We start from the raw sequence: 60,948 nt of genomic DNA on the forward strand, positions 1-60,948 counted from the left end.
GTTAAAACGTTTTCTGTCTTCAGACATGTTTTTCTGTCTTCGGACGTGTGTTATGTCTTCGGACGTGTTTTTTCTGTCTTCGAACCAGTCTTCGGACGTGTTAGCATGTCGGAACCTAGCCTTGGCCGGGCGAAAGTTACTATACAGTTAGAGCTCTAATTTGTCTGCCAGTGTACTGGCATGAGAGGTAACAGATAGGTTACCGGCTTATGAGTACCCATATTTTTTGGATATTGGGTAGTAAGTGGTTGCCCAATGTCTGGCGGCGTACTACATGAGGGGTAACAGATGAGTACCAGTGCTCATGAGTACACGTATTATAAATGTATTTGGGTAAACAGAGGGGTTGCCCGATTTCTCATGAGCACGCATATTTTCAGATATTATTGGACAACCAGATGGGCCGTCCAATTACTCATGAATACATTTATAATTAAATATTTTCAATATTTTCTTCTGTGTTTATATGCGAGTTATATTATTGATTTGCTCATACGAGCTGCAAAGCTTACCGGGTTTGTGTTTACAATCCCGGTGCATCTATTCGATGGTGTAGGGGATAGTTCTACAGGTGTGGATTAGCAGAATTAGAGGGTTTTCGCTGAAGATTGTTGAAGATTTATTTATGCTGTTTGTGGTGAGGATTGAGTGAATTTTACATTTCTATTGGTTGTGTATTATTCGAGTTGACTGAGTCATGATGTGGACTCAGTTTCGATACACTGTTATGATAAGATGATTTCAATATATTTGAGATTGTTTTTGAGTTTTCATGATTTCGAATTCGAATTTTTATCATTCGAAATTTAGGATCGTGACATGATGTTTGAGGTAATATTTTGGCAAAGGTTTGGCTCTTGAATGCAAAAGAGAAGTCATTTTATTTAAGAGGTGGAGCCATGTATATATAGAGCAAAGAGGGATGCACGGTTTGGTTTTCTCTTTGATGTTGCCTCTTCCTTCCTATTATAATGTCATGCTTTATTCCATTTAATCATGCTATGCTTTATTCTCTTAATGATCATCTTCTATTTAATTGTTGCATGACTTGGCTCCATCTTCTTTTCGCATGGCTCATCCTCCATGTTCTCCTTAATTCTCTCCATTTTGGGCACTCTCATCCTCCATGCTTTAATCATTTAATTCATGTCATGCTTTATTCCCTTAATAATCATCTTCTATTTCATTGTTGCATGACTTGGCTCCATTTTTGTTTATTATCTCTTCTATTAATTGTTGCATGACTTGGCACCATCTTCTTTTCTCACGGCTCATCCTCCATATTCTCCTTAATGATCTCTTAAATCCAATTAGAACAAGTAAATTACTAGAATAGGAAAGTTACGGAATAATAATTTCAGTTCAAGTAGGACTTTTCCAAATGGTACGTTTTCTAGTCTAACAAGGATTCCTAGTGCAAGAAGGATTCTCAAAATATCGCCAATGCGACCAAAACGTAGAAAGATGAAAACTCATAATCCAACTAGGTTTCCTAGTCCTACAAGGATTCATACTCAAACTAGGACTCTAGACCAATCTGCGTTTTTAACTCATGTAAGCACAAAAATACATCCAATACCGCCCAAGAGTCTTACTACGACTCAATGACTTAATACTACAATAATAAGTGCTCCTATCAGTTCAGCCAATGGCATAAATTATGTTTATCAGTTTTTCCACCATATTCCTACTAGGATAAATTGCCAGTGACACTAAGTTTAATTCACTACAAAAAGGGCTTCGACCATTTGATGAAGTAACGATCTCATTATCTCAATAAAATATCTTGGACAAGTTGAGTGCAACTAAAATGGACATGGCTCGATTCTGCCTATCAAACAATAATCGGCACTTATTTTTTAACAAAAGAAAAAAAAAACTAAATAATATGATATGAATAATCCAAAATAAAACAAATAAATGTTCAACACCATTTGGTTTAGTGGCACAAGTTTCTCATCGTAAGTGAGAGGTCGTGAATCAGAATTCACAATTGACTCGTTGTAGCACATTAGTTGTTGTATTTGATTAAAAAAATATGAAATAATAGGCACTTATTTTACCGACTCTATTCCGCGGTCAATGTCTTTCATCAAATCTCATTTTGTGGCTTCCTTTGGTGGGTGGCTCTCTTGGCCTTCGTCCTCAAACGATTAGCTTTTGTTATCTGTCAGTCGTAGAAGACTCATGGCGGCACAGAAAAGGCAGCTCTGGTCGAGAACTATGTGTCATGTGATATATTGAATGAAACGAATCTATTTGGTGATACACCAATACAATCAAGACCATCAAGCAAAAGAGTGACTTGTCATTGTAAAGTTAATTTACCTACAAATAATAAGATAATATGTGTAGTAGCTGTAACGCTTATTCAACATAATAAGTTGTTGAAACTAAATAACATCAATCACTTTTTGAAAAAATAAATGAGATATATTCTTAATATCATAAAACGACAAAATCATAAACAGCTCGGAGGAGCAATGTTCGTATCAGACCTCATCATTTAACCTGCGGAGGCCCGCAAGCCCGATGAGATTTTATCCGGCCCGGCCCGCGAGAAAGCCCGCCAAAGTCGGACCTCGTCTGATCGTCGAAATTTCCGGTAAACCAAAAACAATACTAATATGCTCTAAGGGAGGACTCATTGCCAAGATGCAAACGCAAAAGACCGTTGCATATCTAAAATCACCTAATTTTTTTCACCAATCGTGCGTGGTCGCACTAAGGAAATCTATTTGGTGAAGCCCCGGTCAATGAGGGTTTTAATATGTCAAAACGCTTATTTTTTAGTTAACTGTAGGTACGGACGGTCAAACCATGTCCAAAACAAATGAAAATTTTACAAGTTTCCTAAATATATATACCGATCACATCTGCTGGTGTCGATCGACCATATTTAGAACTGGAGTTGTCGATTGCTGAAGTGTTTACTAATGTATCATAACCTTTATATTAGGTTTATAATAAAACTATTGCATTATGCAGCGATTATATGAAGGAAAATTCTCGGGATCAATCGACATCATCCGATGTGATCGGTATATATTTAATGATCCTATAAAAAATTCATCCAATTCGGACCTCGTTTGGCCGTCGGAATTTTCGGTAAATCAAAAATACCACTAATATGCCCTAAGAGAAGACCCACTACCAAGATGCGAACACCGAAAGCCGTTTGCATATATGAAATCACCCAATTTTATTTCACTTATCGTGCGCGGTCACAACAAGGAAACCCATTTGGTAAAGCCCCGGTCAATAGGGGTTTTAATATGTCAAAACGCATCTTTTTTAGTTGACCGTAAGTACGGACGGTCAAACCATGTCCAAAGCGGATGAAATTCTTACGGGTTCTCTAAATATATATACCGATCACATCTGCTGGTGTCGATCGACCATATTTCAAACTGGAGTTGTCGATCGCCGAAGTGTCTACTAATGTATCATAACGTTTATATTAAGTTTATAATAAAACTATCGCATTATGAATCGATTATATGCATGAAACTTGTCGGGATCAATCGACACCATCCGATGTGATCGGTATATATATTTAGTGATCCTATAAAAATTTCATCTAATTCAGACCTCGTTTGACTGTCGGAATTTCCGGTAAACCAAAATCACCACTAATATATCCTAAGGGATGACCCATTACCAAGATGTGAATGCCGAAAGCCGTTTACATATTTAAAATCACCTAATTTTTGTCACCAATCGTGCGCGGTCGCAACGAGGAAACTCATTTAGTAAAGCCCCGATTAATAAGGTTTTATTATGTCAAATGCATATTTTTTAGTTAACCGTAGGTACGGACGGTAAAACTAAGTTTAAAACAGACGAATGTTTTACATGGTCCCTAAATATATATATCGATCTCATCTATTGGTGTCCATCGACAATATTTTGAAACTAGAATTTGATTGTGACTTTTTTTAGAATGTTTTCTAATAATGTTTTCATTGTTCCATATTCTTAAATAAAAGTGTTACTTTTTTTTTCTAATACAAGACCGCAAGGCCTGGTCCACAAGAACCCCAATGCCTAATTTAGGTAGGTGGGCTTGGATCCTTATATTTGTGAAATTTCCCGGCTCGACCCGTCACTTATTTAAAATTTACTAAGACCAGACCCGTGCCGGACCGGGCCGAATCCGCCCCGTTGACCAGCCCTAGTTAATTAACTCGGAAACCACATGTTATTTTGTTTTTGTTTTGAGAAATACAGAAACCATATATAAATTAGTTATTTGGGCATCAAACTCGACAAAGTCCCACTTACAAAGATGTGATATGCCACTAGGTATGCATCGTAGAAGTTAGAAGCGGGAATCCAAGATTAAAAAATAATAAAATGGAGATTAAAAAAACGAAAAATTAGTGAAGAAAAACCCAAATATCAACACAAACAGACAATAATAACGGGGTGTACTCCCTTGACCGTTTATGCACTGTAACTCCACCACGTTCCATTTCTCCAACGCACGTTTTACTGGTTCATCAAATACTCACCCCCACACGTGCGTGCGTGACACTCACACGCTTCCGGAGCTCGACCCGAACCAACTCTATATATACTCCCTCCTAAACACTCGCTCCTCCATTCACAGTTTCAAACTCAAAAACGACACACCGCATCTCAAAGGCCCCTTATTTCTCCGATCCCCTAAACCCCCCAACCTCCGACTCCTATCGCCGGACGGCGGCGGCGCTGCAGCCATCCCAAAGCATTTATCCGATGGAGCAGCAGCAGAAGGGCGGCAGGCCGGTGGATGGGGCGGTGAAAATGAAAGTCAAGATGGTGGAGAATCACCACCATCGAAACGACGCCGTTAAAGCCTCGGACGCTCTGCCGCTCCCTCTCTACCTCACCAACGCCGTGTTCTTCACTCTCTTCTTCTCCGTCGTCTACTTCTTGCTCACTCGCTGGCGCGAGAAGATCCGCACCTCCACACCTCTCCACATGGTCAATCTCTCCGAGATTGTCGCCATTCTCGCCTTTGTCGCCTCCTTCATTTACCTCTTGGGCTTTTTCGGCATCGATTTCGTCCAGTCGTTGATTCTCCGGCCCAGTCACGACGTCTGGGCCGGCGAGGATGACGAGGAGGAGATTATTCTCAAGGAGGATGCTCGTAAAGTGCCCTGCGGCCAGGCCCTTGATTGCTCATCACTTCCGAAACTCGCGCCGGTTGCGCCGCTGAAACCGGCGCTTAAGGTTGCACAGAAGGTGTTTGATAAAGAGGTGGTGAAGGAGACCACACCAACGACCGCCGAAGACGAGGAGGTCATCAATGCTGTGGTGGCTGGAACCATTCCCTCCTACTCACTCGAGGCCAAGCTGGGAGATTGCACGAGGGCGGCTTCGATTAGGCGTGAGGCTTTGCAGAGAGTTACGGGCAAGTCTCTTGAGGGTTTGCCCTTGGAGGGATTCGATTACGAGTCGATTTTGGGCCAATGCTGTGAGATGCCAGTTGGGTATATCACCATTCCTGTTGGGATTGCTGGGCCTATTATGCTTGATGGGAGAGAGTTTTCTGTTCCCATGGCTACAACTGAAGGTTGCTTGGTGGCGAGTACCAACCGCGGGTGCAAAGCTATCAACCTGTCTGGTGGAGCTACCAGTGTGCTTTTGAAAGATGGAATGACCAGGGCACCTGTTGTGAGGTTCAACTCGGCTAAGAGAGCTGCTGAGTTGAAGTTCTTCATGGAAGACCCTGAGAATGCCGACACCATAGCCACGCTTTTCAACAAATCAAGCCGATTTGGTAGGCTTCAATCAGTTCAGTGTGCTGTTGCGGGGAAGAACCTGTACATGAGGTTCTGCTGCAGCACTGGTGATGCTATGGGGATGAACATGGTGTCTAAAGGTGTTCAAAACGTTCTCGATTTCCTCCAGGAGGACTTCCCTGACATGGATGTCATTGGCATTTCTGGTAACTACTGCTCGGACAAGAAGCCTGCTGCTGTCAACTGGATCGAAGGCCGTGGCAAGTCAGTGGTCTGTGAGGCTGTGATCAAGGGAGGCATAGTGACAAAGGTGTTGAAAACCAATGTGCCAGCCTTGGTGGAGCTCAACATGCTCAAGAACCTTACAGGTTCTGCTATTGCTGGGGCTCTTGGTGGTTTCAATGCGCATGCAAGTAACATTGTTTCAGCTGTCTATCTTGCCACTGGTCAAGACCCTGCTCAGAACATTGAGAGTTCTCACTGTATCACCATGATGGAAGCCATCAATGATGGCAAGGATCTTCACGTCTCTGTCACCATGCCTTCTATCGAGGTTGGTACCGTAGGAGGAGGAACCCAACTTGCATCCCAGTCAGCCTGTTTAAACTTGCTTGGAGTGAAGGGTGCTAACAGAGAGGCCCCAGGAGCAAACGCAAGGCAATTGGCTAGTGTTGTGGCTGCTTCAGTTCTCGCCGGAGAGCTTTCTCTCATGTCTGCTATCGCCGCTGGTCAGCTTGTTAACAGCCACATGAAGTACAACAGATCCAGCAAAGATGTCTCAGCACTAGTTTCTGCCTAAGAGCTACAAGAATTCCAAGTGCCTATCAAGGTTCAAAAGCCTCCAGACTTGATGGTTCAACAAAATAATGTTATATAAATGATCTGTCAATTTGGCATGGAGAGCTTGGAAAGGATAAATAATGAACAGACAATACATAGCAGGGCTAGTGAAGAAAGATTGTACTATTTGTTGTTTCTTTGTTTAACTCCTTCCCTTTATTTATTTTGATGTCGTGTAAGAGACTTTGTTGAAAAATTGTGTAAAATGGTGGTGATGAATCGATGATGATGAAAAGGTTTAGTTCCACTTTTACTGCATCTGTGCTACATATGGTCTCCAGTGCTTCAATCTTAACCTTTTTCTGCTCATAATTAAACCTAACATCTACGTTTGGGATTCCGTTGCCGAGTGCCCCTTATATTATTCATCAGAATCTGTTGATGTTAGTTTTCTCCCATTTGTGAATTGAAAGTTCTTGTGATGCTTGCAGGTAATAATTGTGTGGGGAAGCAGTTTTTGCTGTTTGCAGTGAATCTTACTGAACTCAGCTCATCAAAGTATGTCCTTTCTTTCTTTGCAGTTTTTTTCTAACTTCGTTGTTGTCTCTACACTCGATCTGTTTCTGTCTTCATTGCTATTTTCACGTGCATGCATGTTTGTGAAAATATGAAGCTTCAAGCTTTCTTTTAGCTGGTTTTTCCTTTTAAATATGGATATGATGCTACATGAATTATACTCATCAGTCTTATTTTGTACCAGATGACTATTTTAATTTTCTAGTTGGTGTAAGTGGATCCCACTTTTATTTGTAAATGATACACAATCTGGACCACTTTTGTTGGTATCCCTGATTATGCATTTTATTTTAAATAAACGTGATTATGCTTTCCGGTTGACAACGATGTATTCTGGTTTTGTCTGTTTTTCTGGCTAAACACATTGTATGCATCTTGGTAAATATTTGGTTCATGAGATATCAGATCAGACATGCAGAGAGCTTGTGAACTTTTTTTTTTTTGGTATTTTATTTTGTATGTATAGTTCTTGGAAGTAGAGATTATGCAGAATATCATCTTGTCTTTTGTTATAGACTATACAAAATAAATAGAGAACTTCATGGATCCAAATGATACATAGGTGATCGATAGTTCGAGATTTGCCATGCTCACATGTTAACCAACATCATCTTTGAGTATCTGAGAAGACAGGATCTTGAATATTTTGGTTTCTGTGGTTGAGGCATAGAGCTTTCTGCAATATTATATTCGAGCTGCTTTACAATTTCAAATTACCTGGATCCAGATCATCGTTAATATATAGTTTGCTTTTATTACTTTTTAGAGGTGTGTTCACATATAATTTTTCAGAAACCAAGTCCAACTAGAATGAGTCTGTTCAATGCTATAGATATTCATAAGGTTCATTGTGGTGTATTTTAAAGAGATTTGGTATGCAGCTCTTGCGTTTAGGATTAGCACTAAGAACAAATCGCAGGATTCTATGCGACTATTATGGGTGGATTGGACTGGTTCAACAATAGGAACAGCTTGCACATACTAATGATATAGTTCCCCCTACTAAATCAGGAGTCAGGAACTAACACCTAATTAGCCAAACCATTGGCCTTATCAGTATGGAGCACACGAATTAATGATTCAAGGTGGAATATGGACTATCACATGATCTTATTATTAAGTCTTTCTGTTCTTTCTCAGCAGAGGAAATAAAAAGCTGTTCTTGTTTTCTCGTATGTGTCAGTTTCATAATAACTCAAGTATTTAGGATTCAATAATGATCTCACATGGTACCAAACCTTTAGTTGCCCATCTATAAAACCTGTATTTATTTCTCTTAGATATATGTCATTTTCAGTTTCTGAACCATTTTTTTTTGACGCAATTTCAGTTTCTGAACTGCTAGTATGTACATTCAGTGATTATGTCACATAATATTTACATTTTTAGTTATCGAAGGCCAGTTGGCCGAACACAAAACCTTTATAACTCAGATATATATCATTTTTCAGTTTGTTAACTGCTAAAACGTTATATCTCATAGTTACAAAGCTCTAGTTACAGTAGGCCGAACATGGCAGTAAAACCTATTATTCTTCATTCTACACTTGGGAATCTGCAAGGTTGTGTCTCTTTACATGCAGGATGATTCTGTAATCTAAGAATACATTGATAGTGTACATTATTGGCTTTGGTATTGGCTTGGTTTATTCGTCTAACAGCTTTCGTGTTTTGAAGTTTGAGTGACAAATCTAAACAGTGCTTTACGCAGGCGAGTCATAAGAATTGTATAATGGTGTATAAACTTCTTGTTCAGGACTTGGGAAATGTCAGTTGTGGCTGGCTGCTCTACTGCAGGCGAGCAAAGTTGACTTGATCAATTCATCAAACTAGGTGTGCTAGCTTTCTTTTGGTTTACACCATTTTGGACTTAATATCTTTCTATTCTTTTGGCCATGGGTGGCAACCACCATTGAAGCATTGACTACCACCATAGTGTTTGTTCCACATATAAATGATTATATGTTGCATTTTCTTGTTAATTTACGTGCTTTTGATGTTACTTCCCTCTACTAGGGACAACCAATAAGTCTTAAATTGCAGTCTGAACATTGAGTTCTATATGTTATTCTGCTGCAGGTTGAGTGCTTAAAAGTCTATACAAGTCTGCTTATGGTGGTAGGTGAGAGTGGAAAGTTCAGCACTTCGTATCTTTCTTAACATATGAAATTACGACTGATGCGAAATTATGCAGTCCTTCTCATAGTCGCACTCAATTACATGATCAGTTTAACATGTCAATTACATGATATTGTGAGAATGATGGGTGTATGAGCCCCTTAATTATTAGTTGTATTTGGATGGATTTGTCAGCTAATGTATTTGCTTGGAAGCAGTTTGCTTGGATGGCAAGGAGCCACACTGGAAACCTCCTATGAAAGTTTAATTCAAACATCGATAAGAATTTCCTATAAGCGAGTTCTCTGTGTACGATATCCCCTACGATGTGTTGCATTGAAACTCCTACATAATTTCTTGCTAACTTGCCCAAATTGGTAACGTTTACAACGTTTGAAATGTAATTGGCAGGCTGAATAAAAATCTTATACGTTTATTTGTGTGAAGAATATTATGCGGTAGCTTATTTATGCTACAGATTTATTCTGCAGAAAAATTCACAAGGAAAAAAGAGTTTTTATATTTCAATTCACTTCATTATCAGATGACGAAATTAATCATCGTGATTTTATGTAGGTGTGCCAACAATTTTTCTGAGTTTTCTTTCTTTCTTTCTTTTTATGGAATAAAACTTCATTAATAAACGTAGCTTGCTTACAATGAGAACGGATTAATGGCAAATCTCAATCTCCTATGTCATCTCAATTAAAATTCTCCAGGCAAATCTCAATCGCAATGAGTCTTAAATTAGAAATTACTTCGTGTTGCACATAGAATGGTGCGGTTTGGATGCATCAGCTATAATTATGGTGATTATCAATATCACCTAAACTTAAGACTATACTTTTGTTGCTGGGGTGGTCATATCATGTGTTCATTTTTGAGGCCACATATTTTGCTTCTAAAACTCGTCTACGGAACAACATCATTAGTTTGTTTGATCCTTGACTATTATATTAAAGCATGAACTTATGTGCAACGCGCTTAGTAAAGTATTTTGGTGATATATATATATATATAGTCTCTATCTAGAGTGAAGCTTCACTATGAAATTTCAGAGTGAAGTTCCAATTTTAGCACACTTTTCGGTCAATTTTTTTCAACATAAGCGATTCAATATTTAGGTATGTTATTCAAGATCATTTCTACAAAATTTCATCCAATTTGATAATGATTTGAGCTTTCAAAATTGAGATTTACACGAACGGTTCACGTTGAACAGTTTTAATTCATCCATTGATTTAATCTAATTTCAATACCTTAACGATGTCCAAATTAGATGAAATTTTATAGAGATGATCTTGAATAGCATACCTAAATATTAAATCACTTATGCTGAAAAAATTTGACCGAAAAGTGTGCTAAAATTGGAACTTCACTCTGGATAGGGACTGTATATATATATATATACAGTCTTCGTCTTCGATATCGCCTCCTTCACTGTTTGCTAATAAATTGGCAGCTTGCTGAGAGAGATTGACAACCTGTTGGATTAGCTTATCATCCATTTCTTGTAATTCTTCTGCAGTGGTAGTGGCAGATTTAACTGACTTTGCTTTCTGACTGGAAGATGATTGAGCCGGTTGGGCTTTGATTGAAGAAGACTGGGCTTGAATTGATTTTCTTTGAGCAATTTGGGCTTGGATTGGAGATGCCGTGAAGGGCTGGTGGACCAAAGTTGCTTTTGTGGAAGAAGACTGGATAACAACTGGAGATTGTGTAATGACTAGTGTTTGTGGTATGACTGAAAATTCTCTGGTAAATTGTTCTATGACTTTTTCTATTTTGAATTTGTCCCACCATTTGACTAAGAAAATTCGAGAGACGACATTTATGTCGTGTAATTCATAATGCCATTTCATGATCCAAGAGATTTTATATTTCGACATGAATAATAGTGTAGGTTTTGAAGTTCTGGGGGAAGGAGATCACATAAAGCTCCATGGTACTCCCACCATTCACCAAACCACAGGGGAAATTGGCGTTTGAAATTCTTATCAAAATTAAGGAACCATGAATGATTGAAATCCTCCGTTTGAAAGAGGAAGATCTTATACCATGCATCAATATACTCATGGTAAGTGCATGCAAATGATCGGTGAAGAGTGTAGGGAGTTTCTTCCCACTAAGATAAAGAGATGATTTGTTTAATGTAAAGGGAATGGTACAATGTTTTATTTGGGTCATTGGGATCTTTGATTGAGTTAATGGAGACCGACTGGGTTTTATATAAAATATCCCTATAAAATGATAAGGACTTATTAGAAGGATAATGGCAATTTGGGCCAAAAAATGTTGTTTTTTACTATGACAAATGATGTTTTGTAACAAACTTTACTCTGGCAAATATGTGCTCTAGGGATTTCATATTTGATATTCATTTTTGAACCATTTGCTAAACTGAGAGATTCCTTAGATTTTTCAAAATATTTTGAAGGTATTAAACCTTCTTGGATATAGTTGAGGTCGGCTCCAGAATCTATAAGGGCTATTGTCGTGAGTTCAAAATCTTTGATCCTGAGTTGGATAGTGGTATACCATTTTTTGAGTTGAATATGATTAATAATACTAAGAATATTTTGTTCAGATACTTCTTCATCATTTGGTATTTTATTTTCTTCATCTAATATTTCATTAACTGGAGGATTTTCTAAGTTAGAAAATGCATCATTTATTTTAATAATATTTAATTCTTGTTTGATATTTATATTATCGTCTATAAGCTTAGAATGAGATTGTTGTAAAGCATGAATTTCTATTTTAATGTTCTTAATTTCTTGTTGTAAATCTTGGATGGTAATTTCTTTTTTACTTTTGTTAAATCTATCAAATGTTGAGCTAAGGCTGACTTTTGGCGGGGGAGTTTTACTAACATCTTCTTGAGTAATTAATTTTTTTAATTTTTTGAGGTACTAAGTTTTTAAGTCAGGATTATCAATTCTAGCAATTAAATCAATTAATAATTCTTGTTGTTCTTCTTGTTTAGAGAGAACATTAATTGTTTTGCAACAAGCATCGTTGCAGCCAAAAGTGATTTTTTAGGAGGGGGAAGATCCTTCTTCTGATTCGGAAAAAGAGGATCATAATAAGGATCTAATATCTTCACTTGTGTCATTTTCTGAATCTGTATTTCTTAATTCTAATACTTTGATTAGATTCTCTTTTTCAACTGGTGTAAGTGTTAATTGATTTATTGTAGTTTTAACTTGACATTCATTTGCAAAGTGACCGGTTTTATGACATTTAAAACATTTCGTTTTACTTTTATCAAAAGATCGTTTCTTTGAGTAAGATTTCCGGATTTTGTTCCAATTTTTCTTTGGCTTATTTTTTGAATAAAATTTGTTTGGTTCAAAATTTTCTCTTTTTTGAAAATAAGGTTTATGACGATTAGATCTTGAATGATGAATAAATTTATTGGATGACTTTCTTCGTCTGGAGGGAGGTAATGATGGCAAACCATATTGTTCACAAAAATTTCCTAACTCATACTTGGCTATGTTCTTTTCTGATTTTAGTTGAGAATTTAGTTTCATGTCAATACACATTTTCATGTCTTCTTTCTGTATAACTGTAATTATATTTCCATAGCTTAAAGAGTCATAATTAATAAATCTTGTTTCATTACTGAGGACTTGTCTAATTTTATGTGCAAAAAGTTTGGGAAGACCATTTATGAATATTTCTTTCCTAAATAGTTGGTTACTATCATCTCGAAGCATTACTCTAGATATGAAAACATCTTTGTACCATTTAAAATCACTTAAGGTTGGACATTTTAAGTTACTGAGTTGATCATAAATTCGAGAAGTGATATGACTCGGAGTACCTATAAAATGTTGAATGATTGTATAGAATAAGTTATTTATTGCATCTGAAATACCCATATTACAACGTTCATCAAAGATTGGGATTCCATCCGGTTCACATTGTATTGTATGTTTAATATCAGACCTTGCATCAGGAGTGAGATGTTTTTCCCACCAAGAATGCAGCATTCCAGTGAATCCAGAAGATAGAATATCAATAATTTCGGGTTGTGTGAAGTTGTGATTTGTGATGTAACTATTTGCTGCCATGGACATGTGATGTAGTTTATTTAATATTTCTTGTTCTGATAAATTATCAATGTTCCATTCATATGTTTTGTCAGAAGAAACTGCAAATTGTATATTGGAATGAGTGCTTGGTTGAATATCTATTGGAAGTGGCATTTCAGTCTAAATTCTGGAATGTTGTTTCTTTGGCCACATTATTTGATCAATATTCAAAGTTTGGAATGTCTTGTCTAATTGGGAAATTATGGTTGAATCGCTATCAGAAGTAGAATCAAGAGTTTGTTTTGTATTGATTACAGAGATTGTATTAGATGATCTTGGTTCATTTTTTAGATTTTTTAACAATTTTTTTATTTTTTGAATTGAATTTGTAAGCGTGACAGTCGGTTTACTGTTAAAGTGAATTATAGGAGATTATGCTTTATGGTTAGGTAGAATGTGAACTTTAGATGTAACATGATTAAGTGTTGTTTCTATTTTGTCTAATTGTTCTCCAATGGTAACCAAGTAATTATTTGTGAAATTATTTTGTTCAATGATTTTCTTAGCATCTGGGTAAAATTCTTTAACTTTTGGATCTTCAGAAAGATTTTTAAAAGGCGATGCTAAGACTGGGCTTGATTTGAGGTTAAAAACTATTGTTTCTGAAGGAGGATGACTAGAAGAAATAATGTTAGTTTGAGTTGAATTAGGAATGACAGTTTGCCATTTTGTTTTTGTTAAAGTTTGAATGTTTTTATGTTCATTTAATTGGTCTAGGAAATCAAGAAAGAATATTTCAGTTTTTATTTTTTGCATTAATTTTGCCAATCTTTAAATAATTGTTTTCTTTGATTTTCAAAAGGAAATTTCATCCTAAAGAGATTTCTTCTAAGGATGTTTTCTCTAGCATCCAAATGAGTATCTAATTTAGAATAATCGGTTTTGAATGGTTGACTAAGCATATTTATATGAGGATTTTCTGGAGGAGTTACAATAAAATCTGAAGCTGTTGGAGATGTTGGAGAGTTTGGTCTGTCTTCTACAGTTGTATTATTATGATTTTCAGTCTAAGTATAATTTGGGTAGCTGAATTGTTCATTTGTTCTTATACTGTTAATTCTCAAATTCTGAACTTGTTCTTCTAATTGTTTTATTCGAATTTCTCTGATGACATTATCGAGTTCTATGTCACGATCACGGCGAGACATTGAATCTGCAGTGGTTGAGCCAACAAATGATTGCATGGCAGTTAAATTAATTTCTTCTTTGAGAAAACTAATTTGTCTAGTTTTTGTTTGAATACGATTGATAGTTTTTGTAACTAAATTTTCTTGTAATGCTTTTAGAGTATGAATTTCAGGTTTTGAAAGAAAATTAAATTTTGACTGGTTCGTCAAAAGGGTAAGTAATGATTCCATCATAATTAACAAGGAAATGATAAATTAAGATAATAAATGGTAGACCTAAGATGAGCCTATCAGTTAGGTTTTGGCGGCACATGACTAATGAGATTTACTAGGTTGAATTATTCTTTTTCTGAGTAATTCATTAATTTCATTTTTGCAAAATTCCATGATTTCATGATTCATCTGTATTGGTCGAGCTTTAGTAGGGATATTACTTTCGTTGAATTCTTTTATATATGGTAATGAAACGATATGTTTTTTTCTATGCCAAAAAGCTGTAGGAAGATCAGAACATAATTCTTTAATTATTTGTTTTTCAAAACTTAAACATCTTCACCAATTCTTTTCCATTATAAAGAACAACGGTTTAGTGGTATCTGCTTCGAAAATAAAACTATTTCAGTCAAACATCTGCTATATAATTTAATGATCAAAGTAATATCCCTACCAAAGCTCGACCAATACAAATGAATATATATATATATATATATCAGTCTCTATCCAGAGTGAAGCTTAACTCTGAAATTACAGAGTGAAGTTTCAATTTTAGAACACTTTTCGGTCAAATTTTTTCGCCATAAGCGATTCAATATTTAGGTATGCTATTCAAAATCATCTCTACAAAATTTCATCTAATTCGGATATCGTTAAGGTATTGAAATTAGATTAAATCAATGAATGAATTAAAATTGTTCAACGTGAAAATAAATCTCAATTTTAAAAGCTCAAACCATTGTCAAATTTGATGAAACTTTGTAGAGATGATCTTGAATATATTGAATCACTTTATGGTGAAAAAATTTGACCGAAAAGTGTGCCAAAATTAGAACTTTACTATGTAATTTTAGAGTGAAACTTCACTCTGAATGTAAACTATATATATATATATATATATATATATGGAAGTAAATTTTTCGCCACCTGATTTGCCCACTATACTATCTTGTTGTCACGTGTCATTTTCTCCATGATGTTTAATCATGGTTAACCATTTTATTTTCACTTTTATTTTAACAAATTTGTTCTATTTCTTCTTGCTCCACCCGGCAAGTTAAAAATATGCAAACCTAGCTGAAATCACAATCTTCATAATCAAACCCATATCTTTCCATTACCCAGGTAAAGACAGCTCCCTCTTCGTCTCCTTCATCATTCATCTCATATAAGGCTTTTTTTTTTTTTTGCTTTCAAATCTTCTCTATACAACCATCAATTATGAGTTCACATCTGTGCGTCTATGCCCTTCTTGGGTTCTAAATTCTACCAATTCATTTCATGACCGATTTTCTGTTGAATAATATTTCATGACCAAATTAAAAATCCTTAAGATTCTTAGATAAACTAGATATTTTACAGAAAAGTGGAACAAAATAATTAATTTTCTTCAAGATACTCAGGAGACTAGGATATGAAATGCTTATAAAAAAATTCAGATTGAAGCTGATGCGATGACCAACTAATGAAATACATTAAGTCTTTAATCTTCAGAATAATCAAACCAAACCCCTTCTGCCCTTTAGCCTTATTAATTAACATGCTATATATGTTATTCATGTAGTAGGGCATAGGTGCTTTGGATTGAAGTCTGATCGAAGCAACTCTCCATGAGATTTTTTCTGCGTTTGTTTCGGCGGTGAAAGGAATGAAGGAGTGTGAGAACAAATTTTATATTATTCTAAAATATTATTTCATTCACATACTATATAATTATTTTTATATCCAACTATGGCATAAGATAGGCAAATCAGGGGTGGATAACAAATTTATATATATATACTCTTGAAAAAAACGTGTTTAATAAAGTATTATCATTGACATAGATCAAATGCCCCCCCCCCCCCCCCAAATGACAATACCGAGTTAACTTTTATTGTTCGTGCTCAATGATATTTTCGTTTGTCTTAAATACCCAAATACTAAATCGCCTTCGTGCTTTTACAGAGAGTGAAATACTCATAAAAAGTGCATATATTTAATTAGTGGGTTCTCCAGTAATACAGAATACAGAAATTACGTATTTTTCAGAATATATGTATATAGTTACATCTTTGTATCATTCGGATATGGAAGGATTTATACATGCAAATCTCTTTATCTCTACCGGTGATGGTGTCAATATTTGTCTGAAATACCAGTGGGTCTAGAACTACAAGCCCAAACAAAGATTTGAGGGAGCATCACTAGCCCAAAGCATAACATTAGTATTGGATTAGAGGATCTGTTCATTCAAAACTAGGTGGGAGGTGCTTACTTCCCAGCATGCAAGAAGAGCTAGATGATAATTAATTATCCTCTTGATTGTTGCTGAGAGGAGTAAAACAATAATGTGTCATGGACTGATAGGGTATTTGCCGGCTCCGCCAAATATGTTTTTCGGTGATCAAGCTAATCATCACGTAAACATCGTTGCAGGTTTAATACTGGCATCAGTGGCATGGCTACATCAGCTGACTTTGATATAAAGAGATTAGTGACCGGGTTGTAGAATTTGACAATTTGTAACCATATTCCAGGCGAAAATAGATAATATATAAGATGGTGGAGGAGATACAATATTGATTAGACTGAGGTGATCAATTCATTATATAGAATAGTTTGATACGTACATGTAAATGTATATACCAACGCTTCATGCAAGTAACTTTATTAAAACAAAACTATACAATGTAGTTCTAAACACAAAATGTAAGTTGACGTACGTACGTCCGTAGTGGTTATTTTAAATTATGTACTGTAAATCTCACTACGAACTTCATGTACGTATTTCTTCAATTTTTACTCGACATTTTCTTTAATTTACTCCGATTTCTTACACATGCAACACTAGTAAAGCGAATACAATAAGTTGAAAATAAATGTCAATTTCGATTATACAACTAGTTCACTTTACTGCTGCCGCAATACTTCTCTGAAATGGGCATTATATCAAAAGCCTACATACAATATATGCGAGAAGAGTCATATAATTTGTTGCTCACATTAACATGATTCATATGTGAGTACGTATAATCACAACCATATCAAAATCACAAAATGTTTCAAATCATCATATACAAGCTTTATATATAACATATCTAAACAAATAACTAAAATGAATGAGTGCTGAATCCATGCATGCATAAGTTTAAACATGCTGTTCTTCGTTCCAACCACAAACAGAAACCTTAAATCTCGTACACTAAAAACAGCAAACCAGCAAGGACTTGGTCTCTCCACATAAATTCTACCTCTTGGTTTTTCAGCTTCCCAAATCTCTCCTTACACTGTTTCTGTCTCTCTCTTCTACGTGCCCTTTCTTCCAATGTCTCCTCCCATTTCCTCTTCTGCTTGTCCAGGCTTAAACGAATTCATAGGATACATTAGTTTTTCATCCCAAACCTATATGGGTTTTCTCCCATTTTTGATCGATATGTATACATAATTACATCGTAGAAACATGAATTGAAGTATAGATTGATTAATTTTAAGGAATTAGCTAAATAGATTAGATAGGGGTACGTGAGAAATGGCGTCCTTGAACAACCAGCCATCTAAGAAGGCAATACGCAGCCCTGGTGGCTCAGCTGGTGGCTCTCAAGGTAAGGCTAATTCGAGTGGCCAAACTGTGAAATTCGCTAGACGAACTTCAAGTGGAAGATATGTCAGTCTCTCAAGAGAAGACCTTGACATGTCAGGGGAATTGTCAGGGGACTACATGAACTACACAGTTCATATTCCTCCCACCCCAGATAACCAACCCATGGACACTTCTGTGGCTGTCAAGGCGGAGGAGCAATATGTTTCTAACTCACTCTTCACCGGAGGATTCAACAGCGTCACGCGTGCACATTTGATGGACAAGGTAATTGACTCGGAGGTGTCACATCCACAGATGGCCGGAGCCAAAGGTTCGGCGTGCATGATGCCTGCATGTGATGGTAATGTGATGAAGGACGAGAGGGGAGTCGATATAACTCCTTGTGAATGCAGGTATGAAGAAGAATCTAGACATGCAATTATGTGCTCAGAACATAACCTAAATGTGCTGTGTTTGTATATATGTAGGTTTAAAATATGCAGAGACTGCTATATGGATGCACAGAAGGATACAAATCTTTGTCCTGGTTGCAAGGAGCCATACAGATCGGACGATTTTGATGATGAGTATGAGCGTGGAGGAGCACTGCAATTGCCTGGACCTGGTGGAAATAGCGATAACATGTCAGTGATGAAGAGGAACCAAACAGGTGAATTTGATCACAATAGGTGGTTGTTTGAGACCAAGGGTACCTATGGTGTTGGCAATGCATTTAATCCCCCACCGGACAGTGGTTATGATAATGAAGGGTTCGCACCGGGATCAATGGATGCTACAGAAAAAGCCTTTAAGCCGCTAAGTAGGAAAATACCAATCGCAGCAGCTATTATAAGTCCTTACAGGTAAGCAAGTGTTATGAATATTTTACCAGGCTTTTTGTATGCTTGCATATTCATATATCACCCAGCAATACTAAGAACAAGAGACATTTTATTTTGGAAATATTTGCAGGTTATTGATCTTTATTAGATTGTTTGTGCTTGGTTTCTTCTTGCATTGGAGAATAGTGAATCCAAATAATGACGCAAGATGGTTGTGGATGATGTCAATTGTTTGTGAGCTTTGGTTTGCCTTCTCTTGGATTTTGGATCAAATTCCAAAATTCTTTCCTATTAATAGATCTACAGACCTAGAAGTGCTCTATGAAAAGTTTGATATGCCATCTCCTTCCAATCCCACTGGTCGTTCTGACCTCCCTGGCATTGACATGTTTGTGTCTACTGCTGATCCTGACAAGGAGCCACCTCTTACCACTGCCAACACCATTCTTTCAATCTTGGCAGTTGATTACCCGGTGGAGAAGGTTGCATGCTACATCTCAGACGATGGAGGTGCTCTTCTTACTTTTGAGGCAATGGCGGAGGCTGCTAGTTTTGCAGATTTGTGGGTGCCATTTTGCAGAAAACACAATATTGAACCAAGAAATCCTGATAGTTACTTCGCCTTAAAGGTTGATCCTACAAAGAATAAGAGCAGGACTGACTTTGTTAAGGACAGGAGGAAGATCAAAAGGGAGTATGATGAGTTTAAGGTAAGAATAAACGGGCTTCCCGACTCTATTAGGAGAAGATCTGATGCTTTCCATGCCAGGGAGGAAATGAAGATGTTAAAGCACATGAGGGAAACCGGTGGCGACCCATTGGAGCAAGTTAAGGTCCCAAAGGCCACATGGATGGCTGATGGCACACATTGGCCGGGTACTTGGTCCGTTTCTTCTAGTGACCATGGCAAAGGTGACCATTCAGGAATTCTACAGGTAAGAACCAATGTTTGCATTTCTTTCATTAGTGTGCTTAAAGAAAATAACAGTAGATTATTTACTCTTTGAGTATGATGTACAGGTGATGCTGAAGCCTCCTAGCCCTGATCCACTAATGGGAGGGCCAGATGACAAGCTCTTAGATTTCACAGATGTTGATATACGACTCCCAATGTTTGTTTACATGTCGAGAGAGAAGCGACGAGGCTATGATCACAACAAGAAAGCTGGTGCCATGAATGCTTTGGTACGAACTTCAGCTATCTTGTCCAATGGCCCATTCATTCTTAACCTCGACTGTGACCACTACATCTACAACTGCAAAGCCATCCGAGAAGGAATGTGCTTCATGATGGACAGAGGTGGAGAAGACATCTGCTACATTCAGTTCCCTCAGAGATTCGAAGGCATTGATCCCTCGGATCGTTATGCAAATCATAACACTGTGTTTTTCGATGGCAATATGCGTGCTCTCGATGGTCTTCAAGGTCCTATGTACGTAGGAACTGGTACAATGTTTAGGAGGTTTGCCCTCTATGGTTTTGACCCTCCAAATCCTGACAAGGTCGCCGCACAGAAGGCGGCTGCAGCAGCCACCAGTGACCCAGCAGAGACACAAGCGCCATTGACGGCACCACCAGCACAGACCCTACAGCCCATGACAGCTAATGAACTCGACCCTGAACTTGATACCAATCTTCTGCCTAAGCGTTTTGGAAATTCTACCATGCTAGCTGAATCCATACCTATTGCTGAGTATCAAGGACGCCCCCTCGCTGATCACCCTGCAATCAAATTTGGACGCCCTCCTGGCATTCTTAGGGTACCTCGTGATCCACTTGATGCTACAACTGTTGCTGAAGCTGTCTCCGCCATTTCTTGCTGGTCAATTAACAACCTAGCCATCTTCATAGTGAAGAATTATTACAAACGAATGTACTAATTGGTTGCATGCATTTGCTTGTGTGTAGGTACGAGGACAAGACTGAATGGGGAGACAGAGTAGGTTGGATTTACGGATCAGTCACAGAAGATGTTGTGACAGGCTACCGTATGCACAACCGTGGGTGGCATTCAGTTTATTGCATCACAAAGCGTGATGCATTCCGGGGTTCAGCTCCGATTAATCTTACCGATAGACTCCACCAAGTGCTCCGGTGGGCAACTGGCTCTGTCGAAATCTTTTTCTCCAGGAACAATGCCTTGCTTGGTTCAATGCGCCTGAAAGTACTGCAGCGTCTTTCTTACATTAATGTTGGCGTCTACCCTTTCACCTCTATCTTTCTCATTGTCTACTGCTTCCTCCCTGCACTCTCACTCTTCTCCGGACAGTTTATCGTGGCTACTCTTTCCGTCATGTTCTTAACCTACTTGCTGACCATTACAATATGCCTCATAGGGCTGGCAGTGCTAGAGGTAAAGTGGTCTGGAATAGGATTAGAAGAGTGGTGGAGAAATGAACAGTTCTGGCTCATATCTGGAACCAGCGCTCACTTAGCTGCTGTGGTTCAAGGGATTCTCAAAGTTATTGCAGGAATTGAAATCTCTTTCACACTCACTTCCAAGTCTGCAGGAGATGACAATGATGACATCTTTGCAGACTTGTACCTTGTTAAGTGGACTTCACTGATGATTCCCCCGATTGTTATCGCCCTTGTCAACATAATCGCCATTGCTGTTGCATTTTCAAGAGAGCTTTATTCTGTAAATCCTCAGTGGGCTAAGCTTGTTGGTGGAACTTTCTTCAGTTTCTGGGTGTTGGCACATTTGTATCCTTTTGCAAAGGGTTTGATGGGAAGGAGAGGGAAGACGCCTACCATTGTGTTTGTCTGGGCAGGTCTCATTGCAATTACACTTTCCTTGCTCTGGATTGCCATTGCACCGCCAGGCGGACAAGCGGCCGGACAAGGATTCACGTTCCCGTAAGCCATGAGCGACAATCTGTCAGCATACTACACAGAATTCCTTCCTTTTATTGTTGATCAGTATGTATTCAAATCTTTTGTCTTTACAAAACACCACTTCAACCATACATAGCTGATACCGAATTCGGATCAATCATAAAGTTTGGGGTCAAGATGAAACTGCAAAGGATTGTAATCGATAGAGTTAAATGCACATCTTTATTGAACGAGCAAAGAGTGATGCTGAAGAACATATTGTAAACTGAACAAATTCATTCGTTTTGTAAACTTAAGTTATACGTTTTTTCTCTGACTATCAGTCTGCTAATTCTTCCTAAACTTTATCCATGCATGACAAGTTCAGACTTCAGATCATACCTCTGATGTCTCATATCAACTCTTCGAATTCCAGTATATCCACATTTATGTGCAAGGACAGAACGAGATTACATGACACACAAGTACATCTTTGGTTCACTATTGAAATCTGAAGGAGAATAAGTAGAATCTGGACACTAAGAAATGCACTTCCAAGAAGAGGTATAAAATATCAAAGCCACAAATTCTGCCAATAATTTATAAGAGCATGATTTGCCTGAAATCCATCTCGTCTACAATCAAGACTACTTTGCATTAAAAAAACTAGTCATAAGCCTATAACTGCTTCCAAAGATAGAAAGGTGAACAGGCACCAAACTATATAGGATTCAGCTCCAAGTGTGCACCAACTAAATTATCATCCATCATCTAAGTAACTTAGGCTTTCTATACATGCCAGACAGACGGATAGACCCCTACATTTTAAAAGTCCGACTGTTCAAATGGAACCCGCACAAACAACTGGCCATTCAAGGTCACCACGGCAGATGTCTGATGTGGATCAATTCTTGAAGGTAAGCTGACAACCTAGAAAGAAAATCATTGTTGTTATGCTTAAATTATAGTTTGATAGCCACACTGCATGAGAAAGCACACATCATAGCATGTGTGAATATAACTACTGAAAGTCCAGGCTGATAAAATCTTAGGCTTAGGTCTGGGGCTATAAGAAAGGACTAGGGCACAATCAAAGAAAACAACCCCCTTTCTATGGATGCTTTTTCCCCCATAATTAGTGGTCGGTCAATACCAAGAATGCACCATTATAATCTAAGCAGAATAAAACTCGCTAAGCTATATTAGTATAAGTTATGCAGACCTTCTTAAAGGGTGCGACACCCCAAGGATTGTCCAGTTGCATAGGTTGACCAGAAATAATCAAGCGTCCGACTGGATCAGATTGAACATGCACCTGCATTACCAAAGATCACTGTTACCAACAAAGACAGATACGAACTGATGCAGGTTCATAGAGACAACAGAACCAGACAATCAGTGTTATGTAACAACAGATGAACATACATCAGCCATTGATGCACTTTAAGGGGTTCATAAACACTCATTTTACAAAATCATCTGTTAGGAGGCTATCAAATCTCTTTGTATAAGACTGGAGCAAGAATCCAGCGTATGATATTCATATAAGACTATTAGAGAGACATTCACAATCTATCTTCTATTTTGTCGAGGTTCAAGGTCCTTACAGAGAGGTCTCTCTACGAACCTTGGATTTACCAGGTACCGGTTCTAACTTGCAACCACTAAATTAGGAATATAACTAGCCAGAGTAGAACACATGTTTGGCAAAGAAGTATTCATCGTTGACCAATTACATTCCTAATGTCAATTGTTGTTTTAGACATTCTTGGTCATGAAGTAGTAAAATGATCAAATGCCTATTTTGATTAAGGGAAAAAGATACCAACTTTAGCAATAAAAACAAGAATAACAATTGAAAAAACAAATAGATACTGTCAACAAACTAGTTCAGTGGCTGACCTCCTCACGCAGAAGTCCAGGAATCAAAGCATATACCTCGAAGCAGTCGTTCTGTAGTCAAATTTAAATTATAATAAGAAATAATCAAGCCAATATCATCAGTTCCCAACGAATAGATGATAGAAACTTACAAATCGTTTCACGTTGACTTTCACCCAATCTGCTGGGGGCCCAATATCAAATACCGTCATATCTAATCTATAAAGAATGAAAACCAAACATTGAGCTCTAACAAGAAAAGGTAGAAGGTATTTATTCAAACTAGTAATTAAATGTCACTGCTATGTGAACAAAACCAACCAAAAAAAAAGTAATAAACTAACCGTGGCCTTGTTGCTTTCATGTCAGAGGCCTGAGCAGCGGAATCCCCAGGAGATAGTTTTTTCCGCTTTAGCAAACCTGAGTAGAGAAACAAATTTTGTAAAAACAGAGAAGACCAATACTGCACAGCTAGATGCCGTCAAAGTGTTACAGTCATGATACCAGAACTCTTAAGCTGCTTGTCACTTTTTGGCATAGTACTCAAGGGCTTCTCCTAACATACAAGCAAGGCAAAAAAGATATGATCAGGAAAGAACAAAAGAAAAAAGAAGAGATACATGTGACTCATCAGAATTCTGCAGGCTTTAATAATTACATCACCAACCTCGCCATTTGCAAAAAGGCGTTGAGTGTGCCAACCCTGCATGGCACGAGCTGCGGCATCCCTTAGTGTCCTGCCTGATCCACAAATTTGACTACCATCAGCCTGCATTATAAATCCAAAAGGATCATTCAACCAGAAACAAAAGAAGAAACACATACAAATGAAAAAAAAAAACACACATATATATAGAGAGTATATATATATATATAGAGAAATTCTCAGATTCGGCAATTCCGGCCACCGGTGATGCTCAACGACGGCGCCGACCAGCACAGCCGCACTCCCCTCCTCCCGGCGTCCTGTCTGTGCCGGCCAGAGTAGCAGCGCCGGCCTACGGCGGCCAGAATCTCGAAATCTCCCCACGGTGCCTAGAAACTTGAAATTTTGAGATTCTGGCCGCCATAGGCTGGCGCTGCAACTCCGGCCGGCACAGACAGGAGCGCCGGGAGGTGGGGAGTGCGGCTGTGCTGGTCGGCGCCATCGTTGAGCATCGCCGGTGGCCGGAATCGCCAAATCCGCACCGTGCGGACGTCCGTAGCCGAGAAGCCCTGTATATATATATTTGTTTGCCTCTGCAGGTACAAATCCAATAACTCAGTATCACTGATGTAACACTGAGTGTTGTTGTAATCATCTTATACAGAGCCATAACCTAATATCTTCCATATCCAATAGCAAATATATGCACCCTCGAAGGGGCAGATGCATAAGAAAGATCACACACTTTATAAGTGTAGAGAAAAAACATCAACCTTTTTAAAGAATTGAGTATTCTATTAGCATCACATGTAATTAGCTAATTACATTACCCGGAAATCAACTCTAGAAGGTTCAGGAAGAGCAAGCTCACTGCCATGCCATCTATGCTTTTCAAACTCAAGTAATGCCTGAAAAAAAGTGGCAAATTAAACTGAAGATCCATGCACAGTAAGGCATACAATCACCAAAACATAACATATAGAGCATAACCTTCTCATAGAAAATCCGAAAAGTCCAGGAGACAGTGGTACAAGTCCTGTGAAGCATGATAAATTAGCCATTGGAATTTTTTAATTTACACGAGAAATTATCTTAGCAAACAGTGTTGAAGAACTTATTAGCATAAGATTGAGACTTCTTAATGATCGCAATTACGGTTTCATCATTGGTTACACCACAGCGTCATACCACATATTCCACATACGTAATTTCCTATGTTTTTAGTGTGGTCCACTAAAGCTCTTAATAGTTTATGATATACAAAATGAAGATGCCTGCATGTCTTATAATTTCTGGCCAAGGGTTAACATATAAGATAGCTTAGAAAGATACATCAATTGAACAAGGATATTGCTTACTTTGGGGGATTAAATGATTCTCCAACCTGCCGCCACAACTTGCAGGAAGTAACCTACAGACAAACGGTCATAGTTAAAAAGTTTGCAAGTGAAAAGACACTGCACAGCATATTTTCTTTTGCCTGGATGACCTATAGTAAACAAGAGAGGGAGTCAAATCAATCTACCATAGGAAGAAATCAATATGCATGTACCTTAGCCTGTTTTTTGTTTTTGTATTTTGTTTTTATTGTTTTTGGTCAAACTACATTTGAAACCAGGTTAACAATACATTCAGGTTTTGGTCTGATATATATTTAGAATTATGTCCTATACTATCTAACCAGGAACTGAAGGTTTCTTTCTGTGAAAATACAATCTAGTCTAAATGGAACTTTATCGAAAGACAAGGCCAAACAATAACAAAGGAATCAAGATTTAATAAAAACTAGACCATGACAAGTTGACAACCTTTTCATAGCCACCAAGTTTGATCACAGCTCTCCATAACCTTCAGAAGAAACAACGATGTTACCATAAAGAGAGTGTTCTGTAAGTAAGTAAATTTAGCAAAATCAACAGATATAATCACAAAAGCTTACTTGAGCAAATTCAATTCCTCTTTGTAAAACTTTGGGGGTTTGAATTCCAAGTAGTTCTCTCTATACACTTTCTCCACCTCCTTCATGAATTCAGCTTGCTCCTCTTCAGTCCCTGACTCATCACCCTCAACACCTGGATCCAAGAGAAAGTTTCTCTCTCTATTCGAACTTTTCCTCCCAACCTCTCGTTCTACATGAACCTTGGATTTTGAAAGTTGCTCCTTTATGTTATGATGTAGAGGGAACTTTGTTTTGCTGCTCAACCCACCAGTTAGTGGATGTCGTTTCTCATCTTCGTCATCAGACTCAGATTCAGTCTCCATTGATACCTCATCATCTTGAGGCATGCCACGCTCTACCTTACAAACATTATTGGCTTTAAGTTCTTTAACACTACTATGTGGTTCAATTGGGGAGCGCTTGGCCTGACTTCTGACTGCATCCACCAGTTTCTGCTTTGCAATCTTACTATCACGAGGCATCTCATGCTCCAACTTACAAACAACCCTATCATTTTCAGCACTTGTGAGTGGTTCACTGGATGGTTTAGCCTTGCTGCTTACCCCGTCCGTCAGTTTTTCATTTGCAACTTCAGCATCACAACCCTTATCAGGCTCCACCTGACTGGCAACAACATCCATATGCACTTCATTTGAGGGCCATCCATCCGCCATTTTTTCCTTGGCAACTTCACCATCACCACAGATATCAGGCTCCACCTGACTGACAACACCATCAGTTTCAGCATCAATTTGCACTTCATTGGAGGGATCGGCCTTGCTGCTCTCCCCATCTTTCAGTGCCTTCCCTTCCTCCCCATCATTATCCCCCTTTTCAATCTCCATAGTAGTCTGAGCTGCTTGCTGCAAAACACCATCCCCATCACCAACAAGATCACCAGTCTCAGCACCACCATCTAATTCACGGACTTTGCTAACCTCAACATCCTTCAGCTCTTCCCTTTTCTCACCACCATTCTCCTCAATTGCATTCTTCACACTTACATTCTCCACACTGACCTCACTCTCATGCTGCACATCAAAATCCACGCTTCCCACAACATTATCACCTTCCACCTTTGCAGCCACCTCACTCTCACTACGCACATCAGACTCCACATTACTGACAACCTTATCACTCTCAACTTCCAAACCCACCTCACTCTTACAATGCATATCCGAATACACATAATTCTCAACCGGCAAACTCACCTCAGTCTTACAATGCATATCCGAATACACATGACTCCCAACCTTATCACCTCCAGTATCACCCTGCGGCTCATCGTTAGCTCCAGTACCAATCTCAGCATCCTCAGCTGCTTCAGGGACAGTGGGAGCTGAATCAACCGGGCCTGCCGTGTCAGCAGGCATTTCAACACCACTCTCACCAATAAGCTTCTGCATCTCCACTATTACAGTGTCAACAGAATTGGGGTTTGGCTCTTGAGGCCCTTCAAGTAGGGTATGGTCTTTGGTTTGGTTCAGGCCTTCCTCCTCTATAACTTTGCTCTCTTCTTTGCCTATTTCCTCCATGTTATTTTCTATCTCTTCCTTAAACAACACAAAAGCCTAAATTTAATCTGGAGATACAGATATTGAATAAAAGATGAAAAAGAGTGGAACTTTGTGAAAGAATGGGGATTTGGTGGAGAGTGATGAGGAGGGGTTACGCATGATGTAAATAAATTTTGAGATAAATTAGTGAAAAAAAGCTTCTCTGCATATAACAACAGAATGAGGAAATAAATATAAAGAAGAGGTGAAAAGTAAGAGAGAGAGAGGAGGTTACCCCAGTTAACCCAAAAGGGAGGAGAAGACGGTGGAAGTAGGTGGGAACGGAGGCTTCCCAAAGCTCTCCCTGTTTTGAGTTTGTTGTCTGTCGCTGGTTTTGCCGGGGACAAATCTATCTGACAACTTTCCCAGTTTGGGGTTTGGTTTTCGTGTGTTTACGAGTTTTATCTCTCTTTTTATATTATATTTGAAGAGTTGGGGATATTTAACGAATTACAAAAATACACAAGTGTTTTATATTGTTAAAAACTTAAAATGATAGTTAAACTCTCACAAATGAAAGATTCAAGTCACTCAATTCAATTCAATAGTGAAAATCTCATTTGAGGCACTGTGAGAGCCTGAATGTTTGAAATCTAACTCCTAAAATGGTTGCTTATATAGAAAAGATAAAACTAAAAACTAAATGTTTTTCAGCTAATTTCTCGTAAACAATATCAAACTAAATTGTAATTTCTAGCCACATATAATTGTTGCTTTAATGAAATTAACATATTGATTTGAATGTGCCTCTTTGCGACTCTTATATGGAAATTGTTATAGAGAAATCTTCATAAATGTATTTTGCAAGTCAGACATTTTGGCTTGCCTTTATCTTCGAGAATGAATCATCTTTGGGGGTGGAAGACTATTTATTGGTGTGCTGGCAGATTGGAAAACTTGAAACTACGTGATTTTATGATATGGTTAGTTCAGTATGGTTCAAACTTAATTTTGATGGTTCAATATATTGAGATTCAAATGTTGTCAACTTTTTTATTAATTTTTTTTTTGGTGCTCGTCGTATATACTCCTCAATGTACATGTGGTTGAGTGCCCATAGCTGAAGGAGACTCCTTACTGGAGTGTGTGGTTTGAGATATCATTCAGCTGATCTGCTGATGAGATGCTACGACAACATTTCCTTTACTCATGTTTTACGTAAAGCAAACTCTCATGTTAATGGTATGGCAAAAGTTCGTTCATTTGCACTTTGGTCATAATTGGATGGATCCCTTCTCGAGCTTTAGAATTTTTTTTTAAATTTATCTTCTAGTCTATTAGTTTGTGTAAAAGTACGTAGTTGTAATTTGTTCATTTTGTTTCTAAAAAAGAAAGAGAAAAATACGGTTACCGATCTCATGATGAGATGAAGGAATCAAATTGTAAGCAAAACAATCATATGCATTATATAAGTTACTAAATATATAAATGTGTAACCTAACATCAATTCACAACTTAGTGGATCAATTGATTGTTAAATGTGTGTCCACTCTTAACCAAATTAATTGAATTGGTTATGATTTCTATTAATATCGGGACCAAACCAATTCAAACATAGATTTGTGGAAATATTTATGGTGAAATGAAAAACTTGGCATGTATGTTTTACTCGTAATCTTTTTAAAGTTATTTAGTATCTAGAACTTAACACGTCTTCTATTTTTAGAAAATTTTATTTCACTTATTAGTGACGAGTGATCTAAGCCATCCAACGGTTACAGGCCAATTCAACAGAAACAACAAACGGCTGATATGAGTTCACGCAAGTAATGCCCAACTAGTAGATCAGAACTCGCAGAAAGAGCTGGGTTACAATAGAATACGAAGAAGCCTACCTTCCCTTCTCAAACGCTCCATCATCACTCTCACTCTTCCCCAATTTTTTTTTAAATCTTTTTTCTTTCGCACAACTCCCTTCAATTCAATCCCTTTGAATTTCCAAACCCTCCCACCCAATTTCACCCAACCTCACTCAATTTCCCCCAAATTCTAGGGTTCCTCCTGAAAACCCTAGTAAAAATCTCACCTTTCTTCCTCTCCACTCCTATTGGCTGTGCTGAAGATCCACCGGAGCTTGACTTTGAGGTGATGAGAGTCTGAGGCTCCTTCCCAACGTGAAAAGGTTCAGCCTTTACGAACTTATCGTCTATTTCTGTATTCAATTTGTGTTTTGCTATGTTTCCCGCTAAGAATTTAGAGAATATGCATGTTTATATTTACACAGAATCACTAAATTTCGAGGCTTTGGGATTGTGGAAGTTGACCCGGAAACTGTAATTGGTTAGACTCTGATAACAATTTGACATGGAGAATCCTATGCTTGAATTTCGATTGGTAGGCAAGGAAGGGGAGGAGGATTTTGTTGTAATTGAGCACCCTGTTGAGGATGAGGAGATGGTTGATAGCCCTCTGATTGGGAGTGCTAGTAGGAATGTCAACGGCGTCGGGTTTAGTGGAGGGAGTGGTGAGATTTATGTCCCTGAGGGGGACCTGTTGGACCTTGAGCCGTATGATGGCATGGAGTTTGAGTCCGAGGAGGCTGCCAAGGCGTTTTACAACTCGTATGCCCGTCGTGTTGGGTTCAGCACTCGTGTGAGCTCGTCGAGGCGTTCCAGGCGAGATGGGGCGATTATACAGAGGCAGTTTGTTTGTGCCAAGGAGGGGTTTAGGAATTTGAATGAGAAGAGGACTAAAGATAGGGAGATCAAGCGGCCGCGGACTATTACTAGAGTGGGATGCAAAGCGTCCTTGTCTGTGAAGATGCAAGATTCAGGGAAATGGGTTGTGTCTGGTTTTGTTAAGGAGCATAATCATGAGTTGGTGCCCCCTGATCAGGTGCATTGTCTTCGGTCGCATAGGCAGATATCTGGTCCTGCAAAGACATTGATTGATACGTTGCAGGCAGCTGGAATGGGCCCCAGGAGGATCATGTCAGCACTGATTAAAGAATATGGTGGAATCAGCAAAGTTGGATTTACAGAGGTTGACTGTAGAAATTATATGAGGAATAATCGCCATAGGAGCATGGATGGAGACATTCAGATGTTATTGGATTATTTGAAACAAATGCAAGCAGATAACCATAACTTTTTCTATGCTGTTCAAGGCGATGAGGATCAGGCCATGGGCAATGTCATCTGGGCTGATCCAAAGGCAAAGATGAACTATAGTTACTTTGGTGATACTGTTACTTTTGATACTACTTACAGGTCGAACAGGTACCGTTTGCCATTTGCACCTATCACAGGGATAAACCATCATGGACAACCAGTATTGTTTGGTTGTGCTTTTCTGATAAACGAGTCTGAAGCATCTTTTGTTTGGTTGTTCAAAACATGGCTTTTGGCAATGTCTGGCCGCCCTCCACTGTCGATTACCACTGACTATGATCCTGTGATACAGTCAGCTATCATGCAGATCTTCCCACAGACCCGTCACCGGTTCTGCAAATGGCACATTTTCAAAAAATGTCAGGAAAAACTATCCCATGTGTTTCTCCAACATCCATGTTTTGAAGCAGACTTTCACAAATGTGTCAATTTGACCGAGTCAATAGAAGAATTTGAGTCTTGCTGGTTATCTCTTGTTGATAGATACGATCTCAGGGATCATGAATGGCTTCAGTCAATGTACTCTGCTCGCAAGCAGTGGGTCCCTGTCTATCTCCGCGACACCTTTTTTGCAGAAATGTCCATAACCCAGAGAAGTGAAAGTATGAACTCATATTTTGATGGGTATGTGAATGCTTCAACAAATTTGAGTCAGTTCTTTAAGCTCTATGAGAAAGCTCTAGAGAGTCGCAATGAGAAGGAGGTGAAAGCAGATTTTGATACTATGAACACTTCCCCAGTTTTGAAGACCCCATCTCCAATGGAAAAACAAGCCTCTGAGTTTTATACAAAAAAGATATTTATGAGGTTTCAAGAGGAGCTAGTTGGGACCTTAACTTTCACAGCATCCAAGGGCGATGATGATGGGGAGATCATCTCATATCAAGTAGCAAAGTTCGGGGAGGATCATAAAGCATATTATGTTAAACTAAACGTTTTGGAGATGATAGCAACTTGTAGTTGCCAGATGTTTGAGTTTTCAGGTCTTCTTTGCAGACATGTATTAGCAGTCTTTCGAGTGACCAACGTGTTAACTCTGCCATCTCATTACATATTGAAACGATGGACAAGAAATGCCAAGAGCAGTGTTATCTTAGAAGAACGTTCTAGTGATGTATATACCAGTTATCTAGAATCTCATACTGTTAGATACAACACTTTACGCCATCAGGCCTTTAGATTTGTAGATGGAGCAAATTCTTCAGAAACTTACGACCTTGCCCTGGATGCTTTGAAAGAAGCTGCAACAAAAGTGGCACATGCAATCAAGAATGATGGGAGAAATGTCATGGGCAACGGGCATATCAGGGGAAACTCAGTTGCTGGTGGAACCCGGGCCAATTACATCATTGGGGATCATGATGGGAGTTCTGGCCAGAATTTATCTGAGGTCAGTTATTTCCATATTTTTGTCATTTGATCACATGTTTACTTGTACTTTTAGCAGTTAATGTGCTCATCTGTTGCGCATCCTTTACTAAAATTTTGATTAATGGGATGCCTCTTTGACTGGGTTCTTCTAATATAGTTAAGCGTATTGTAATCATAATTTGCATCATTTTACAGGATGATATGGATAAAAAAATTCGGGAACTTACAAATGAGCTGGAGTGTGCTAATCGAAAGTGTGAAGTTTATCGAGCTAACCTGCTTTCGCTTTTGAAAGACATTGAGGATCATAAGTTGCAATTGTCTATTAAAGTGGAAAACATTAAGATTAGCCTGAAAGACGGCTTCTAAAGGTGCAATACAGTCATACACATGTACGTATCTTTATTTGGTTGCTTTTAAGCCAGTGCACACACATGTACTTATCTTTATTTGGTTGCTTTAAGCCAGTGTACCAATGCTTTCAGGATAAGAACTGTTCCTTCACTAATGGAGGAAATTAGGGTTGTGGAAAATCAAATTTTTGTACATGCATATGTTATGAAATCGTTTTTGTTGGATCCGTCAAACTATGCAGATAGTTGGCCCTTGTGCTTAGTAGTCTGGTAAACAGTGGCATACTGACATTATTCTAATTTCAAATCTCATAAGATAACTTTGAAAATAATTCATATCAAAACGAAACTCTTGATTATGTGGGAGATTAACCAGGTCCATGCCTCCATGACTTCATTTAGTTGTTTTGTTGTTATGATAACAATTTATCTGAAACCATATTCTGTATTATTTCTGACATTATATGGGTTGTGATATCCTAGCATGATGAACCTGCAGGAATTTCTATGTCATTGTCTGGGTGGTGAGTGGTGACACATGAAGACTAATGAGTGCACGTTACTGTTAATCAGGGTATGCATTAGGTAATGTGAAGTATAGCACCAAACACATTCCTAATCAAGCTGGGACATATGACTGCGGGGTCTGAGTAGTTGGCAATGCTCTCTTGGACTGGATGTTATATACTTGTGAGGCTATTGTTTTGCGTCAGTTGTAGACTTGTAGAATAGAATTCATATGTACACTGTAGGATCTGATTGTCTGAGGTAAAATTCTACTGCGGTATGCTAGATATGACAATTTATTGATATCTGAAGCTTAAGGGAGCTTTATTAGCCAGAATCAAGTTCAGTCAGTCAGTAGTTGTCAGTCGTTGATGTATATGTGGTCTTGTGGTGATTGTCAATCAAAAGGTATAGGAGAATGCACGTACGGATTAAATTACTTTGGGTTGGATATTTATTCTACTTACCATATTGTAGGATTTGAATCATAAGTTGCAAATATAATTTCACTATCCTTGGGTTTGTTCTCATTCACATTCTCATTCTGACCTGCAACTGGTGTGACCGTAATTTTAAGCAATGAGAGGTGTACTTGCAATTGGATAAGCAAGAAAGTAAATGCCTTGGTACAATGGTACTTGTTGGAAGCAAACAACAAAACAATAGAGTTATCGAGAGCAAAGTCATTTGTTCAAGGTAACTGTCCATGTGTGGTTCATGAGTTTCGACTTCCGAGATGCTACTTTCTTCCGATCTTAAAATCTTAATAGAGTTTGGTGTTCTTACTCTATTGCTTATCTTACGTAGCCTGTGTTCTTAGTTATCATTAAACCACGCCAACCACGCTTACTAACATGTTAGAGATAAATCTCGTTACTATGGATTGAGGCGAAAACTCTAACCTTATGATGCTTGGCAACTCTAATCCTCTTGCAGTTTTACAATTATGTTACATCGAACTACCTTCCAGTTGGGAAAGAAATTATTATTGAGTAGAAGATTGTTCATGATGGTTGTCGCTAGTATTTATCAATATCAATGGTTACTGGGCTGTAACTTTTCGCTAACTTAAGAAATTTGGTAAATACCGAGAAATATATTATAAACAATAGCTTTACATCTAACGTAAGAATCAACCTCATGATAGTTACAATGTTAGAATTGCAAATCAACATGTCACAACTCACCAACAGATTGACAGAAGATTTATAAAAAGAAAAAAAAAAGATTGACAGAAAAAAAAACTTACTAATTGAAAAATGGTAAGAAAAGTCTTTTACTCGATCCGTATTAATTGAAATTGAAAAAGGCATAAAACCCTTAAACATGTATTTGAATATCGTTAAGTTATGTGTTTTTATATTCTTATGAGATTGTGGAAATGAGATGTTCCATATAAATTTCTATATTTATTCTGTTAGTTTAACAAGTGCTAGGGTAAAAATAGAAAATGAGATTGATCTAGGTTTTATCAGATTGTGGTCGACTGGTTGGCGGTAGTTCTTTAGTTTAGATAAGAGACACAAATTAAGGAGTAGGGAGGGAAAATTAGCGCTAAAATTGGAATTGTTTGGTGTCTTTCTCAAGGTAAATGGCGGGAAAAACATTGCTCCTCTCAGATGGGGTTAATTTTGTCTTTTAACCCTATTTGTGGGCCTCACGTACTTGTCACGTCACCAAGATGACGGAGAAGTTGAAAAAAACTGACGGAAGTACTTCAGTGATAGCAATACTAGAGTCTGGGTATCACATTGGTACGATTAAGAGTTGAGGTATCACATTGGTAGGTACACCAGAATTGAGGGACTGTTGGTGAAAAAAACTCATTGAAAAATGGTAAGAAAAGTCCTTTACTCGATCCTTATTAATTGAAATTGAAAAAGGCACAAAACCCTATTTGAAAGTCCAGACTCCAGACTAGTTCCGCAGGCGTTTCTATTTCGAAATTTAAAGGCTTTGTGAAAAGCACCTTGCTCTGATTATCACCGTCAATTCGCCGGAACGGTGACATCAATCGGTCGAAGCCCACAATTCCGGTGAGTCCTGCTTCCCTTTTATCTTAGCTTCCGCCCAATTCAAACTTATCCAATGTGCTCATAGATTTACTTCAGTTCATTCATCTCTCTCACTCTTCTTTGCAATTTTGGATTAGGGTGAATAGAGTCTGTGCTAGTTTAACGAAACCCAAGTTTGATTCAGGCTTTTCAGCTGCCTCGTACCCCCTTTGCCTCACTTTCGTCTCTACTCCGCCCTCAACTTCAGTCTCAAACTGACCCCAAACACCTTTTAGGATTTGATATGCAATTTGTGAGCTTTTGTTTTCTTGCACTTTTGTTTTTGTTCACAGGTTTTTACTGGGTTCTCATGTTATCTCTACTGATTGAATTTACCTGTAGTGATGTTTTGATTAGATAGAAGGAGGTTAGTTTTGATTGTTAAGATTTGGTTTAATGGTTGGATATTTCAGTAGAAACTGAGCAATTAGCTTAAATTAACAGAAATCGGACCAAAGTTTGTTGCTTTGATAATGTTATCACTACATTCACTGCAAATTCGTAACTAAATTGCTAGTTTGTATTTACTAGAGTTTTTAAAATTGCATGATAGTGAGGACTTTTTTATACGCAATAGATTTATACATTGGATGGGGATATTAGGATGAGCCTGCACATGAAAGGGAGGATAACTATGAGTTTATAGTTTTAGAGAAAGTAAATGAGGACATGATGAGTTAGTTTGAGTGTCAGTTACCAACTGTGTTTGATACAGCACTAAAAGGAACTGTTGCCTACTGTGTTTTTAATTGTTGGCTATAGTTGAATTTTAAGGTTAGATGAGTGGCGGCAGACAGAGAACCCTCGGGGGTGGGGGTCAGCATGTGTTGGACTATCTGAAAAGAATGCAGGCGGAGAATCCTGCTTTCTTTTATGCAGTTCAGAGTGACAGCGATCACTCTGGTGGGAACATATTTTGGGCTGATGCAACAGCGAGGATCAACTATAATTACTTTAAAGATGCTGTTATATTTGACACTACATACAGGACAAACCGGTATAGGGTACCGTTTGCCTCATTCATTGGGATTAATCATCACGGGCAGCCAGTGTTGTTTGGATGTGCATTGATCTTCAATGAGTCTGAGTCCTCATTCATATGGCTTTTCCAAACTTGGCTTCAAGCAATGTCTGGACGCCACCCTGTCTCTATCACCACCGATCCAGATAGGCTTATACAAGTTGCTGTTGCACAAGTTCTTCCTCATACCCGACATCGTTTCACGAAGAGCTCCATATATAGAGAAACGAAAGAGAAACTTGGTGGTCTCTATAATTCTCATTCTACCTTTGAAACCGAATTTAAGAAATGCATTAATGAAAGCGAGACGATTGATGATTTTGAGTCACATTGGCATTCACTGATTCAAAGATACTACATCATGGATAATGAATGGCTTCAATCAATGTACAATGCAAGGCAACAATGGGTCCCAGTTTACTTAAGAGACACCTTTTTCGGAGATTTTGCTGTGAATGAGGGTAGCGGAAGTTTGACTTTGTTTTTTGATGGGTATGTGACTGAAACCACGACTATACAGATTTTGCTTAAACAGTATGAGAAGGCTGTTGTTAGTTGGCATGAAAAGGAATTGAAAGCAGATTTTGACTCCACTAATACTATGCCCATTCTGAAGACACCATCCCCTATGGAAAAGCAAGCGGCAAACCTCTATACTAGGAGCATGTTCAAAAAATTCCAGGAGGAGTTGGTTGAGACTCTTGCTAATCCTGCAACGAAAATTGCTGACACAGGGACCATTGCCACCTATCGAGTGGCTAAATTTGGTGAAGACCACAGAGCACAGTCTGTTAGTTTCAATTCTTCTGAGGCGAAAGCTACTTGTAGCTGTCAAATGTTTGAATATTCAGGAATAATATGTAGGCACATATTAGCAGTTTTTAGAGCAAAGAATGTTCTCACTCTTCCTGCTCCTTATATATTGAAACGATGGACAAGAAATGCCAAGAGTGGAGCTGTGCTGGATGAAAGTTCTTCTGATTCACCAAGTAATTCCAGAGAATCTGTAACAGCTAGGTATAATAATCTACGTCAGGAAGCAATTAAATATGTTGAAGAAGGAGCAAAATCTATCCACATTTACAATGTGGCGATGAATGCTCTACAGGAGGCTGCGAAGAAAGTTGCTTCCATGAAGAATCATGGTTCTGGTGCCATGCATGGTAGTTCCCTGGCCAATGGAGGTAGCCAAGAAATGCATGCAACTGAAGAAAATCAAACGGCAGTATTTCAATCTGCAGTAAGTTTCTCCCTTCTCAGTATCTGATTAACTACTAATAATATCAGTATTAACATTTCATCATGGATCTTGTGCTGATGTCATCTAGAGCATAGGCTATTCAAAGGAAAAAGAATCTGTTCTTGGTTTTTGTGAATCTACAAAGATGGATTTACTTCTCAGTTAGTTTATATTTAAGGGCTTACATGTATGTTGCAGTTGAATCATAGAAACTAAGGAATACAATATCTCTTATGTTCCATGGCCGCAAAAGTGGTTATTCAGAATTTCAGCTCATGTATGTACCGCACTGTTGTTAATTTGATATTTAAGTAAAGTAAACACAAGTACAGAGCGATGATCAGTACAGGTTTTCAGGGGTGCTTGTACATTCAGTATGGTCATCTAAATGTGCCATTCTTTTTGTTAACTCATCTATTATAAAACCACAGGATCAGAAGGAGAAGAAAATCCGTGAGTTGTCTGCTGAATTGGACAATACCAATCAACGATGTGAAGTTTATCGAGCAAATCTACTTGCTGTTCTCCGAGATATGGAAGAGCAGAAGTTGAAGCTTTCAGTTAAGGTGCAAAGTGCCAGGCTAAGTCTGAAGGAGTGACTTCACTTGTTGGAATAAACACTAACGTTCTGTGCCCCTATCTCCCGACTTGCGGTGAGTCATTGGCATCTTAATATCTCCCATCCCGCATGCAAGAGGCAACATACTGTAGAAATGGTGGTTGGGTGAAAGGAGGGGTTTTCTCTAGGAAAACAGTGTTTGTGTTCTAGACATTTGTTTCCCTCTTGCACCTTTTGATTTGTATGACAACCTGTGTTTTGAAATCATGTTGAATGGCTCATGTAAGGAAAACCTGCCATTAGTCCAATTTGGTGTATAATATCTGTTTCAGGTTCAATTAGGCTGCTGGAAGGTGCAATATATGTTTTTTAAAAGCCTTATTGGGAGTATGCAATGACAAACTCTTTCGAAACCCTGAATCTCCTCTACAGTTCTAATATCCCACTTGAAAATCTGCTAATTGGGTCTGAACTCACCTTTTTGTACTGTTGTTAGTTGATGCCTCCAAGGAAAAACAAATCCAAACACTCAGTTCTAGAGGGTAGAACAAGCAAAGAGATAAAGTGAAAGAGCATGAAAGGGGGGATCAAAGGGAATATAGAATCAAACTACAAAAGTGAAAGGTAGATGTTTGGTTCACAACTTCACGCAGAATAGAAGAATTTGCGTATAGTCTAGAGTTCTGCCTTTAGTGGGCAAGTGGCAACCCCTTTAGTCGCCTGCTTCCCAGTTAAGCTTTCAACAAAAGAAAAACTCAACTGTGGGTAGTCTGCAAGAGTCGTAGTTCTAGTTGTTACGAGCATTTATTCACCGGTTTGTCACTTTGGGACCAAGAAGTTAACTATGGCAACCAGAGTGTTTCATGAAACCCATGATAGCTGTGAATTTGCCATAATGAAATTATCAGTCTTCTTCTTTTGCTTTGTCTTTAGAAAATCAAGAACCTGCCAGATAGTCCATGCTACTGCTTTAACAAGGGTTGAACAGCTCCTTCACTTATCAAATGGATGAGAATAAAATCCAAAGCAACCTAGACATTCCTGGGTCAAATCAATTTTAGGAAGTTGCAGTCTTTCACTTCTTTTGTAGATTCTGAAGAAAGAGAGCAAAGCCAAAATTAACTAAGGAAGAAGACTAGGTAAGAAGTGGCTGCCTAACATTCCGTGGAGCTCTACAAATCTACAATTATTAGATCTGCATGAAGAACCATTCCCAGGCATCTGGTTCTTTATCAAAGACATGTTTATCCTAATCTCATCATAATCAGAGTTAAAGCTCACTCAATCATATTATTGTTACAACGTTCGTCTGATGTGTTCCGGCTGTTATTGCAATTAGGCTGAAAATGAAGATGCTTTAGAGTTTAGAAAGATTCAAAATCTTTGAGTTAATTACTTTGAGGATTAGGAATACTAATCCCATCAAGTAGGCAATAGCCAAAATACAACAACCTTCCAGGGAATTAGATTCCAAAGCCAATATATACTTTTATGATCCCTCTTTCAATCAATCTCACCTTAATGTAATTGCATCAACGTGGCCCATTTGTTATTCTCCACTTGTGAAATTTAAGCAAGGAATCTACCTTAGCTACAAGATTGTTTTGAACCCCCTTCATCCATCACCATATAAGCATTTCTCTAGTCTCATCTTGGTACACTCCAAAACTGGCCAAGGATAAGCAATGAAGATTGACAAGGAAATCTCTCACCCTATCCACCCTAGACACAAGCTCAAGCTTGAATACACAGAGATACCATTCTACTGTGATGGGTGCAAAGAAGCTGGGATTGGCCTCAAATACAAGTGTCAGCAATGCGAATTCGATCTGCACAAGTCATGTGCAGTGGCTCCTCTCTACATCAATCATCCCTTCTACAACAAATGTGAGTTTCAGTTTCTTTATAGTCCGCCAGGGGCTTTTAGAAGAGTATGTGATGCGTGTAGGAAAGATGTTTCCGGATTTGTGTATCACTGCAGGAGATGTGGGTTTGATCTGCACCCTTGTTGTGCAAACCTACCACAAGTCCTAGATGATGGGAAGCACAACCTTTACTTGTGCCTCAAGTTAACCAGCGCCTGTCATCGGTGTGGAGGCAAGGGACCTGGTTGGTCTTACAGGTCTGATTGCAAGACCTATAACCTTCATGTCTCATGTGTGAAGGAGTTGCTTGTGGAGAGCTGGCAGGCCATGTATCTCAATGTTGACAAGAACAAGTTTAGGGAAATGCAGACTAGAATTCCTAGCCTTAAGGGCACACTGCAAGACCATCATGGGAAAAAGGGAGGGAAGGTTGGCAAATGTTGCCAGATTGCTGGTGGCGCTGTTCGCGTTATCGTCTCCGCCATCCTTGGAGATCCTACTGCTCTAATAGGTGCTGCCGTTGCTGGTTTCATGTCCAAGTAAAAGGGAGCCGATCAAAAGTTGAAAATCAAGTATGCTTAGTTGTGTCATGTAATTCCTAATTTTCATTGTGTCTGACTGTGTCATGTATGATGTATCAGTTGATTATACTTTGTAACAAACCTTGTAAATTAACGATTCGGCTCTGGCGTCCAGATTCTAATTTATGATATTGCTTGTAATAGATGTCACCAGAACCTTCCTTCTCTTCTTGTGGTGCGGACCAAGATTGGGTGAATGCTATTGTGACGAGTAAGCTTATTGGGGTCATTAAGATATTATATACTTTACTATAGAGATACTTTCCAAAACGAGTGAGTTAAAATACCGAATAAGTGACAAATGAGATACCATTACCTTATTAGGATTGAATTACTGGGCTCAAATCTGGTTCCCAAGAGCTGACTTACCCTTGTCTCCAATATTTGATAACGGCGGAATTGGGGACAGAAGATTTTCTTCCGTTTTCCATAACACTTGACACCGTACCGGATGACAAAATATCACTAAAACGTACTCATTTTCCACTCGTTCCTTACAAAACTTTCCTTGCTCGGCTTGAGTATGGTGCATGCATTACTTGCTTACTGATGGTAAAAACAGGAAATTCTATGATTTTCAATCAGAATTGTGTTATAACGGAATGCTATCTAATGAGTCCAATGACTAATACAAGTATGCGCATTTCCAAATTAAAAGAGTGGTAGACTGGAAAATCTAAGATACATATCGTTATATGATCGTTATTACATATTACTACTGCATCACATTACCACGACGAGAAGAAAGCAAATGAAAATATAAAATTTCAAGCCAGCAGCTGCTAGAGTCGATCATTTCTTCTGGCATAATGTGTAATTACCCACAAATTTTGGCGTTGGCCAGAAGTCCCAACACAAATTGTTACCGGAAAAATCTGCCAGGGTGAGGCTTGGAAGGTGTCCAATATCAGAGGGGACTTTCCCAGTTAGGTTGTTGTGAGATTTAGTAAATTAAGTGATTTCAAATACCCCAGTGAAGGAGGAATCTCTCCTGATAAATACTTATTTGACAATCCCAATATTCGGAGGTTCTGCTCCGCTGGAATGGTTCCTTCGATTGTATTGTTAATAAAACTTAGATCTTCTAGAGCTGAAAGACCTTCAAGTTCTGGCACCAGAATTCCTCCGAGGTTATTGATGTGCTCATATTATCCTCTTTTTCTATGCATCATATATTTGGTTTATGTGCTTAGTTCTCTAATTTATAATTGATTTATGTTATTTTAGCGTTTTTATAGGTTTGTGTCAAAAAGAGAAGAAAAAACCTAAAATGAGCTAACAAAGTTAAATGGCGATTATGAAGTTCATTGTCAGAATCTTCATGTGCAGAACATCCAACTTTGCCACGTCCTGAGAGAGTTACAGATCGAATAAGACCATGAGCCATATATCATTAGAAAGATACAGATGTCTATTTTATGTAGGATTTTACAGATATTGATTTCGATACTCTAAGAAGAAGTTATGATTGTTTGAGTGACAAGATGTCAGAGCTGAAACCTGCCAGGGTTCATTAGCATTCACGGAGAGTTCAAGTTGTGTTGCCAAGTGCATCACTTTCAATACATCAAAGTCAATGATTCAAATGAAGATGCAGATAGGACATAGATTCATACTTTTACAAGAGATATTTCAAGGTTTTCTCATTCTATATCACAATTGGAGTCTAGAATCCAAGTCTTACAAGGAAACTGAAGTCAAGGATGAACAAAAATCTTCTCTTTATAAGGGAGCACGAATTTCATATGACGAGAGGTCTCGAGAGCACAATGTAGATGGTAGAGGAGAAGAGATCATCCATCCATCTTCCTCATTCCATTCTTTTATGTTTTTGTTATGTTTTCCTTAGTTGTAGTTTGTTAAACCTTTTTCTAGGTTAGGATAATGTCATTTCATGATTGTTTATGTAGTTTGATGTTTGATTGATGGATTTATAGTTTATTTATGATGAATGCTTAGTCACTATTTGAATTGATGTTTTATGTTTAAGCTCTTTGATTGATCACCTTAGGGCTTTGCATATAGTAATTCGAAGATAAATTTGAAGCAGAGATGCAATATAATTTATGAAGCTTCTTGTGATTAAGTGTGGTGAATTGCATTGTTACTCGAGAGAGAATGCTTGATTTCCTTGTTTTTTAGAATGTAATGAGTTATGTATGTTAAATTTATACTTGAGAAAATAGACTGTATAACTAGGATATACGACATTTACTAGAGAAGGAGAGTATCATACACTTAAGGAAAACTATGGTCTACAGTACCTGAAAAAGACATAGATACGAGAGTTGTCATCTAAAGATACAAAAGAATACATTAGTTGCATTGATACATAAATATGATTGTTAGTGGTTGATTCTGATACCCTAGGTTCTATCATGTTTGCTTATTCCTTTAACTCTCGTATAATTTGTTATTTGAAAACCCAAAAACTATATCTTCATTTTCTTATTTGTTTTTATGTTCTTAAGTTAGATCAATTAAGTTATAATTAAACTGATTCTCAATCCCTAGTTAGAACGACATCGTACTTGCACACTCTACTAACGATGATTCGTGCATTTGCGAGTTTTCATTAAATTTCGCGACAAGTTTTTGACGCTATTGCCAGGCTAAGAGCAGTGAGGTGACCCTATTGTTTTGGCAGACAACATAGTCCCAAGTGCATGGGTCACGATTGACATCCCAGTCAAATAGAGCTTTATTTGGATCATCTAAGTTGTTCTTCAACGCAACCATAGCTTGTTTGTCTGATTCGACGTCTGCTCCGTCAACAACCCCGAAATGAGGCTTGCAATTAGGGTTAGAGTTGACAACAATAAGAAGCTGGTGGGAGTCGTCGACATGGTTGATACTCGTTGCTAGCTTTTGTCAGTGTTGATTTGATACACTGTAAACGAATTAATATATACAGGATTCTGTGCTGTTTGTATTCCACAAACATCGACTATAAGGAAAGTGTACACTGTGTACTCAAGGATCATGAATATTAATAATTGTGATCATTAAATATATGTTTCTCCAATAATATTTGTGTTGTTGTGAAACCTTGTACGTACCTTAAATTTTTCCTTCCATATATATTTCCAAAAAAAATCCACTTGTTCTTAATTGGACATCCAATTAATTTGGTCGTATCCCAATATTTTTTTTTTGAATCAAGAAGACAATTCATATTTATAGCTCATCAAATAGTATAAGAAATAAAACACTCATATGAGTTGACAATAAAAATTACTCCATATGACTACTAGAACACTCAGCTGCAACTAGGATTCCAACAACCAAAAATACATCCACCTTATGAAGACAGTTTCTAGCACATTTATTTCACAGACTATCACTCACGTAGAAGAATGTATTAAAAATGTCACAACCACGTGAGCATAGTCTGTCCTTAATCCAAACTTAGATATGACAATGGGCCATAAAGACCCAATTCATCCAAGCCCACACAATAGTGAAGGCCCAACCAAAGCAACTAGTCAGGCTGGTGACAATCCAAGCCCAGCAAAACAATACAGTCAAAGAAAACGTTGACTGATGTCCACCAGTAGTGTCGGGTCGACAATATACTAATATTACATGCATTTATACTAGTACCGCGCGCATTACTACATGTAAATCTTTCAATTAATTTGATTTTATGAAAAATTATGATTCGAATTCTGTTGCGAAATCTCGAAAGAGCCAACATGAGCTCTTCATATGCAGTACGTGAATCTCATATTGCATATCCTTTTTTTTCTTTGAGAATTAGATTATTGAACTATAATGAATCGTTTATAACTTCATATACATGTCTTTTAAGATTGTCGATATAGATGTTGCATCATTAGAATCTCCAAAAAGCCAAAATGAGCTCTTTTAAAGAAGAAACAGGCCAAGAATTGAACGTGTCTAATTGACCGTACCTTTTATATTGAAAGGTCAATTTTGGATGAAATTAAGTATTCGACGCAATCGTTACATGGAGGAAGATACCAACAAATGCAGTATAAAGAGCTGCTCCTATATCTAGCTAGATCTATCAACAACTCAAACGCTAATCATATCATGCTACGTACAACTACTCTTCCGTGTATTAGTTGATACAAAGGGTATGGTGCGACCTTCTTCAATGAGGCCGGCCAAATTAACTTTATCCGCTCTGTAGTTGCGATCACTAGTCAGTAATAATCAGTTCATCTACTTCGATAGAATCCAGAAAAGAATCATAAACTATAGTCGAAGGAAAGTCTAGTTAAAGTATGAGTGACACCCTACGTACATATTGAAATGAGGAACCTCACCAAATGCAAAAGCACTCACCATAATATGGTTATGTTCACACAATCAAGAATAGAGGCCGGTGTGTGGAATGATGGAGGAAAGAGTTAAAGAAACCGAGCTACTAGTTTAGTAGGGAATCAGTAAGTCTCAGAATAGATAAAGACCATGGTGTAATGCCGTTTGACAAACAAGGCCCCAGCCAACGCTTCAACTGTTCAACTTGCTCCTTTAGAACCAGAACTACGTCTGTGCTCCACGGACGAACTGAGAAGATAGCAGACAAACCAACTGGTGACTTACTATCGATCATTGCCGATGACAACCCCGGCCAGTACCACCAGAAGCAGCAATTATAAAGGGAGGGCTAGGCTAGGCTAGAAAGACCGAGGCCCTTTCTTGCTATATATTAGATTGGGACCATGTATCGGAGTACTCCATAGTATGGACACTATGGAGTTTAAAATTCTCATTATTTAAATTTAAATTTTTTAAAATTTAGTGGTTCTCGTTATATTTTAAGGTCAATTTTTTTATTAATTTTTTTTGTACACACAATCTAGTGTCTTCATACAATGAAGTGTTTCGTATTATAATTTTTCCATGTATACTCTACTCTACAAACCAATGCAGCTAGCAATACTCAGCAGTTTTGTTATAAAAAACAGTGATATATTGCATATATAATTTAATATGCGGAATTATAAATAATTATACATCAGAAACGAAGAACACGAAAAGAAATTCAACCAAAATACCGAACGATTGATGATGGAAGAACTAGTCGAGACGTGTGTGATACCACACTGTCCTTAAGACGTTTACGCCTCCTCTACCGGTGCAAGGATGCTTGGCGCTTGTCTCCCAGGATATAACGACTAAACGATTCTAGGAAGTTGCACTACTAACTAGAACTTTCAACGAACTCGAAAGGTACCTCTTTCTATCACCAGAGAAAAGCTAATAATTTTGAGAGTGGGAGAGGATTGTGTTTCGAATGGAATGATTTTACAATGAAAGGATGGTGGCTATTTATACTGTGAGGATTTGCAATCAGCAATTAATAAGATGACTGTTATAGAAATCAAAAGATCATAACATATATGAGTTACATATGTTACAAACATTGATTTCAATTCTGTTATAATTCTCCATAACACACAATAACTCAGTTGTTACAAAAGAAGAATTTGAACAGTCAAGAGAATTTAAAAAGTCAAAACCGAATTTTCGGAAATGCAAAAAGAATCGCTGCGTTCCGACCCTCAATTCGGTGTTGCATTCGTGTCCGCAGGGATGCACGGGCATACACGAGTTTCCCTTGTAACCTAGGATTTGCACCCCTGCGCGTGCGCGAGAGGGTATAAGGGGGTTTACACATTTTATAATCCATACACAATGGATTCTATATAAAGTCTTTTCAACACTTATCTTTTCCAATGTGGGACAAATACATTTCCCTCATTCTAAGTAGCCATTTTTGAGTGACAATTTCTTATTCACCCACAAACCAAATTACACAAACAAACATATGATCTTGTAGCCCTCATTATGGAGAACTCAAATATATGTTCATCTTTGATTAATTACAAGTTTAACTTAATTTAATTAATCAATTAAAATTTGATTTTAAATGGTTTTTCCAACAAGTATACACGCGCGCGCATGTCACCAATTTGATTATTACGCGTCGAATGCTTATTTTTCTTAATTTGCAATTGTTCTTCGCCAATGATGTGATTCAGAACCTTCCAAGTTGATATATAATAAGAATTTTTTTCTGTCATTTTCACTAATGTGATGAAATAAGTACGACTTCGGCGATGCGACCTATTCTGGTTCTAGCGTGTGGTACTCACGCTGCGCTTAATTAGAAAGTTTCAGATCAAATACCAAATATTATAGTTAATCTGACTTGAGATCTCTAGCAGAGATTAATAGACTTTTAATTGAATTCTCTTCTTTCTGTTCACACAATCAACTTTTTTGTTGAATACGGAAAACCTGTACAAAACAACAATAGGTATATTAGCTTCTTCTGCTGTGGTGAGTTCCAGGCGGATTCTTATGGGAATAATATATGCAACTGGATCATCTTGTACGTGTGTATATATATATACACGTACACACCAATGCATCCCATTCCTCTCAGACTTGATTCTTCCATGAGTTCCATCTTCTTTTCTCTGCAGTTTTAGCTACATGAACTAAAATTAAAGAGGAAATTAAATGGGGTTTTCTCAAAGATTGTCATCAATCATCTACTTAATTTATACCTTCGCCGTAATCTTTCTAGCATCAGCAGCTGATCCCAGGCAGTTCCCCTTTACCTCATTCAGTGAAAAAACCGACCAGGATATATTCCATTTCGGCTCGCCTTATTCTTCCATCGATCAAGGGGCACTTCAGTTAACCCCAGACACTGAGAATGGAGATGTCAGCTATTTCAACAAGTCCGGCAGGATCATGTATCACAAACCTTATAGGCTCTGGTCATCTGACGATGTAGAAGAAGATGAAGTTGCCTCCTTCAACTCAACTTTCCTCATGAACATCTTCCGAAAAGAAGAGTGGACTGCCGGTGAGGGGTTTGCTTTTCTTATAGCCTCGGATTGGAGCATTCCTCAAAACAGTCATGGGCAGTGGCTAGGCCTCACCAATGCCACCACTGATGGTAACACTACAAATTACATGGTTGCCATAGAATTCGACACAGGAAAGCAAGATTTCGACCCTGATGACAACCATATAGGCCTCAACATCAACTCTGTAATATCAAACAAGACTGTTTCTCTTGACCCTTTCGACATTGAGATATCACCGGAAGTAGGCACCAACTACACCGTGTGGGTGCAATACGATGGCAGTACCAAAGTTCTTGAAGTTTACATGGCTAAGCGCATCATGACCATCCCAGCAGTAAGGCCCGAGATACCACTTATGAGGGAGACGATAAACTTGAGAAGTTACCTAAAGCAAGACTCGTACTTTGGATTTTCCGGTTCCACAGGTAGCGCGGCCAAACAACTAAACTGTGTTCTGGAATGGGATCTAAAGGTTCAAATATTCAAGACCAAAAAGAATAAGATTTTGTTGAAGGTTGGTGTCCCAGCATTGGTTTTGTTAGTACTATTTGGTGTCATTTTGGGAGCTGTCTATGTGAAAAAGAGGAAAAGAACCAGTCTTGAGGAGTCCCTTGTGCTTGTGACACTAAAGAGATTGCCAGGAATGCCGAGGGAGTTCAAGTACAAAGAGCTCAAAGATGCAACTAATAATTTCCATGCGAGTATGATCCTGGGGCAAGGTGGATTCGGCATTGTTTACAGAGGGACTCTGCCTGATAGTAATGATGCAAATGGTACTAGTACCTCTGCAGAAATCGCTGTCAAGCAGTTCTCAAGAGACAGCATCAAAGGCAAAGATGATTTCATGGCAGAATTGACCATTATTCACCGTCTTCGCCATAAAAATCTAGTCCGGTTGGTAGGTATGTAATTTCCTTATCTTTTACTAATCCAATTTTCATAAAAAGGGAGTTTATATTTTTTTCCCCCAAAACAATTTTCGTTTTACATTTCCATATCGTTTATAAAGTACAGTATAGGGTGAACAATCAACCACTAATAGGCAACTAGTTAAATTGCTTCACCTAAAAGCTATTGAATTTGGAATAGTCTAATGCATTGAACACGTCTCTTTTTATCCTTTTAGGGTCTTATCCTTGCGAATTCTTAATTGACACTAGGAGTAGGAGATCACATTATTGACCAGAATCCCTTCCACCAGAATTGATCTATAAATTACAGTCCAGAATGATGGCATACTACTGATTAAAGCAAAAACGTGCGTTCATATATGTGATTAACAATCACTCAAAAAGAAGAAGAAAAATGTAAATGATAATAAAGAATAAGATATGCAGAAATATGTACATACACATAAGCAAGGAACTGGCTTGGCCGGGAGGCAGTTGCGAGCTCTCCCATTCTGGTTTTCTTTTCTATGGTACTGAATAAGAATTTCCAGTGCACGCTTGCATTTACTGAAAAGTTTCTCCGCATTTGGTCGATTAATCAATACTCTCCAAATCCATGTTCATCAGTCTAAGTTTCTAATCTATGTACATATACTGTGTCCCTTTTTACAGGATGGTGCTATGAGAAAGGAAAGCTTCTTTTAGTGTATGATTTCATGCCAAATGGTAGTGTTGATGGGCACCTTTATGGAGCTAAGAACCAGAGTACACTCAATTGGGAGCGTCGATGCAAGATCCTAGCTGGTGTGGCATCAGCTTTGCATTATCTGCAAAACGAGTACGACCAGAAAGTGGTGCACCGTGACCTTAAAGCTAGTAATATTTTGCTAGACTCTGAGTTCAATGCTCGCCTTGGAGACTTTGGCCTTGCCCGAGCCTTGGAACAAGAGAGGAACTCATATGCTGAACTAGAACTAGCAGGAGTCGCTGGTACCCTGGGCTATGTTGCTCCAGAATGCTTCCATACAAGAAAGGCTACTCCAGAATCTGATATTTTCAGTTTTGGGGCAGTTGTGCTTGAGATTGTGTGTGGGAGAAGTCCTGGGATTCAGATTGTTCATGAACAACACCAGTTATCTTTGGTCGATTGGGTGTGGATGTTGCATCGAGAAGGGTGTATTGAGGAAGCTGTGGATGAGCGACTGAACAGTAATTACGTATTAGATGAAGCAAAGAAACTTTTGCTTCTTGGGTTGGCATGTTCACATCCTATAGCCAGTGAGCGGCCTCAAACGCAAGCCATATGCCAGATTATATCTGGAACCATGTCAGTCCCTAGTGTGCCTCCATTCAAACCTGTTTTCACATGGCCTTCAATGAGTATTGCTATCGGTACTGCATTTAGCAGCACTGATAGTACAGTTTCTAGTATCCTTTCTAGGAACACACTATCTCTTCCCTAGTCTATTAGGCTTAAAAGCTTCTGGGAAGAGGGTTAACTGGTCAAAATGGTCAGTAAAATTGTCTCCTGTAACCATTCTGATTGGGGATTTGTACAGAAACCAAAATGTTTTAGTAACCTAGTGGGCACTTTATTTAAGAGACTGCTAAGTGTACTATGGATTTTCTGGACTCTACTGAGTTATCAACTATAAATCATAACACTATCTACCTACAGTACCTGTTAATCAACCTAATTAGTTCTGTTTTACCTGTGATGTAATGTAACTTACGGCCAGGTTAGCTCTAATTGAAGAGAACCATTGTCCTTGATTATACATTAAATTTAGGTTCCTATATTAACAACTGAAACTATCACAGCCAATATTCTACCATATGGAATTTTTATAAATTGGAAGACTTCTTTGAAGTGTATTGAAAGTACATTGTCACACTAGGCTACAATACAAGATAAACAAATATGGAAGTACGTTAAGGGAGAGATAGTACCTTAGGCCGATTCTTCAAGCCAAACCAAACTTCAATTGGAACTTCTTTTGATTACAGTCCAGCATTTCACTTAAGCTGCAATTAGTAGCCGCCTGTTTCAACAGTTTGTGTCGCCGCTCCACTTTTTTCTTCAAACCATGACGAAAGAAGTCAGGATAATCAGTGACTTCATCGATTCGTCTCCCCATTACCTCTACCAAAAACTTGATTCTGGGTTCTAAAGAATTGTGAATGCTTTTAATTAAAATGGGTGGATAACCAGTCACCAGCGCTGCTATCTGCCCATCTTCAAATCCAGATCTTTTCAAGAAATCAAAATTGGGTCTCAAAATCTTGTCCACATCTCTACACAAAACTTCTGGATAGTGTGTTGCCACTGTCTGAATACCCTGCTCCGTGAGACCAATGGATTTCAAGAACTCTGCAGTAGGCCGCAGTCTCTTCTCAACACTATAACCCATGATAAATGGGTTCTTCACCAGTACCTTTCCAATCATCCCGTCTCTGGCAAGGCCAAGATCAGCAAGAAAGTCCACAATGTCCTTCAGCTTTGTATCAATGCTGTAACTGATGAGCCTAGGATTGAGCAAAATCATTTTGCCAAGTTGTTTCTGAGGAACACCCAATGCCTCAAAGAACGCCAACAGCGGACAGACCTTCTCTTCCACACTATGTGACAGAATGTGAGGGAATTTGGCAATGGCAGAAGCCACTTCCCGTGGTTTGCTCCCAAGCGTGGCGAGACACTCAACAGTAGGAACAAGCTTCTCATGGAGACCTAAAGTAAGTATCTTGGGACACTTTGACACAACAGAAGGTAGCTTCCTCTCTTGAATCCCAATACTCTCCAAATAAGCCCAATTCTCAGAGGCACTCTCCATATTCACATTCTCAAGCCGCTTGCATTTCTTGAACATTTCACTAATACTCTTATCATCAAACCCTTTATCCCTGAAGAACCACATGATGCCACTACTACCATTCTGAGTGGTGCTAGTTTCCATCACCCCCCTGATAACATGTAAAACACATCAATCCCAACCCACATTTGCAATTCCTTATAAAACCCAAAATCAAATACAATGACACCAACAGATAAACATAATCAGAAGCAACAAAATCAAATACAATTCTATCAAAGACTAAACTTTTCTAGTCTGAATCTGTATATAAGTGAAAAAGATAACATACCTATGATTCAATCAGCGTTAGAAAACTGAATAGCTGAAAAGCGAGAGACTTCGTTATGCGGCCAGCTCAATATTCATGAGCCTTATCTCGTTTTCAAAGCACAACAGAGCTGAGGCTCCTCACTCACTCAGTACTGAGCCTTCTGTTTCTCTCAAATACCATTTCTACCCTCCTTCCTTCTCCAAATGACCGATGCGCCCTCTACCTATTAGCTTCATCGTATTTTAAAGTTTATACCTTTAAACCCCTAATCCTTCGCTCTCTTAAACCCCAGAGAGCAAAAAAGACTGAAACTTTGGAGTCAAATTGATCAAAATTCACAGAGGCCATGCCATCGTTTCAAGGCCGGGTCTCTAAGCTCATCATCTCCTCCATTTCCAACCGATCTCAGCCCTCTAGCTCGTTGATAAAACTACGTTGTTTTAGCTCCGATACTGATCGCCGCCGCCGTGAAATGTCCCCGCCGGAGCCGATACCCAATAGGCCATTAAGAGGCCAGAGACCATCGAATCCCCAGCCCAATTTCGAAAGAAGAAGAGAGAGCCCTCCCAATTTGGAGAGGAAGAGGGAAAACCCTAGTCCGCCATTGCAAGACAGCAGCTTTCTCGAGAAGCTCAAGATGGGTCTGGAGAAGTCGAAGAAGGAGAAGCCCCAGGAGGCGGTGGAGTCGCCGCCGGAGGAAGCAAATGAGATATTCAAGAAGATGAAGGAGACTGGTTTGATTCCCAATGCGGTGGCAATGCTTGATGGGCTGTGTAAAGATGGGCTGGTACAGGAGGCAATGAAGCTTTTCGGGTCGATGCGCGAAAAGGGGACTATTCCTGAGGTGGTGATATACACTGCTGTGGTGGAAGGGTTTTGTAAAGCCCAGAAGCCGGAGGATGCAAAGAGGATTTTCAGGAAGATGCAGAGCAATGGGATTATTCCGAATGCGTTTAGTTACAATGTGGTTGTGCAGGGGCTGTGCAGGTGTGGTGACATGGAGGAGGCTGCTGAGTTCTGTGGGGAGATGTTGGAAGCGGGCCACTCGCCGAATGTGGCGACTTTTGTGGGGTTGGTTGATGGGGTGTGTAAGGAGAATGGGGTGGAGGGAGGTGAGAATGTGATTGGGAAGTTGAAGCAGACGGGGTTTGTGGTTAATGAGAAGGCTGTCAGGGAGTTTTTGGATAAGAGGGCGTCGTTTTCGCCAGTGGTGTGGGAAGCTATCTTTGGGAAGAACCATTCAAAGAAAATTTTCTGAGTTTTGTTGTGTCTTTGGAGCATAAGAAATTGTAAGTTTCTCTGTTCTGGTCTCCATCATAAAGTATTGAGTTTCTTTGGATATGTTAAAACACTGCAATGCAGCCCCTGTTTTATGAGGGGCAGCATGAGAAGAGCATCAGTGTCACAAATGGAAATTCACTTTTTGTTAATGATAGCTATGATTACTTGTCCTTTAATGTCGTTTTTGAGCATTTGTCTGCCTAAGTTTTATAATCCACTATAATGTAGTTATCGTGGTCACCGTTGTGGCGCCTCTGATTACTCTTTACTAGTTTAGAGCTAACAATGATGATGTGGAGTTCATATGGAGTGGTCAGTTGCATTGAAATCTTGCTATACTTTGCAATTTCAGATACCTCAGGTAGAAGTTACTCAATGAGGTTTCAGTTGACAGAGGAGTATGAAAGGGTGTCACTGTTATGTCATACATGTATAATTATGTCTGTTCAATTTTTTATCAGAGGTCAAAATTTAAATTTACTTCTCATCCCTGTGAATGCCGGATCCACATTTTAGACTTTCCAAAACTACATATACCTTTGTGAATCACTTTTAGGGTTGGTTTTCACACTCCTTGGGTTTTAGGTCCTCAGTTGGCCCTGTCATCATGGATTTGGATATCGAACCTTATCATTGGGTAATGCTTCCGCCTGCTTTAAGTCATGCACAACTAGTAAGAATGGTTTCCTATGCCTAAAAATTTTAGACATCTGTTGAGCCCTGGAAAGAAGCAACTGTGGCTTGGACTTTGTATTCATATTTTATTTATCCTGTTGCATTTTGCTTATGGAAACAGCTACTTCCTGTCTTGTTTATTCTATGCCATGTTATCCATTAATTTAAAACTTAATGAAGAAACAACCTTTTTAAAGCACATTTACTGATTTCAACCCCAGAAAAAGCATGTATTACAATTTACTTCTCTGTCTTTAGCCTTTATTCGTATTGTTGTACAGTCAGTGCAGCATAGTTGAAAATTCATGTTAGCTCGTTTTGGTATCTTATATTGTGAAAGCATAGCTTATGCTGGTCATGGTGGGATTCCAGTTTTTTGACGGAGGTAGTACATGTGAATAGTATGGGTCCATGGGGCCTATAGGAGAGATCATCCAGGCAACAGTAGTTGTACTAGTACATTATTTGTTTGCTAGGTTCCCTCAAAATAGGTTTATTGATAGCTCGAGGGCATAGTTTGACAGGACAGAACCGCATGATTGATAAAGGATGCTACGGAGGTGGCAATGGTAGAATTAATAGGATTAAGCAGTAGCATGATAGTAGTAGTGAAGTTCTAAGTTAGGAATATAGAGGACTTGAAGGTTAGCTTACTTTGTAATCATGTAAAGGATGTTACTGAGGTGAGCTGGGTTGCAGGTTATTAAGTAGAAAGCACTGGTTATGCAAGATCAGGATAGTTTCTGCTGCAAAGAAAGCACATTACCTGACAGTGGTTTTTTTTTTCCTTCATTAGTTAAATGAATATATTTTTGGCAAGGTATGACTGGGCTGTTGTAGCTCGAAGATATGCTCGCAGATACCTTGTAGAATGCAATGTCTAGGATCACTGGTCATTCTAGGTTGCCATAAGCATACGCATTTGGTCACACTATTTGTTGCCAACCCAAATGACTCACAACCCTCAAAACATGCAACCGCCTATATTCTCACAAAAGGCAATAGCATTTTTGTGAAACAAAAAACTCATGATGGTCGGTTATTGTTTATTAGTGACCAAAACTGAAGAAAGACACAGTCCCTGGACTAGATACAGCTCCCCCTCAAAGGACCTTGGATATTATATACTTCTTCCAAGCTTGAATGCTAAGCACCAATCCACCAACAAATTTCTCTTTGCTCTATAAGATCTTATCGATTTTGGTCGGCTTTATTATATGCCTCTGCTGGTTTAAGGTGGTATATACTTCTAGTCCTACCTAGGCTAGAATATGAAACTGCCCCATTAAGGGTGGGGTTGATTCATTAAGTGCAGCATGTTTTAGTTGATAACAATTAACAATGTTGCTGGAAAAGCATATACAGCTCTCCATAGTGTTTGGCCTAGATCATGTGAGGATAAAATATATATACATGGGGATGCTACAACTTGGGTGATGTAACATTATCATTACATGCTAGTTTATGCATCTGGATACATATCAGAATTAGAAGTCATCAAGTTTTCTTATTATGGCATGGAGATTATCAAAACTTTCTAAATCATGTGCACTTAATTATTGACCAGCCAAGTAGTATAAAACTAGCAAGCTTTCAGTGTTCATCCTTCTTTGAACTTTTTCTGATTCTTCTCATCTCTAGATGGTACTGTGATTGGAGCAGTTCAAGGATAAGAGCTTAGATCATATATTGTCGGAATCAGTTCTGGAAATTAATCAAATCGAAGATCAGTTTTAGTTTTTTACTGTATAGTTATTTTGAATAATGAGCGGTTGCGTACTTGCGTTACTTTTTAAAAGATGGCGTCAACAAATCAACAATAACTGCATCGATCTCTTAGAATAACGAAGAAGATTGAAGGCAAGAAAGAGATAAAATTGGTAGCATTACTCGTGTATAAAAATAGTATTCAAACAAGTTCAGTTACCTGAGTCGAGGAGCAAATTACGCAGTCGTTTGAGCTTGGACTTATATATTAAGCAGATATAGAAGTTTAATATATGAAAGAGGTGGTATACATCTCAAAACAGACGGCCAGGCTCGATCAACTAGAATACCAGACAAATGAAAACCAGAAAAGAAATAATCTTATAGGCTAAATGAAATCTTGCTTGGACTACGCGCATTCATATTATAAGAAATTAAAAATAAACTAGTATAGACTATAGACTACTAGAGTAGTCATACAGCATTGAATTTTGAACATCTCCTGTGTATTTAACTGTTTAATCTGCTCTGATGTATTGTGCTGATATCACATCAAGTATTTATCGGTGAATTCTGAAATGGCAATGGGTATTTGGACATAGTATGCTGCGAGAGTACAGTTTTACAGGTTGAAACTTTTGCATTTCTTGTTGTTGAGTCATTAATCTTTGGATTAGTGTTTGAAGATATCTCTGCAGTGCTCCTGCTTCTGATTGAAGATATCTTTGAGTTTATCTTTGGATTCAACTCAAGATAATATACCATTCTGCTTCTGGTCTCCCTATAGACTTAAAATCTAGCATGGACCTGCATTTGCATGCTTTATCTGTTTAGTTACTACAAAAATAGTTAAGGAATGCGATATCAGCGCTCGATCAACTAAGAAGAGCTTCCCAATAAATCAAAACTTGCTTCATTCAAGATTAAGTCTTTTACTAATTAGTATTATAAATTGAGTCAGATACAACTTGTGCTTGTTTATCTTCAAAAATATACATTAGTTCCTCTTATGAGAATGTGGGGTCGGCGCCGGCCCATCTCCTCCGCCGATTTCAAAGTAGGATATATAATATTTTACAAATTAGTTCATATGAATTATGAAGGACAGAGTCATACACTCCCCTTCCTCTCAATATTATAACACAGCAGCCCTGTTATATCATATATCAAATAGCAGATAGAAGTCGGAGCTAAGAAATCACCTACAAGCAGTGTTTCTGAAGACTAGGGAACACTCAAAACTAGTTGCTATAAAAAGGGTGTCGATCATTAGCCTTGTTAGTATTCACAGAATCAAACAGTTTTGGGACTTTGAGAGTGAAAGAGCAAAAAGGTTTGAGAGAGAATCTCAGAATCGGGTTAAAATTTTCTTGAAGATCATTGAACAGCGAAGATGATATGGCTAATGGTTTCTCAGTCGGGGTTGACCATGGCCACCATTTTCTTCTACACCTGCTTTTGGATCCCATTTATGCAGTTGAAGAAAGCTCTGGCTGGAATAATTAGTGATATTCTTTATTTCACTGACATTTACAAGCCGGAAGATCATGCTTGCTGCAATGTAGACCAGCTAAGTCTTCCTGTGGCTAGATTCCAGGATTTGCAGGGTCATTCTAGTACCGAAAGGAGTGAACGCGTCGCCGAAACCTGCTCAGTCTGCTTGGTTGAGTTTGAGGATGAAGATGTGGTGAGCCAATTGTCAAAGTGCACTCATGTTTTCCATGTGGATTGCCTTGAGAAGTGGATGGAGAGAAATCACTTCACTTGTCCACTTTGTAGGTCCTTGTTCTTCAATGTGAATACTTGTCATGTGAAATGTGATGATGATTTTCTTCCACATTCATGGCAATATTGATTATTTGAGAACTTGAGATTCAGAAATAGTTCTTGCTTTATGAAGGCTGTAAATGAAGGACATATTTTCATTTTTCGTGTAGGAGTTTCCATACTTTCATGCAATTGATTGTTATGTGATGATTATACATGTTCCTTGTTTCCATAAGTTGATAGCCAAAATAATTTTATTACTTACACAACACAATATATCTAACAACCACACATTGCAATCTTTACTTGGAATGACGATGGGGAAATCAAAGTAAAGTAAAATAAATTTTTTTTTTTTATGAATTCTGAAATGGTACTAACACAATCACCTGAATTGGATTAATGAGGAAAGCCAGAAAACCATACATACATATTCTCATTCTTTAATTTAAAGAATTTGTCATCGATTTTTTGTAGTTTGTTTAGGATAAACGTGTCATAGTTATGTGTACGTTAGATATAATAAGTTTGTTTAGACTTTAGAGGTTTCCTTACTATTTTTCTCATCATGATATTTTAGTGATAATGAAAACTAAATACTTTGACAAATGAGTTAGTCACTTAGTCTTTTCCCATATAAGAATGAATTAGTATTTGACTATTTTCCGAATGGGGATTCCAAATACACCTCCATTTTTACCAAGTGTACCTCACTATCTTTATTTTTCTCACAAATTGTCCATTTTGTTATTGTTGTATATTCTTTGTTTTCACGTTGAGTCTGAATCTCATATCTTCAATTTTGTTCACACTTTTCCATCTATTGTATATCTCTCTCTATATCAGGATTCACCGAGTAAATCAGATTGGATTCGTCCAAGCAACAACAAATCAACCCAATTTTTTTTTCTTTCCAATGAAGACATATCGGTAAAGTTTCTCCAATCTAAGTGCAAAATATATCGTCCTACTCTGCCAACAATGTAGACACCAACAGTAGCTTCCATCTTGGTAAACATCGCCAAATCTCCAACAGCAAGACCCTTGAAAAGCAACAACAAGAAATCAAGGTCAGATAGATCTCACTAAAACAAAACAAAGAAAATTATCAACAACTATAAAGCACAAAACCAATATTGCAAATATATGACATATTCATTAGTTTTGGAACTTCGATCTGGGTGTTCAAGAGAAATTAAAAAGGATCTATGAAGAAATCATCTAGTGAAGAGGAAAGAAGAAGAATAAAAGTATAAAATGAAATGTACGTACGTGGAGTTTTTTTTAATTGAATAGTTGGAAGGACAAAATAGTAATAAAAATCATACAAAAAATTGAATATTTAGTAAATTTTGAAGTGCAAATAGAACCACTCTTTTCCGAAAAAGAAAAAAGAGTTGGTTGTTGTAGGAAAAATGGAATAATCTACTCATCTCATTGATAATCCCCTTTATATAGGGGTCAAGATTACAATAGAAATAAATGGTAATTACAATGACAATTAAGGCTACATAATGGTGATTGATCCGTTACATCCGTTGACCATAAACGTCATTAACTTATTCCTTTATTTGCATCAACGAAGGCACACTAATAGTGTTTTTCCTTCAACACTCCCCCTTGTGCCGAGTTTAAAAATATAATGGTGCATAAGATGTTGCCTCATTAAAAACCTTGCCAAGTAACAAAACCCAATGGGAGAAAATAAAACCTCGGTCGAAGGAGAAAAGAGCACAACGTACCTATTACATTTAAGATTAGCATATATGTGCTAGACTCCCCCTGATGTCTGCACCTCCCACTGATCTTTACATTAATCATGTGAGCTTTGATAACTTTTGCATATTTAATGATGCATCTTATTTGGTACGTATTTCTTTACGCCAAATGTGTAACGACGTGAATAGAATTCATTCTCATCATGTCGTTTTATCTTTTCTTTATAGGGATTATAAACCTAAATCTTTAGGTATTGTTGTTGTGTGGGCGCTAAGCTATAAATCGAATGAGAGGTTGAGTCAAGTATATTGTGTTGAGTGCAATAATGCGTCTTTGTAAATGTATAGGGAATCTCATTTCCTGGCACTTATTCGTCATCTTTCATTTAGACGAAAACGGATCTATCTTTAAAGACTTCGACTGATCATGGGAGCTATGGAAGCCTCACTTTTAACATTTAGAGTGCTTAAAAGCCGATTGATGGTTAATCATCAATATTACAGTCCTCAAGATCCATTTTGAGATTGTGTCTTCCCAATGATTTTTTTCATTCTCGACTTAGGATTTGTAATGGCGACATCTTTTTAGTTCATCAAAAGACTCTGCAAATTCATATTGAATACGCGATGACATAACACATTTGATCCCTATTCATAATCAAGTATTTTACTTCGTGAACGTTTCAATTCTTTTTGTAACGCTACGTGATCTAGAACCATTTCTTTGGTGGATAAAGTTTGTTCTATGACTTTCATGTATATCTATTAATTTCGATCCCCTTAGAGATACCTTATTTCACCATTCATAAGCTGCATTTGTCAGTTTTTCGGAAACTACCAAACTGATAAGGTAGTGGAGTGCAATGACATCCATTACGAGAATATTTCTTTATGGTCCATTACAAAAGAATATTTCCTCGTAGTCGATTCCAGTGCGTTTGTGAGAGACCTTGCGCCATAAGGTGAGTCTATACTCTTAATTCTCATACGCATCCTAACAAAGATATATGATAGGGTTTACACTTGCGGTGTCGGCTTCACCTGCCCAAATACCTATCTCTTTGTTAGTGAACTTTAGTTCATGCTGGATCACTTCTTTCCATTGGGCCAAAATTACTACATTGTTATTTCTCAACAAAGTATGGTTCGATATGAAGACTCAATATCCTACATCCTCATGTGGTTTATACTTGGTAGAGATCTCTATATATTCAAGGATTTGTTCTAACATCTGAGGCGTCCCCCAGTGATAATCAAAATCCAGGAATTCTCATAAGGCGGATTTGAGATTATGGATCAATAGATCCAATTGTGCCAAACTCGCTTTCTTTCTTTAATCGAGTATATATCGAACATAAGGTGGTCTCCCCCTCTTCCTTGGAGAGCCATGGCCTATGACACCATTTATGCCACTTTATGGTGCCAACATGCCACCATCTATGGTGGCAACGCAATGCCCAAGTCCTTTTGGGTGGCGTCATGCCCTCTTCTTAGGACATTGAACCTTGCAAGCCTATTTGCAGCTAATATCTATGATCTCATCACTTTGTGCAATAATGAGGATCAAGATGAGACACAGTGGGGACAAAGCACGACAATTCCTGTCGTTGCACTTGAACATTCTTTGTTCTTATCTCCCCCTAACGACGGGAAGACTGTCTCATCAAAGTGATATTCCACATATCTAACGGAAAAAGAGATCACTTGTCAAAGTTGCAATATAGCGGACTATCCGGATGCTCGTTTCCAGTGAGAACATTTATTCACATTAGTTGGCTTCATCATTATGCGATGTGGCGTCGCAATTTGGCACGTAGGTTAATTTAGTTAAAGCTCAAAGATTCTAGATCCGTGTCAATTCTGGCGAGCTCAAGTATTTCGATTTTTCGATGTTATCGATTGTAATTCCTTTTACAATGATTAAGGTAATAGCCAAAAACTAGTGAGTAATAAGTTGTTTATGCAAAAATTACATTACCATAAATGGAAAGATTGGTGCGCATTACAATTTACCAATATCAAGACTAGTACTTTAGTCATTTTTCGTGAGACCAAGTGGGTTTGTAACTAGCATAAGTAATAGTAGTTTTAGTAGTGAATGGTGTGATGACACGTGATCAGCGTGTCGACACATCAACCAACATCATAAATTATTTAAAGTGTCTGCAAGTTGGTTAAGTTAATCCACATAATTGTCGTTGGATTCAATCCTTGAACACAGTGAGAATACATGTCCTTTGCATGGGATGATCTCAATCCAAATTTCTTTAAAAAATTGATAAGATTTGAATGATTAGCTTTACATGCCTGATCACAATGGATATAAGAAGCATAATATGATATTAGTGCATATACTTATGTATCAAAAATATCATTGTTCCGTCT

General features: G+C 38.1%; 10 protein-coding genes across 19 annotated transcripts; 8 read left to right on the plus strand and 2 right to left on the minus strand.

The window, feature by feature from the left end:
• The first annotated feature begins 4,591 nt into the window (after window positions 1-4,591).
• LOC126784868 (3-hydroxy-3-methylglutaryl-coenzyme A reductase 1-like) lies at window positions 4,592-6,836 on the plus strand. Its single transcript, XM_050510396.1, has one exon. It carries the CDS (start codon window positions 4,741-4,743, stop codon window positions 6,526-6,528), a length of 1,788 nt encoding a protein of 595 aa, XP_050366353.1. The 5' UTR covers window positions 4,592-4,740; the 3' UTR covers window positions 6,529-6,836.
• Window positions 6,837-18,154: 11,318 nt separating this feature from the next.
• LOC126784859 (cellulose synthase-like protein D4) lies at window positions 18,155-22,028 on the plus strand. 2 transcript variants are annotated; one of them, XM_050510380.1, is made up of 6 exons: window positions 18,155-18,618; window positions 18,694-19,068; window positions 19,178-19,982; window positions 20,068-20,571; window positions 20,632-20,870; window positions 20,957-22,028. In XM_050510380.1, the coding sequence occupies exons 1-6, from the start codon at window positions 18,155-18,157 to the stop codon at window positions 21,909-21,911; spliced, it is 3,342 nt and encodes a 1,113-aa protein (XP_050366337.1). In that variant the 3' UTR covers window positions 21,912-22,028. The 2 variants fall into 2 exon arrangements, with proteins under 2 accessions (XP_050366337.1, XP_050366336.1); XM_050510379.1 differs by having other exon boundaries at window positions 20,068-20,870.
• Window positions 22,029-22,255: 227 nt separating this feature from the next.
• Window positions 22,256-28,267, minus strand: LOC126784863 (AT-rich interactive domain-containing protein 3-like). 2 transcript variants are annotated; one of them, XM_050510390.1, is made up of 14 exons: window positions 28,123-28,267; window positions 27,543-27,884; window positions 26,332-27,488; window positions 26,201-26,240; window positions 25,751-25,803; window positions 25,383-25,428; window positions 25,223-25,300; window positions 24,414-24,515; window positions 24,251-24,302; window positions 24,091-24,166; window positions 23,899-23,965; window positions 23,768-23,818; window positions 23,088-23,180; window positions 22,256-22,795 (listed from the first exon to the last, which is right to left on the minus strand). In XM_050510390.1, the coding sequence occupies exons 2-14, from the start codon at window positions 27,864-27,866 to the stop codon at window positions 22,691-22,693; spliced, it is 2,244 nt and encodes a 747-aa protein (XP_050366347.1). In that variant the 5' UTR covers window positions 27,867-27,884; window positions 28,123-28,267; the 3' UTR covers window positions 22,256-22,690. The 2 variants fall into 2 exon arrangements, with proteins under 2 accessions (XP_050366347.1, XP_050366346.1); XM_050510389.1 differs by having other exon boundaries at window positions 26,332-27,884.
• A 1,461-nt stretch (window positions 28,268-29,728) lies between these two features.
• Window positions 29,729-33,704, plus strand: LOC126784862 (protein FAR1-RELATED SEQUENCE 5). 5 transcript variants are annotated; one of them, XM_050510384.1, is made up of 4 exons: window positions 29,729-30,009; window positions 30,112-32,387; window positions 32,564-32,760; window positions 33,205-33,704. In XM_050510384.1, exons 2-3 carry the CDS (start codon window positions 30,192-30,194, stop codon window positions 32,735-32,737), a joined length of 2,370 nt encoding a protein of 789 aa, XP_050366341.1. In that variant the 5' UTR covers window positions 29,729-30,009; window positions 30,112-30,191; the 3' UTR covers window positions 32,738-32,760; window positions 33,205-33,704. The 5 variants fall into 5 exon arrangements, with proteins under 5 accessions (XP_050366341.1, XP_050366344.1, XP_050366342.1 ...); XM_050510387.1 differs by having other exon boundaries at window positions 33,295-33,704; XM_050510385.1 differs by having other exon boundaries at window positions 32,564-32,739; window positions 33,221-33,704.
• Window positions 33,705-35,148: 1,444 nt separating this feature from the next.
• LOC126784871 (protein FAR1-RELATED SEQUENCE 9) lies at window positions 35,149-38,498 on the plus strand. 4 transcript variants are annotated; one of them, XM_050510401.1, is made up of 4 exons: window positions 35,154-35,264; window positions 35,381-35,535; window positions 36,045-37,543; window positions 37,975-38,498. In XM_050510401.1, the coding sequence occupies exons 3-4, from the start codon at window positions 36,062-36,064 to the stop codon at window positions 38,140-38,142; spliced, it is 1,650 nt and encodes a 549-aa protein (XP_050366358.1). In that variant the 5' UTR covers window positions 35,154-35,264; window positions 35,381-35,535; window positions 36,045-36,061; the 3' UTR covers window positions 38,143-38,498. The 4 variants fall into 4 exon arrangements, with proteins under 4 accessions (XP_050366359.1, XP_050366358.1, XP_050366360.1 ...); XM_050510403.1 differs by having other exon boundaries at window positions 36,057-37,543; XM_050510402.1 differs by lacking the exon at window positions 35,381-35,535 and having other exon boundaries at window positions 35,149-35,264; window positions 36,057-37,543.
• Window positions 38,499-39,749: 1,251 nt separating this feature from the next.
• LOC126784884 (uncharacterized) lies at window positions 39,750-40,670 on the plus strand. The gene has a single exon (XM_050510419.1). It carries the CDS (start codon window positions 39,788-39,790, stop codon window positions 40,508-40,510), a length of 723 nt encoding a protein of 240 aa, XP_050366376.1. The 5' UTR covers window positions 39,750-39,787; the 3' UTR covers window positions 40,511-40,670.
• Window positions 40,671-46,976: 6,306 nt separating this feature from the next.
• Window positions 46,977-50,031, plus strand: LOC126784865 (probable L-type lectin-domain containing receptor kinase S.5). Its single transcript, XM_050510393.1, has 2 exons — window positions 46,977-48,304; window positions 48,965-50,031. The coding sequence occupies exons 1-2, from the start codon at window positions 47,047-47,049 to the stop codon at window positions 49,753-49,755; spliced, it is 2,049 nt and encodes a 682-aa protein (XP_050366350.1). The 5' UTR covers window positions 46,977-47,046; the 3' UTR covers window positions 49,756-50,031.
• Window positions 50,032-50,110: 79 nt separating this feature from the next.
• Window positions 50,111-51,547, minus strand: LOC126784881 (transcription termination factor MTERF6, chloroplastic/mitochondrial). Its single transcript, XM_050510416.1, has 2 exons — window positions 51,434-51,547; window positions 50,111-51,253 (listed from the first exon to the last, which is right to left on the minus strand). The coding sequence occupies exon 2, from the start codon at window positions 51,244-51,246 to the stop codon at window positions 50,257-50,259; it is 990 nt and encodes a 329-aa protein (XP_050366373.1). The 5' UTR covers window positions 51,247-51,253; window positions 51,434-51,547; the 3' UTR covers window positions 50,111-50,256.
• Window positions 51,548-51,701: 154 nt separating this feature from the next.
• On the plus strand, window positions 51,702-52,845 carry LOC126784882 (pentatricopeptide repeat-containing protein At4g38150-like). Its single transcript, XM_050510417.1, has one exon. The coding sequence runs from the start codon at window positions 51,762-51,764 to the stop codon at window positions 52,671-52,673; it is 912 nt and encodes a 303-aa protein (XP_050366374.1). The 5' UTR covers window positions 51,702-51,761; the 3' UTR covers window positions 52,674-52,845.
• Window positions 52,846-56,404: 3,559 nt separating this feature from the next.
• LOC126784887 (RING-H2 finger protein ATL18-like) lies at window positions 56,405-56,972 on the plus strand. Its single transcript, XM_050510425.1, has one exon. It carries the CDS (start codon window positions 56,472-56,474, stop codon window positions 56,931-56,933), a length of 462 nt encoding a protein of 153 aa, XP_050366382.1. The 5' UTR covers window positions 56,405-56,471; the 3' UTR covers window positions 56,934-56,972.
• Window positions 56,973-60,948: the final 3,976 nt, after the last annotated feature.

The sequence above is a fragment of the Argentina anserina genome, chromosome 2 (genome assembly GCF_933775445.1).
Source record: "Argentina anserina chromosome 2, drPotAnse1.1, whole genome shotgun sequence".
In the NCBI taxonomy this organism is placed as follows: domain Eukaryota; kingdom Viridiplantae; phylum Streptophyta; class Magnoliopsida; order Rosales; family Rosaceae; genus Argentina; species Argentina anserina.

Coding starts and splice junctions, on each gene's coding strand:
- LOC126784868 (XM_050510396.1), top strand. CDS start 4,741: ATGGAGCAGCAGCAGAAGGGCGGCAGGCCGGTGGATGGGGCGGTGAAA.
- LOC126784859 (XM_050510379.1), top strand. CDS start 18,155: ATGGCGTCCTTGAACAACCAGCCATCTAAGAAGGCAATACGCAGCCCT. Junction 19,069..19,177: donor GCTATTATAAGTCCTTACAG/GTAAGCAAGTGT, acceptor AAATATTTGCAG/GTTATTGATCTTTATTAGAT. Junction 19,983..20,067: donor ACCATTCAGGAATTCTACAG/GTAAGAACCAAT, acceptor TATGATGTACAG/GTGATGCTGAAGCCTCCTAG.
- LOC126784863 (XM_050510389.1), bottom strand. CDS start 27,866: ATGGAGGAAATAGGCAAAGAAGAGAGCAAAGTTATAGAGGAGGAAGGC. Junction 25,804..26,200: donor AACTTGGTGGCTATGAAAAG/GTTGTCAACTTG, acceptor GTTTGTCTGTAG/GTTACTTCCTGCAAGTTGTG. Junction 23,966..24,090: donor ATGAAAGCAACAAGGCCACG/GTTAGTTTATTA, acceptor CATTCTTTATAG/ATTAGATATGACGGTATTTG.
- LOC126784862 (XM_050510384.1), top strand. CDS start 30,192: ATGGAGAATCCTATGCTTGAATTTCGATTGGTAGGCAAGGAAGGGGAG. Junction 32,388..32,563: donor CTGGCCAGAATTTATCTGAG/GTCAGTTATTTC, acceptor ATCATTTTACAG/GATGATATGGATAAAAAAAT.
- LOC126784871 (XM_050510402.1), top strand. CDS start 36,062: ATGAGTGGCGGCAGACAGAGAACCCTCGGGGGTGGGGGTCAGCATGTG. Junction 37,544..37,974: donor CGGCAGTATTTCAATCTGCA/GTAAGTTTCTCC, acceptor ATAAAACCACAG/GATCAGAAGGAGAAGAAAAT.
- LOC126784884 (XM_050510419.1), top strand. CDS start 39,788: ATGAAGATTGACAAGGAAATCTCTCACCCTATCCACCCTAGACACAAG.
- LOC126784865 (XM_050510393.1), top strand. CDS start 47,047: ATGGGGTTTTCTCAAAGATTGTCATCAATCATCTACTTAATTTATACC. Junction 48,305..48,964: donor AAATCTAGTCCGGTTGGTAG/GTATGTAATTTC, acceptor CCCTTTTTACAG/GATGGTGCTATGAGAAAGGA.
- LOC126784881 (XM_050510416.1), bottom strand. CDS start 51,246: ATGGAAACTAGCACCACTCAGAATGGTAGTAGTGGCATCATGTGGTTC.
- LOC126784882 (XM_050510417.1), top strand. CDS start 51,762: ATGCCATCGTTTCAAGGCCGGGTCTCTAAGCTCATCATCTCCTCCATT.
- LOC126784887 (XM_050510425.1), top strand. CDS start 56,472: ATGATATGGCTAATGGTTTCTCAGTCGGGGTTGACCATGGCCACCATT.